This window comes from Lissotriton helveticus, chromosome 2_1 (genome assembly GCF_964261635.1).
Source record: "Lissotriton helveticus chromosome 2_1, aLisHel1.1, whole genome shotgun sequence".
NCBI classification, from domain to species: Eukaryota; Metazoa; Chordata; class Amphibia; order Caudata; family Salamandridae; genus Lissotriton; species Lissotriton helveticus.
In genome coordinates this window covers 1,867,254,032-1,867,326,120 of record NC_136059.1, presented here as the reverse complement: position 1 = coordinate 1,867,326,120, position 72,089 = coordinate 1,867,254,032, and positions in this window count along the sequence as shown.

Sequence of the window (72,089 nt, the reverse complement as noted above, 5' to 3'; positions counted from 1 at the left end):
CAAGTTTGTTCTCTCCATCAACTTTCACTCCTTCTTTAGACCAATTAGGTCTGGAAGCGACTGTTTTTGGACATTCTGTACTGGAATGTAACCGAGCAGTCAAACACGTTCCTAGACATAAATTTTATCTGCATCAAAAACAATATCAAGCTCTCTGAACTTTGCAAAATAACAGCTTTAACCAGCAAGAACTATGACAAAGGAAGTGGCATTGTAATTCTCGACACCAAAGAGTTTGAATCTAAAATGCTTACCCTTGTAGAAGATCCATCTTATTACGTTAGGATAAACTCTGACCCTACTTTCAAAGTAGCCAAAAACATTGAACAGATCACATAAAGGGCCCTCCAACATGGATATATCTGTATTAAAGAATTTGAATACCTTAACAACAGGAACCCCATGGCAAGCATCTTTGGGATACCCAAACTGCATAAGAGCAAGGTGACCCTCCATATTGTCCCATAATGACCACTATTGGTTCCATCACAGAACCGCTATCAAAATATATTGACTGCATCTTAAGGCCACATGTACCGAATATAAAGTCTTAAATGAAAGACACCAATGACATGATCAATAAGGTGGAGAATATACTCTTTAACACCTTGACTGCTATGACTTTTCCCCTCCTGTGCTGATTGATGGATAAATCCCATTGTTCATGACGAGCTCAGCTCGTCATAAGCACAGCTGCAGTGTGCCTCATGACGAGCTGAGCTCGTCATGAGCAGCGAAGGGGTTAATACCAACTCTCACTTTTTAGTCACATTAGATATCGAGCCACTCTACTGCAACATCCCACAGGGTGGAGCCTTAGAAGCGGTGAAGTGGTTTATTGATGAACAACACATTGAATGTCCCACCATATTTATATTAAATTGTTTAGAAATTGTACTATCTGAGAACACATTTGAATTCGGAGAATGTCTATTCAAGCAACTTAAAGGGGTTAGTATGGGGGTGTCTATCGTACCTACAGTAGCTTGCATCTACATGGCAAAATTTGAAAACACTAATATTTTCAATGAGATAGTGCCTTTCTTCAAGTCCATATTGCATTGGTCTTGTTATATAGATGATATATTTTTCATGTGGACAGACTCTGAGGAAGTACTACAGGAATTCCTATCATGGCTCAATTTGTGTGATCCCAATGTACATTTTATTTGCAAGTCCAGTCATGATCAAGTGGAGTTTCTAGACTTCCTTATAAGACACATCAATGGTTGTTTAGAAGTAGATTTGTATGTTATACCTTCTGCGAGAAACACCCTCCTTTATTTTGAAAGTTACCACCCCAAAACACACAAAGTATCCATTTTGGGCAATTTCTGTGTCTTCACAGAAATTGCACCATTTTGTCAGATTATGATTCTTAATCTGTTAACATGAAGGAAAAGTTAATCATCAGGGGTTAACTCAGACATCTAGTTATGGAATTACACAAAAGAGTTCACTTTTGTGGTAATAGGGAACATCTGCTAAGAAAACAACAACCTCCAACAACATCCCATTTGGTTTATGTGACCCGCCAGTCTACCATGAATGAAAGAATCAGGCAGATTGTCAATTCTCATGGGCACATCGGGAACAGTGATGCAGACACAAATTCTAAACTTCCTAAACCGATGTTTGCACATCGACCTCAAAGACATCATGTATAATCTCGCTTCAAAACAAATACTTCCTTTTGTCCAAAAGACAATAGTTGGAAACCAACCTGTGGTAGGAACATTTAGATGCACCCAATGTAAAGAGTGTGAATCAGTGATACAGACAGAGTCCATTATTCATAATGGATTCACAGTAAAGGCAAAAAAAACCTGTCTAATGTCAAAACGTAACATGTGATTCACCTCTGCTTATGTCCTTGCAACTTAGGCTATGTAGGAGAAACTTTGCGATCTACTTTGCCTTGTATACTTAGAAATGTGCCATTATTCGTATTTCACATGAGTGGCTCTTTTATTGAACTACCTACTGGACCATATAGCCACCGAGAGACCAGTCCTATCTTTATTGCCACTTACATTGTGATGCACGTCAACTATACATACTCTCTCCATATAAGGGAAATGCCAGCCTGGCATCCGGCTTTGGATTCCCAACCACACATTTGCTGTGTTTGTGTCCATTCTTCCCATTAGTGATTCGATACCTGACAAATAGGGCGAGCTATCATCCTTTCTAATTTTCCATGCCTAGAGTTTAGTGCGTATCGCTATTACTAACTTGAGTCACATCCATTTGCAATTTAAAGGCAGAAAGCATTGGACCTTGTACTGTACCCCAGGGCCAGTTGGGATCACCATTCTTATTCTTTGTTGCAACTGTTCCAATTAACCTATTTGTAATTTGTATTATGTAGAGTATCTTGAAGATAACTCCTGAGTGCACTCATGAGCTATGATCTAAGGTATATTTGCTATTCTGTTATTTGGATGCTTATCATATATTCATACATTATTTTTGTATTTGGATATATAAGTGTCGCAATCTGTCCGGTTGTAGGTCTTCAGGCATAGATTAGAATATTTACTTATTGTATAGGTTAGACCTGGCACCAGTGGCGTGGGGCTCCCTTCCATTTTTGCTGTTGCCTCATGTATTTTTGCTGGTGTTAGATGCATTGGGCACTGTGCCACTGCTGTTCAGTGCCACAGTGCAAGTGCTCCCTATTGTAAATGAATGTATTAATTGGTGATTCCATGGTGACTGGTTGGTTTACTTGTCAGACCCTAGTACAGTGCACTAGGGGTGCTCAGGGCTTGTAATCGAAATGCTGCTAGTGGGCTTGCAGCACTGGTTGTGCCACCCACAGAAGCAGCCTTGTAAAATGTGTCTAAGGTCTGCCATTCCAGAGCCTGTGTGCAGGCTGGCACTGTCATGCTGACTGGGCAAGTGCACCCACTTGCCAGTCCCTAAACCTTCCCTTTTCTTCATATCAGTCACCCCTATGATAGGTCCAATGGTAGGGTGCATTGTAAGTATAAGGTAGGACATGCCCTGGTGTGTGTGGCATGTCCTAATAGTGAATTACAGCCATTTTCGTTTTTCACTGTTGCAAGGCTACCTGTTCTCCATAGGCCAGAATGTGCTGTTAGAATTGTAACATTTTATAATCCTAACTGACTCAGAGAACATGGTAGAATTTCGAGTTTAATATGCCTGAACTCATTATAATAAAATACATCTTTTAGTAAAGTTGGTTTTAATATCCTATGTTTGAAAATACCACTTTTAGAAAGTAGGTATTTTCTTGCCTAACCTTTCAAGCCTGCCTCTGCTAGATTGTGTATTCCTTTGTCTGAAGTTTGTGAGTGACAGGGCTGGGGGATTCCATGAGACAGGCTGGGGTAGCTCAGTGGTGAATTGAGAGATCTGCATCTAGATGGGAGGGAGGAGTTGCACCTGGGACCTGAATAAGGCTGGGCCTGTCTGATTTCTCTGCCCTGCACACTAAAAGAAGGGAAGGAATCCTGTCAACAGAGTGCTCCAGGGCTGAGCCTTCCCTCCCCTGTGCTGGCCCTACCGCCTGTGGGGCAGCTGATGTCTCTGCCCCACACAATGAATAGAATGAAGGAGTCCTGTAAACAAAGTGCTCAGGAACTGGTTTGGACTAGGCAAAGGCCCCTCTCCCCTCAGAGAACAAAGGATTTTTGGGTATGAATATTGGGACCCTGATCCCAAGAAACTAGATCACTTTTTGCCGACAAGAAGCAACCTTTACTGAGGAGAGGAACCTGAAGAAACTGAGGAGAGACTATCCCTAAGCTGAAGTGCTGTTTGGGGGATTGACCTGCAGTGGTTCCCTGACTGCCAAAGGAAGGAGAAAGAACTTTGTGTGCTTTACTTTCAACTTGTGAAGGATCTCCAAGGGCTTGGAACAGAGCTTGCCTCCTGCTGAAGTCTCAGAGACAACAGACTTCACCCACCAGCTCCTCAGAAGTCTTCCTGAAATGCTTGCAGCTGCGCTGGACTTTGTGGGGCATTTGCGTGTCGCAAGGAGCTGGAAGCGCGACTCAAGATCGAGAAGCGTGTCGCAGAACCGTTGCTGCCGCTTCACAACACGAAGCGCCCTGCATCACCGGAGAAGAGAATCGTCATCGAGGCAGACGCCGACGTATCCCCAGGAAGCGTGTCACAGGAGAGAAGGATCGACGTTGCATCAGAAGCCGCAGCATCTCTGAGAAGCGTGTCGCAGGGCCTGTTGCGGTTCATTACCGGAGAAGAGGATCGACATCGCTGCAGATGCCGCCGCATCACCGGGAAGAGTGTTGCAGGGTCTGTCGCAGCTCGCATCGTTGGGGAAGCAACTCGCATCGCCAGTAGAGAGGATCGACGTCGCCACAGACCCCACCGCATCGCTGGGAAGCTTGTCGCAGGGCCAGTCGCAGCTCGCATCTTGTGAAGTAGCTCACATCGCCGGAGAAGAGGATCGACATCGCCGCAGACGCCGCCACATCACCGGGAAGCGTGTTGCATCAAGGAAAGAGCATCATCTTTATTTCTTTGCACCAGAACTTTGCCGCATTTCCATCGCTGCAACATTACTTGTTGTGGAAGCGCAACGCATCGTAAGGTACATTGACGCAAAGTGTCTCATCTTAACAATTGAACTAAACTAAGCTAAATCTACCATCTTAAAGTAACAGTATTGTGTATTTTTGTCGTTTAAGGTCTTGTGGTAACTCTATATAAAGTATACTTATTTTTATATAAAACCTTGTGTGGTGTCCATCTGTTGTGCTGTCACTGGGTTACTGTATGTGGTCACCAATGTTTTACACACTGCCTCTGAGATAAGCCTGTCTACTTGTGCCAAGCTACCAAGGGGGTGAGCAGGGGTTATTTTAGGAGTGTATCCCCTTTACCCTGACTAGAGGCAAGGGTCCCTATTTGTCTCAAGTACCTACCTGTGCCACCTAGAGACCTCCAAATCTAACAGTATATTTCTCACATTTTGTCTGATATTATTTTCCACCATACATGGCATCTTGTCGCTCACTAAATTAGGATAAACAATATTAGCAAGCGTCTATTATGGCATTTTCATCTACTATCGATAGATTGTATAGATCTATTTGCAATACAATGGTTAATCAATCAAAAATTTTCAAAACGTATTTACACTGACCCCGTTACAGACTTTAACAGTATTATTATCCTCTCATTGCTCCACTTAGAACAGTCTATTCCAATTTTTAAAAACTGCATCTTTAGGCAGTTTGTATCTTGTTCTTCATGATCAACTCCATTAATGTAAAAGCCAGTCCACCTTTTCAAAGGTACCCTAACCTTTATAGTGTTGTTTTACATGTTTCGCAATTTGCTGACATGAAGTGTATTACCTTTTTGCCATCACTTTTTTCATTGTCATTTCTTCAACAGCGTATTTATTGCTCTTGCACTACTGAATTAGTTTTGCACTTTGTACATACCAACATAGAGGCTATGGTAAGTATGTGACTCCCTCCTGCATTTCTCTGTTATCCACATCACCTACTTGACTAAAGGGGAAGAAATTCTACATTTTAAGATAACCTTAGATTAATATCACTAAATGTGATTTTCTTACTCACTGGTGGAGCCTATTAGATCAATCACTGATTCTCTTTTAAGTGCATGTTTTACACTATGTTGGCAACCCTTTTAACCCTGTCCTTTGTACTAGTTTATCTAAGGCTCCATTTTTGACCAACCTTTTTTCTGACTTTTCCGCACTGAGAAATGACTCAGTAGATATACAACAATATTGTATGTACTAAAGTGGCTAACATTGGCAGGTTCTCATTTGCTTTCATTTGTGGCTTTTCATGAAGAAGGCATGCCTGTTCGCCGAAACACGCATAGAAAATGAAAGTAATATGATTATTGGGAAACAATATTGTAGCCACTAAGTCTCATAACATGTTGTGACGTAGTTAGCAATGACCAATTAAACCACTACTTGTGTTTTAACTTGTATATATTTCATGTTTTACATGATTGTTATGAGATTAAGTATGTCGTGCTCTGTCTGTTTATCTTGTCATTATGTTGATATTGAACACTATTAGTCTATACTCTTGTTGAGATATAATTTCTAAATATTAATGTTGTGTTATGATACACTACTACAATATAATTTTGGAGGTTTTGACACCTCATTCATTTGAAAAGGGATATAACACGATTATTTCATATTATCTTTGAATAATAATAAAGTATATATATTTATTTACATATTGTTTTGGCCTGTATCTTTATGTTGAAAATGCATTATTTAATATATTCATCATTTAAGCATTATATTAATTATGCATCTCTCTACAGCAGGTATGTCAAATAGACACAGACCCGTAAAATTCATTTGGTGTAGTGGTAATGTAAATCATAGTTCAAAATCTGATTTATAAATTCTGTTGTCTTTAGAAATGTATGAAAGACAAGTACCATCGTACTCCTTACAACAATCCAGAAGAAGTGTTTCCACTTTTCTTTAGTAATGTAGTACATTCAATTATTTAATAACCGGCGCAGTGTTGTATTTCATAGAATCTTGTATTTTCAATTGGTGGAAAATTGCCAGTCAAAAAAGTACAGCTGGCACGTGTTTAGTCACGCCAGTGACTTTTTCAAGGTTAAGGCAGCGGCACAGAGCCGCTGATCCTGTATGGCGATCAGGTTGAGTAGTCTAGATGAAGTAATGGCTGATATGATCTAGATTTCCAAAGAGACCTTTGTAATATATGTATGATGAAGTCTGCCCTTTTATAGTGATGTTCACTGGCTGTTTTCCTCGATAGTCTGGTGCCATGACCCGTCAAACTCCCTGATGGATACTCTCCAAAGACCCTAGAAAGTTCTCTTAAATGTTCTGGTGGGCTAAATTTTCACTTGACTCATGAATTTGGGTGAAGTCTGGAAAATTGACTCTTTGCGAAAGTGGCTGTAATTTCCAACATTTGTAACGTGTCCTTTCGTCTGAAAGGCACTAAGGCAGATTTCATTTCCCACAGCAGAATGTTGCATCAAAAGATGGCGCAACATCCTGTGGCAGTACAACCACCACGTCAGGCAAGTTGTGCCAATGGTGCTGCAAAGTAGTGATAATCATCTTCTGCCCCTTCTAGCCCTGAATAATAGTTTTCCCGCTTCTGCGAAGGGCTGCATAATTAGGGCCTGATTACAATCTCGGTGGACAAGGTTACTCCATCACGAACATGACGGATATCCCGTCCGCCAAATTACAGTTCTATTATATCTTGTGGAACTTGCATACGGCGTGCAGGATATCTGGCCCATTTGAGACAGAGTATGCCATCTGTCACATCGTAAAAAGACCTAAAAACCTTTCCAAACTTTTTAAACATTAAACAAGAAAATGTGCGCAGACGCAAGTCAGCTGACTTTGCAACTTTGTTCACTCCTTTAAATCCATTCATGCTGTACATCAAGTTACTGGCTGAGTGTGGGTGCACCGTTTTCAAAGGTTTTTCACGTATTTATTCGAGTAGTCTAACAATCCCAATGGAAAAACCTACCCAAACCGAATACAAGCTAAAAAAATCTCTAAATATGACAACATTTTCAAGTACACAAATCTGAGAGAGGATGCTCTTAGTTGCCCATAAGGAATGTTGCATTATTTTTTGAGGACTCCCTTCTAAACATATACTCTTTGGCAATGCATCTGCTGCAAGCAAATGCTCTACAACCGTCATTCACAAACACAATTCACTGAAAAAGAAATTCTCCTACATTTATTATGGATGACATTTGCATTTTTTGCTTATATTACATTCCAAATTCATTTTTGAAACAAAAATACCCAAATATGTGTTCTCGTCATTTAATTAGTTACAGTGGAAATACTGGAGATTGTAATGAAAATCATCAACGACCATTTTTCTCAGGTTAACTTCTCGGTAACTACCCACACATTTTGGGCCCAATACAATACATGCCACAGCTGACATCTTTCATTAAAGTTTTCCTGGTGTGTGCTTTCAGTAGCTATAAATGAAACTAAAACTCCATACCTGCCTCCAGGCTACAGGCAATTTCCCAGCTCCCATCACTCTGAAAGTCCAATAAAAATAAAAAATATATATATAAACTTTCTGATTTCCTGTCAGGTATTCCTTATCTGTAATATAACAGCAATGGAAAAACAAAGGCCCTGAATAAAATGGGATTATTGTTACATAGAAATAAAAAAGGAGACAGCAAAGGAAGAGAATTGCAATTACCTAAAGTTTATTGCAGTAACTATTCAGGCCCCAGGTGTTTCTATATCATCCAGCAACTCTGGTGGTGTTATGTAAAAAAAAGCCGCCGCATCCTGTCAGGGTATGAGCCATTATTTCACTGTCATGGGCGCCCGGCCAACAAACATACCTGCGGTTTTCCTTTTCCCGCTAAATCAAAAAAATGCACAGTGTGAAACGACTGCTGCAGGTTCTGACATTAGAGCTGTTTATAATTGCATTGTATAAACAGGGTTATTAAGTATGACCTTGATGAAATCCCTTAGCAGCGGGAACTGTAATAGCCACAAAATACTTGCTTCAAGGTGTTGCGACCTGATAAACAGAGGTGAAATTAGGCCAATGCGTTAATCTCCATATCTGAGAAACTTTTCAAATGGAGGTAGGTTTGGCTGTTCTAATTACGCGAGTCAGAAATTGCACTGCAGCATAGCGCTTAATAAGGAAGATTATTTTTATGTTTCTATTGTACGCAGAAGGAGACCGAATGAAGAATGGCAGAGAGATATGTGACACAAAAGCTTCTTCAAAACAAACACTGGCAAAACCAACAACTCCGGCTTTCTCGCTGTGCATGCACAAACAGACATGCTCTGATTTATGTTATTATTGATCACTGTACGACTGGATATCACTATATTCTATGTGCCTCTCTAGGGGTTTTCAAAAGTAAATATGCTGAGTATAAAAGAAAATAGAGTTTTGTGGCACTTTATTCAATAAAGCTTTTAAGAGCCTGGCACAGTTTATTAGTGCCTCTTACACCCACTTTCAGTTCATTAACCAATACCGCTTTTGTCTCTCATATGTGCAGCACCCGACTGGGTCCCCGTGTGAATATTCCCTTTTCTTTTCTCACCTCACCGATTTCTCACTTATTTCACTGTCTCACGAGGCTGAACAATCGCCATCAGGTACTCTATTCCATCATATTCATTTTCTAAGGATTTTAGGTGACATATAGCATTCTAAGGATATGCCTTTTTTCTTTTTCTGATCATTAGATTGTCCCCATATCCCTTGGCCCTGAAGAGACCCTGTACTGTAAAAGGGTTGAAACGTTGTTGACTGTATTTTAAAGCGAACCAGTTGAACAGCTCTGATTATTGTACACAGCAGCTGGAATTATTACTAAGTCACTCTTTGGTCGTCCTTAAAAATTGTGGCAACCAAGTTGTATACGTTACATGTCTTTTCACTGTCTGTCTTATGGTTCCATTTCACTTGGGGACACCTAAGCACCATTATTTTTCTTGGTTTGTGTTTTTATCATTTTAAACTTTACAATTCTGATAAAAAGAATCAATGTTAATACAAAGTCTGCAAGGTCTTCTTTCTTTCTGACATCACCATAACCCGTTTTGTGATTGCGATTATGCACATTATTATTATTATAAACTAGCCCAACTTCTCGCGGAACCGTTGTTTCTGTTACATATGTGTAACTTTTGAGTACAAAGAAAAGGTAGCTTTTTTCTACTGAGATGAAGCTATGTAGGGGAAGAACCATTCAACTCATAGCTGTTTTCCTGCTATCACATGCCCTTAAAGTCTGGAAAGTCTGTCTAAAATGTGAGTTTGTATAATTTAGTTTTGGTCCCATATCAATAACAACCACTCCAAATGGATGTAGATTTGGGAGATTCACCACGACCAGTCCTCACAGCAAAAATTAGAGGAGTTACAATAGACTCTGAACTCAGGTATCAGCAACTTGTTTTCATCATCTAAATCTATTACGGAAAGCAATCCCATTATTACCCAAGTAAACCGATCAGTTTGTAGTTCAAGCTCTGGTTTTATCACTTTTTAACCATTTTGGTTAGATTTCAACTAGTGCAAAATTGGGCTGCCAAAGGGTGAAAATTTGATGCAACCTCTGCCGCCTTGAAGGAGCTGTTCTGTCCGGCAAAAAGATAAAGAGTACTCTTTAAAACAACATCACTCATTAAGGCTTCTATCAAACTGGCCCAGGAAGCATTTTTGAGAAATTCCACTAGTACACTCCAAGGAGGGCATTGCAATTGGGAGAAGCCTTGCACTTAACTATTCCTCACTTTAAACCAGAAAGGAAGAGCAGCAGAGCCTTCTAGGTTCTGACTGCACAGTTGTGGAATAATCACCTTGTCTCAGGGAAGGCCGAAAAAATACTTGGAAGTTCTGTAAGCTTTTAAAAATATATCTGCTTTAAATAGTGTAACTAGGGGTTGTGGCCAAGATGGCGGCACGGTAGGACGCAAGAACGTGTCCCTCCGGCACTGCCAAATCTCAGCTTTGTTATCCTGCCCCATCCCGGTGCCCTAGAGCATTGTAGTGGGTCCGGGTGGCTCCAGTAGTCGATGCAGTTCCTGTCTTCTGTGTGGCCGGGGCCGAGATGGCTTCCTGCTGGTGCTTGAGCTGTGTGCCGGAACGGAAGCCTGGTGGGCGGAGCAACCGGGCTGGCAGAGGAGCACTGAGCGCAGGACGGAGAGGCTCAGCCGCGGAGAGCTGGGAGGCCACCGCTGCGCAGAGACTGGCTGGCGGACATAGCAGAGGAGCAGGCGGGTCTCGGAGTACCCAAATTCAGTGATCTGCAGCCTTACAGGAGGTGAGGGCAAGCAAAGGCCCGGCGGCCGGGGAGCGGAGCATCTGGGGACCCGCCATTTTATCAGACCCGCCATCTGAGAGCGCCCGTGTACCACCCGGTCCTGAGTGTGGCCTACACTTCCATCACTGTGAGCTTCTGCTGCCACAAGGAGAAGTGGACTCTCTCCGCAAACGAAGAGGTGGGAGATCCCCAACAATAGAGGTGATCGGGGACCGGACTCCTGACTTGGTGGATACCAGGCTGTAGGCGAGGGCCTGCTATGCCTGGAGAGCGGAGGGTGTTTGCAGCTCCCTAGGCCCTGTGGTTTCCCCCCCCCTTTTTTTAGTGCACCCCACTGGGACAAGCAATGTGAGTGGGCCCTGAACACACAGATAACAGCCTAGGTGGCCCTTGGCGGAGGCAACGGTAGATGGCTGCATCGGCCCGGGCTAGAGTGATACGCGATCCCTGGTGGGCCTTGAACGTTGGTTGGGCCTAGTTGGAGCCTGGGAGGGGGCAGATTACAGCTACAGAGCGCCACTTGGGTGTAGCGGCAGAAGGGTCCTGGAGACAGCTCAGAGTGACAGAACGGATCGCATATCAGCCCTCAGTCAAGTACAGAACAGGCCCTAGTGGAGGGACGGTGAGGTGCCTGGGGACCCACGCCTGCCTAAGCTGCAGATTACGAACCTTGCCTCCAGCGTGGGGTGAGGTACTGGGTTTTTAAGAACCGGCACAGAACCGGTAACCCAGCGGTGTCAGGGAATCAACACCCAGAGACCTCGGGTTCTCCTGAGTCAGACCTACAGAAACTCAGAGTCTTCTAGGTGAAGTCAAAGATTAATTTATTGGCTGCAACCAAGGTAACAGGGTCCTAGAAGTACAATACGGGTATGTTCTCAGGAGACTGCACACTTTCACGAAGTCAGGCTTCTCTCTTTATACATGATTTTCAGCCCTGGGCAAAACATTCCTTGAATTCGTGGTATTTCATTTATAGTTACTGGTTACAAAAGAAAAGCAGAGTCATGATGACATGTACATATTTCATGTCGTGCTGCCCATAACAAATCATCCGGCAAGGCCCAACATTTCATCAGGTATCGCTGGACCCCAATAAAAACGGTCACCTCCCCATCATAAAGCAAGTAAAGAAAAGGAGTGGAGAAAAGATGTGAGCGAGATATGGCAGGTGTGCATGCTCAAATGGTTTTATGGCTGGTTGAGCCTAGATGCTATCTTGCTCGGCCACTGGGAGGGAACTGACCTAACGAGTTCGGCCTGGGGCAATGGTTCTAACTTGTACTGGGGTCAGGGAGAAGTCGATTAAGGAGTATGTGTCCTTGTGGAATCAAATTCAACTGGATTAAGGCCTATGTAAAGGGCAACATGTAGCTAAGGGTTCAGAATGTAAATGACGATTTCGAGGTGGAATCGTTGCTCGAATACGCCGAAAATACATGTACATGATGTACTCGTCATTCTCGGTCTTTCGATACCAAATTCGTCCTATTTCGACGACGTTTTTATTCTCGAGTCCAGTACTATTATATGAATCCAGATTTTCAGAACCACAGACCCTCCTTTTGCCCTTACATAGGCAATTAATCTATCCTCATGTTAGTCTGAGTCCAGATCTATATTCCTAAAGTCATTGAGATGTTGCTGTAACATCATTCTAGTGCTGAGTTCATTTCTTGACACAGGCTTCCTTACACATGATGTAGCACAGGGGCCACATATTGCAGGAGCACACTGTATGCATAGACAGAACAGAAAAAGAATGGCTAAGACCATCCCAATGACCATCAGAATTTTCCATCCCCAGGCAGATATCAGTTCCCAGAACCATCCCATTAACGACCAATCTCCTTTATCCACTTATCCACATGAATAGATTCGGAAATCTTATGTAGTTTGGAGATGGCCCTGTACACTGTTGGAGCATTATCTGGGATGAAAATGCAACAACTGGACTGGATCAATTTGCATACTCCACCTCGGTCCGCAAGTATTACATCCAAAGCGACCCGGTTCTGAAGGGTCATAAGTCGATCCGACTGGAGCTCAGCAGTCAGGTTACTAAGGGCACCAGCAGTTTCGGTCACGGTGGATTCAACTACCCTTGTCCATTGCCTTATGTTCCTGCTGTTAGCCATGGCTCCCCAGAACGGCAGAAAACCCATTGCAAAGTCACCAAATTCTTGACCTGCAGTGTCTTCTTTACTCAAAACACCTCTAACTACCCTTGTCCGATGGTAATCCGCCGCTGCTGTGTAGGTGGGAGGTAACAGGAATGAAACAAAACATGAGCCCGAGAAGTCAGGGGGCAACCATGTATAGGCTCTATCATGGCAGATGAAATAAGTACCCTTAGCTGCTAAAAACGCAGGGGAAGTCTGAGATCCAAAAACATACGTTTCTGTACAGACACTCTTCCCTAGCTGAGCTCTGGGATTCTTGCCAATACCTTGCAGACACAGGTGACCTTGATGGGGTACGATCCAGATAGGGGACGATCTCTTGGCTTGCTGTTTCTCACTTAATGTAGTGCCATATCCGGTCACGTTCCAACCTACATATGCAAGTATCTCATCATCCGGGGTATCTCCGTAAGAAGTTACTTCCTTGATCATGTCAACTATACCTTTGACTAGGGCGCTAGTCTTGAGGTTGTCTTTTACAGAACGTAGGGGTTGGATTTCTCGTGCATATATGAACATTGTCCTATATGCCCATACTGATCCATTGTGACTAAATGGCAGGACCAAATAGGGGATACCTTTGTCCGTTGTGTGAGGCATGAGACCACACACCCAACAGTTAGTTGTGTTCATTACAAGTTGGTGTTGGTGTAATAACTGAACGAAGGAGTTATTAAGGAACTCTAATCTCCTATTTGATTCGTAGTCAGGCAGAGGGTGGAAAGAATGAGAGGAAACAGTAGGAGGAGGTATGGGTGATGTAGTGGGCGCAAATGTCACATGAAAAGAGGATAAAACATAGCTTATCAAAAAGACCATTACGCTGAATAGCATAAAAATACACATTATTATAAAACCTTTCTTCGTCATCGTTTTAAAAAGTCTCTGCTTAAAGTTCATTTGTTTGGCAGGCCTCTCCACATCAGGAAACTCCATCCTCTCTAAGGTGCTGCCCGCGGTGGTAGGTTGTCTCTGCTAAAGGATGCTTCCGTCAGTCTAGGGCAACTCCCTTGGACCAACCAGAACCAGCGACCTAACGTCGTCAGCTGCACCCAAAAGTCTTTAATCAACCGCGACCCTAGCAGCGGAACCCGGATGGCAGTTCGAAAAAAACAAAAATAAGCAAGTTACCTAGATGGGAGATCTGCACTTTCAAAAATAGGATTTGGAAAAAAACACATTTTTTTATTAGTCCACAGGTTTTTCTCTCGGATCATAAAAGAAATCACTTTTACTTTAGTCTGTTTTTCTTGGTCGTAAATTGTAGCGTCTTTTCCCGGGTACTGTCTGGTCCAGAAATAGAAGTTCAGGTTCCACAGAGTTCAATTGTTCTGGTGGTGGCACAGTTTCTTGAAAAATGTTCTCGCTTTCACAGTCAGGGTTAGCTTCTTTTACACGTTCATCAGTTGTGCGCTCTGAGTCAGTGCCTCCTTTCTGGACCCATTGGTCATGTGGTAGAGGGAAGGGTATCTTCTTACAATGGATCCCGTGGACCCAATTGGCCTTCCCCTCCACCCTAACAGCCGACCTTGTAGACAGGAGGACGAGGTGAGGCCCGGTCCATCTGGGCTGGTCGTTTCTTGTTCTTTGAAAGTTGCGGACAAGCACCCAGCAACCGGGGTCAATGGAGTGACCCGGTGTCTCAGAGACCGGAGGCAAGGTGTTGTGGACCTGTTGATATAAAACACGCAATTTAGCCGTCAATTCATACAAATAGTCAAGCAAAATAGGGTGTTGCAGCTCGCTAAACTTCGTGGGCCTAGGCACTCCCCATATGTTGGCTGGCCGACCAAAGATTATTTCATAGGGGCTGAGTTTCACTCGCGAATGCACAGTCATTCTGGTGGATAGGAGTGCTAAGGGTAGAGCGTCAGGCCATTTAAGGCCTGTGCTCGCTTGGATTTTGGCCAATTTAAGTTTAAGCGCGCCATTGTAACATTCCACTAATCCAGCTGATTGGGGGTGATTTGCAGCGTGGAACTTCTGCCTAATGCCTAGCCCTTCACACACTCTTTTCATCACACGACCCACAAATTCACTTCCGTTGTCAGACCAGACCATTCTAGGCATTCCGAACCTGGGGAAGAACTCTTTTACAAGGGCTTTCGCTGTGGACAAGGCAGTATTGTCTTTTAGGGGATAGGCTTCTACCCATCTTGAGAAGGCACAAACAACCACGAGCACGTATTTTAAGTTGTTGCACCTTTCCATGTGTATGAAATCTAGCTGCAAAACCTCGAACGGATACGTAGGAGGTGCAAAACGACCAGCTGGAGTTGGGGTTCCCCTACCAGGATTGTGCTTCAGACATACCATGCAATTCTTGACAACATTCTCTGCATACTTGGGAATCCCTGAATTCTTCCACACTGGGGCCAACAACTCGCAAATCCCTTTCGCGCTGATATGGGCCATTCCATGAGCCATTGTAACCACTGCAGGCACATATGCATCGGGTAACAACCATCTCTGTTGCTCTGTCAATTCAATCCAACAACCATTTGCATCCATTCTCCCTGTACTTTCTCTCCACATGCTTAACTCTTTCTCCGTGGCCTCAGCTTGGATGGACTTCACACTTTCTATCGTGTCTTCACATATTCCAACATCACCAGTCCATCTTTCTGGGCTCGCAACATACATTCGGCTCATCACATTCTTTGCAGTTTCCTTAGCGGTTTCATCAGCAAATGCATTTCCACGACCAACATCATCAGTCACTTTCTTGTGAGCACTACATTTCACGATCGCTATTTGCAGGGGCAACGTCAGTGATTCAAGGAGCTCATTCACCAACTGACCATGCTGAATCTTAGCTCCATGCGAAGTCAGGAACCCACGTTCTCTCCACAATCGTCCAAAACTGTGAGCCACTCCAAAAGCATACTGGCTGTCGGTATAGACAGTCACTTTCATTCCTTTAGACAACACACATGCTCTCGTCAGTGCCACGAGTTCAGCGGCTTGAGCTGAACCATGTGGTATTCGCGCAGTTTCAATGACTGTGTGCAAAGTTGTGACAGCATATGCTGTAGTCACGTTACCATTTGGGAGCTTAAAGCATGAACCATCCACCCATAATGTACCATCGCATTCAGCAAGAGGAGTGTCGAACAAATCAACTCTCCCTTTCGTCTCTTCCTCTGTTCTAAGAAAACAATCGTGCTGTTCTGAAGCATCCGATTCCTCTGCAATTGGTAACAATGTGGCTAGGTTCAAGGTACTGCACCTTTTTATGTGCACATGGCTCGCTAGTAGCGTCAATTCGTAACTGGACAGTCGAGCACTACTTAAGTGCTGTGTCTTGGTCCTATTTAACAATGTATCTACTGCATGCGGGACCATCACGATTAGTGTATTATTCATTACTAGACCAGCAGACTGTCGAATGGAAACAGCTGCTGCTGCTGTGGCCCTTAAACAACTTGGCAATGCTCGTGCTACCGGATCCAAAGTTGACGAAAAATAGGCGCATGGCCGCTGTCTATCTCCGAATAACTGAGTCAGCACAGACAATGCACAGCCCTCCTTCTCGTGGACATATAATGTGAAAGGCTTACTGTAGTTGGGGTTACCTAACACAGGGGCCGAACATAATGCTGTGCGTAATTCGAGAAAACTTTTCTGACACTCTTCAGACCAAGGAATGGGATTGGGTGTATTTTTACACGTTAATGCCACCAAGGGTTTGGCTAATAACGAAAAATTTGGAATCCACTGTCTACAGTACGATGTAATGCCCAAGAAAGCACGTACTTCTCTCTGTGTTCTTGGCACACTCAATTTTGCTATTGCCTGAATTCTTTCTGGGGTCAGTTTCCTTCCCTCCTTCGATAAGAGATGACCTAAGTAGGTCACTTCTTGTCGGCAATATTGAAGCTTGGAAAGTGACACCTTGTGATGCAGATCACATAGATGACGCAATAATGACAACGTGGCCATTTTACAAATTCTCTCAGTATCCGCAGCGATGAGCAAATCGTCCACGTACTGTACAAGAGTGGCACCTTTAGGCAAAACAATTGTGTCAAGCTGGGCTTTCAGAGCTTGACTGTATATTGAGGGGCTTTCACAGTAGCCCTGAGGAGCGCGTTTGAAGCGGAAGCTGCGACCTCCTAAACTGAAGGAAAAAATATCCCTGCTTTCCTCAGCGATCAGGATACTGAAGAAAGCATTCTTCAGGTCAATCACCGAAAACCAGGAGGCAGAAGCTGGAATCATAGTCAATAATGTGGTAATGTCGGGGACAACTGGGAATTGTGGTACGACAATTTTATTCACCTCTCTAAGGTCAATCACGAATCTGTACACAGGTGGCTGAGAAGGGTCAGTTCGTTTTAAAACAGGCAGAACAGAACTATTGCAAACATTGCCTTGTGTTTCTTCAATCACGTCTTTTTCAATCAACTCGTAAACAATCGCTAGCAAAGCTTTTTCACCCTCATTAGATATTCTGTATTGGGGAATTCGTGGCATTTGACATTCGACTTCAATGTTACAACATATGGTGGAATTTCTAAAAGACCTACATCATTTGGACCAGTAGCCCAAAGAATATCTGGGAGAATCGACAATTCTGCTGGAAGTGCATTTCTCGACACATACATGGGAGAAACCACTTTCTTACCTAAAGTAAGTTGTACTCCTGAAGGAGAACAGTACAACGTCGCATACAATCTTTTTAGCAAATCTAATCCTAGCAAATTTTCACCACAACCTGTTGTCAAAATAAGGGGTGCTTCGAATTCACAAGGACCAACAGAAAGAGATAAAGGGTCAGAAATCGGATTTCTAACTGGGGCCCCAGAAAAACCTACAGAAACGTTCATTTCGCCAGACAAAGGTGCGCCAGGGAGTTTGGAGTGCATAATAGAACTCTTTGTAGCACCAGTATCCAACAGAAAAGGTTCTGACACACCTGATGTAATCACCTCAACGTAAGGTCCACTCTGATCTACTGGAACTGAAACGACTCCCTCTCTTCGTCTATGGCTGTCCTAGCAATCCTCATTTTCCCACTGCTCATTTTCTGTGTAATACTCATCAACGTAGTATTGAGCTGTCCTGTCAGATACGTTATTTTGCTGATCAAACCTGTTCATAGAGTTTTGTGGTGGAAGGGGACGCGCGTCCTGAAGGGCGTTTCCACGCCCTCTACCTCTAGGCGCTTGCTGACTGCCACGACCTCTTACACCAGAAATTCCATTTGCACGTTGTGGTAGGGCAGGACAGTTATACTTGTAATGACCCTCCTGTTTGCAATATAAGCACTGGTTAGGACCTACGCGGGGTTGAGTGTAATCGAATCTTTGCAAGTTTCTCTGATATTGTTGAGGCTGCTGAAAAGTATTCTGGTAGTGATTCTGACCATTATTATTTTGATTACCACCACCACGTGGCGGATAGGCTTGCTGTAGCAAAACCTTCGTTTTGAGTTCTCTAGTTTTCTTTTCTACTTTATCTTTCTCATCTTTGTCTCTATTCTCGTAGTACTGTGCGGTAGCTAATATCTGGGCTGAAGACGAGACTGCCCAAGAACTTTCCGAATCTTTTAATTTCCTACACAATTCTGGAAGCAGATTGTGCACAAATTTATCGACAAACAATCTCTGACCACCTTCTGTAGTCATATCTTGACCGCTGTGGTCAATGAATGTTTCTTCAAATCTGGTGAAGAAATCTGAAACAGTTTCTTCTTTCTTTTGCTTGCATGCAGATAACTTATCCCAATTTACGCGTATTGCAGGCATTATCGTTTTCATGTAATCTACTATTCTACCAGGTAGTTCTGCTATCAGAGGCTCAGGCTTGGCACCACCAACTTGTCGTGCATCTGCAGCAGTAATATTAGCCCACGTGTCACCTAATTCCTGGTCATGATCTACATGACGAATTTTACCCCATAAAGGCTGTGGAACAACGTTCCCGAATAACATATCGATATCGGCCAAATTCATTATACATGACCCAGCAGTTTGCGACAATTCTTTATAGTACCCTGCAGGATTTTTACGCGGATCTGGTAGTGTTTGTTTGAGTGCTAAAACTTCGGCTCGCTTCCATGGGACATGTACCCATACACGGTGAAAGTGTGGCAGGACAGGTGGGACAGCGGTCGCGTCACCCTCTCTCCACTGTGGGGGAACTTCTCTCATAGGGTATTGTCGTGCCTTTTTCCTACTAGATGCACTAGATTCCGATGGTGATCCAGAACTGTTTCCCTTACTTCGATATGATAATAACATTTCAACTGCCTTTTCCACATCGGGACCTACCATCATCCCCTCTCCAAACTTAAATCGTACACGACACATCTCTTGTGGGATGCATTCTTGATCATTGTCTTCTAAATCCTCGCCAAGAAAAACACACATCTGTTCGAAAACATATCTCTGTGTCGCTGCTTCCCATTGATGGAAGACTTCCATGACAGACTGTACATCATATTTTGCAGTGTCCATGACCCATTTCCGAGCTAAACTATTCAGGGAATCTCTCTCTTGATAATCAGGCAGTTGACTTCGCAACTGTCTTCTTCCTATGTTAGGGGTCGTAACAGGCGACCCGAAAAGAGGTAAAAGAAGATTAGTAACAGTGCTGGCCATTTTCTGCCGAATGGAAGGTGAAACTGAAGGACAAACAGATGGAAAAACGGGGTGAGATAATGCGGGGGTAGAGATGGCAGAAGAGGTATCAGGGAAAATAGATGTGGTACTAGGCAGGATCGTAGAGGGAGCATTAGGAGATGTAAAAAGTACAGTAGGCAAAATCGTAGAAAACACAGGTGAAGCAGAAGTGGTCGGTGGGCCTGGAGGAGGCTGCACCGAAGAAGTAGGAGCCAGCTGAAGAACAGCTGGTGGGTGCTGTGGAAGAGCAGGAGGCGCAGCTTGTGCAACTAAAGGTTGCGGGGGTGCTGTGGCATTCTGCGCATAGGGGGGTGGTGAAGTTAATAATTGCGACATTAATGGGTCTTTTTCACGCTCTTTTGCTGCCTCTTGCTGAAGAGACGGCAAAACTGGATAACACTTATCTATTGCCATTTTACGTTGCCTGTGCAACTGCTCATTTATCTGCTCTTCTTCATTATCTTTAAACTGCACGGCAGCTTGCATTACCGAAAGTCCTCCTTCTCTCTTATTTTTCTTAGCTAATTTAATTTCTTTTTGTTTGGCTTCTTTGCGCCATAAGCGGAAAGAGTCAAACATCGCCGGCCGGGCTTTCTTTTTGAAGAGTTTAATTTCAAGGTTGTCTAAGATTTCAGAATCAAAGCTACCATATTGGGGCCATTTTAAAACACCATCTTTCCTAGTGTATTTAATCCATACTTCGTTGTAAACGATGGGGCCTACCCCATGTTTAACATATAGCTCGTAAGTCGGAGTTCCAACTGGAGGAACCGGACATGAGTCCTCCAATCGGGAGTCCCTATTATTACTACCAAGACAAAACAAATTCCTAAGACTAGGCATCCTCGCTCTCTAGTCTAGTTCCAAAACTTCAAAGGATTTATCGATTACGATATTTCTCGTGAATACACGAGTCCTTCGGTTATGGTGCTTGCAAGAACCAATACAAACCTTTTGTATCCCAAAGATACCACAAAGTAAGTCCAACTAAGGACTGGGAGACGCTCCACTTATACTTAACTGAAAATATCGATGGCGTCACCAGAAGACTCGTCTCAGCGTTTCGCTCTACCAAAAACTTCAAGGGTCCAACATCAGGGCGATAGCCAGGGCAGCAGTCCTTGTAGCCGTCGGGAAGCGGGGAACCTCGCAGCAAAGACCTTCGGACCACGTCGACATGCAGGGGTCGATGAGGTGGTGGGCCCTCCTCCGGAATTTCCACACGAAGCTCCTCACGATCTTCAGGCTGACTGGTACCACTGGAATCGCCCCAAACGCTGGGCGCCAATTGAGGTACTGGGTTTTTAAGAACCGGCACAGAACCGGTAACCCAGCGGTGTCAGGGAATCAACACCCAGAGACCTCGGGTTCTCCTGAGTCAGACCTACAGAAACTCAGAGTCTTCTAGGTGAAGTCAAAGATTAATTTATTGGCTGCAACCAAGGTAACAGGGTCCTAGAAGTACAATACGGGTATGTTCTCAGGAGACTGCACACTTTCACAAAGTCAGGCTTCTCTCTTTATACATGATTTTCAGCCTTGGGCAAAACATTCCTTGAATTCGTGGTATTTCATTTATAGTTACTGGTTACAAAAGAAAAGCAGAGTCATGATGACATGTACATATTTCATGTCGTGCTGCCCATAACAAATCATCCGGCAAGGCCCAACATTTCATCAGATATCGCTGGACCCCAATAAAAACGGTCACCTCCCCATCATAAAGCAAGTAAAGAAAAGGAGTGGAGAAAAGATGTGAGCGAGATATGGCAGGTGTGAGTGCTCAAATGGTTTTATGGCTGGTTGAGCCTAGATGCTATCTTGCTCGGCCACTGGGAGGGTACTGACCTAACGAGTTCGGCCTGGGGCAATGGTTCTAACTTGTACTGGGGTCAGGGAGAAGTCGATTAAGGAGTATGTGTCCTTGTGGAATCAAATTCAACTGGATTAAGGCCTATGTAAAGGGCAACATGTAGCTAAGGGTTCAGAATGTAAATGACGATTTCGAGGTGGAATCGTCGCTCGAATACGCCGAAAATACATGTACATGATGTACTCGTCATTCTCGGTCTTTCGATACCAAATTCGTCCTATTTCGACGACGTTTTTATTCTCGAGTCCAGTACTATTATATGAATCCAGATTTTCAGAACCACAGGGGATTCAGACAATGGGTCCGCACGACTCTGGCCTACCTTATACGGCCCACTTACGGTGGATCCACTCATAAACATCTGCAAGCAGACGGAGAAGAATAGATTTGCTAACAGTAACCTGTGTTGGGCCTCGCTCCACGGTGGACAGTTTGAGAGGAGATGGGCGCTCATTACAGACCAGGAGCGAGTGGGGCTCAGCGGTTGACCCCCTGTGTCATGGTGGTGGCACGCAATAAGAGGGACACTAGAAGACATGCTCCTGAAGCACGAGGGCCCATTGCCTCGACTAGCGACAAACGAGAGGGGGCGCTGGAGGTAGAAGATGGCCCGGCCACTAAGACTTTTATGCTGGAACTATTTGCTGCAATGAAAGAAGATATTCAGGAGCTTAAGGGCCAGCTATCTGCCGATTTTTGCGAAGTGCGGAGGGACCTGGATGAGGTGGGAGGGTGTGTGGCCATGCTAGAGGAGCACGAGCTCAGTCAGGAAGAGGAACTCCACCAACTGCAGCAAGACATGCTGCCCCTCCTGGCCATAAGTTGGCAGGGTATGCTCAGACGTGAGTCCCTTGCTCACTTTGCCAGTGGATTCAAGCAAGCCTGGCTGTAGACAGCTGAAATGTCAGAAACCGGTCCTAGGAAGCTTGTTTCTGGTCCAGGGAAGGCATGGCTTGGCAGTTTGGGCTGGACTGTTCCCATGAGGCACAGGGTCAGACTGATTTGCATATGGCCATGTCTGAACTGGGGCGGCAGAGTGGGCTAAAGAACGGTGATGGATTAAACCCAAATCTGTTGACTGGGTGTGAGTGTTTGATTGGTTCTAAAGCTCCGGCCATCACCACCCCCTTTTGTACCTCCTGGAACAGCACCTCGATCTCCAGGCACATGCTGAAGATCTGGAGAACAGCTCTCGGCGGAATAACATACAGATTAGAGGTGTGTTGTGGCGAGAAGAAGGGGACGACGTTCAGGCCTATGTTGGGGCTCCATTTCAGCAGACACTGGACGAAGAAGGCCCGAACGATATCCAGATGGATCGGGTACACAGAGTGGGTCTTCCACAGGGAAACAAGGCTCCACCGTTGAACAGTCTTGTGTGCATCCATAATTTTCAAATGATACAGAGGGCGTGAGAGGCACAGCCAGATCAGGTCCGGGGCCAGGCGCTCTCCATTTTCCAGGACTTGGCGGCTTCCATTCCGATTAAGCGACGTGACTTCAAGGTGGTCACCTCACACATGCGTGAGAAGGGTATCCCCTACTCTTGGGCCATCTTTTCCGTATCGTCTTTAAATTCCAAGGGTAACCAGATCCTCTCGCTTACAGAAACCCTTGAAGTCCTCTGCCTCGATAGCATATTGACATTGGAGTAGGTGAAGAAGCCTAAAGAGCGGGGCCCTCGTTGAGCGCCAAGATGGCAAAGAGTGGGCAAGTCGGCTGCCGTCTTGAAACCTGACCAGGCTACACTGATCAAAGAGAGGGAGGAAGTGCTCTCCTCCCTTTCACAGCCCTCCGACCCTCCAGCTACCCCTTGAGCTGCACATTTGGACTACACCAGGGTCTGTAGTATGTTGGTCTGCCGGGGGGGCACAGGTGGTTTTCCCTGAGGCCCGTTGACAACCTCCCCGCTGGCAGGTGGGGGCAGTCTCGGCTCCCTGCAGACCTGCCCTTCTGGGTCCTCCATTCCCCGATGAACTTTGGTCATGTTTTGTTTTATTTACAGGCTCTCACATTCGTTGTCCCTTTGGGGCTTGGGGTTGCTGGGGATTTTGTGGGGGGTCATCCGCACCAGTTAATTCTTCGACATCGCCTTATTGACAAAAGGGGGAGGCTCTTGGTTCGCCCAAAGTCGCGCCGGCGGGAGGCAGGGGGGAGGTGTATCCCAAACTGTGGGCACCATTTTTGCAGTGGTTAGCTAAAGACATAAGAGAAATTACTTGCACTAAATATTTACAAATCCTTAAGCTGCTGGCCAAAAGACGCTCGTTACGGCTCAGCCAACAACCATCTAGAAGAGGCAAACTACCAGTCCCCACATGTTGGGGCTTGGGATATAGTAAGGAGGTATAGCTGGTGCGGATGAGGGTGGGGACGGGTAACAGGGGTCTAGGAACGGGTTGGTTTAGTAGTTTTCCTTTTTTTGTTATGTTACATCTTTCTGTAGCTTCTTATGTTTTTTCTTGTGAATACTCAGAAGTCGTTGATCATTACAATACGGGCGCATTGCCCATGCTGCAGACCTCCGGGTTGTTGGCTCAAAAGCTCTGTATTGCTGCAAAAGATACGCTCTGCCGGCCGGTGGATGTAGGCAGGAAGCTGTGTTCTCCCATTGCGACTTTCGACTAAAAAGATTGGTATTTAAAAAGTGTAAATCCCCTTAGGCCCAGATGTACGAAGTTTTTTTCTGGTTGCAACCAGCACAATTCACAGAATCGGGCCGTTTGCGAATACATGCCAATTCAGTATTAGTAAGAGGCATGTTCATGGTATCTCTTCCTAATACCGAACTGCAGCGGTATGCAGTAATGTTTTGTGACCAAAATGCAGTCGCAAAATATTCACATTTTACTTCAAGGATGTGGTAATCCATTCGGGACACCTACCCTTTGTGAATGTTCGTAAAAATGTTTTTTAAGAGTAGGCAGTGGTCCCACAGACCACAGCTTGCACTTGAAAATATGAAAAGAAAACTTTTCATTTTTCTTTTTTAAACCCAACCCATTTTTCTTTGAGGAAAATGGGCTGCATTTAAAATAAATTGATTTATTTATTTAAAAGCTGATCCCAGCAGGCCACCATCTTTGGGATTTTAGTGATTACAAATGGGTTGCAAATTGCTGGAGGATGGGTTGTTTTGGAATACTTTGGCCAGAATAGGGTGAACAAGGCCAACACAAGGAGATGATCATTGAATTGCTGAAGCTTTTCAAACTGTCACCCCCAGTTACAGATCTGGGTTGAATCCATCATCGTTCTTTAGCTCACTTCGCCATCGAGTTCAGACCCAGCCATACGCAAATCAGTCTTGACCCTGTTCCTCATGGGAACAGTCCAGCTCAATCTGCCAAGCCAGGCCTTCTGTGAACCAGAAACAAACATCCAGGGAGTAGTTTCAGGGTAATACTCCTCATCAGCCAGGCTAGCTTGAATCCAGTGGAAAAGTGAGCAAGGTTCCACGTCTGGGCATACCCTGCCAACTTAGGGCAAATAAAGCAAACACAAGGAGATGGACGGAGTACTTATACATTTCAGACATTCACCCCCAGTCACAGATCTTGGTTGAATCCATCACAGTTCTTTATTTCACTTCAACACCCCAGTTCCGAACCAGTCATATGCAAATCAGTCTTGACCCTGCTTCACATGGGAACAGTCTAGCCCGAACTGCCAAGCCATGTCTTCCCTGGACCAGAAACAAGCATCTTGGGACCGATGTTGGGGTACCACCCATCATTAGCCAGGCTAGTCTGCATCTAGTGCCAAAGTGAGGAAGGGACCCACGTCTGGGCATAACCTGCCAGCTCAGGGCGAGCAAAGCAAACACAAGGAGATGATGGGTGGAGGGCTGCAACTTTTCAGACACTCCACCCTAGTCACTCATCTGGGTTGAATACATGATCGTTTTTTAGCTCACTTTGCCACCCCATTTCAGTCCCAGCCATACGCAAATCAGTCTTGACCCTGTTTCACATGGGAACAGTCCAGCCTGAACTGCCAAGCCAGGTCTTTCCTGGACTGAAAACAAGTATCCTGGGACAGGTCTTAGGGTACCACCTCTCATCAGCCAGGCTAGCTAGACCCCAGTGGATCAGTGAGCAACAGACTCATATCTGGGCATGCCCTGACAACTTAGAGTGAGCAATACAAACACCAGGAGGTGATGGACAGAGAGCAAAAATGTTTCAGACACTCAACCCTAGTCACTGAACTGGGTTGAATCCATCATCATTTTTTAGCTCACTTTGCCACCCCAGTTCAGATCCAACCATAAGCAAATCAATCTTGACCCCTGTTTCTCATGGGAACAGTCTAGCCCGAACTGCCATGGCAGGTCTTCCCTGGACTGGAAACAAGCATCCTGTGACCCCTAGCGCCTTGAGACCCTCCGGGTAAGTAGTGCGCTATATAAATGTCCATGATTGATTGTGACCGGTTTTAGGGTAACACCCCTCATCAGCCAGGCTAGCTTCAAGCCAGTGACAAAGTGAGCAAGGGATCCACATCAGAGATTATAGTGCTATCTTAGGGTGAAGAAAGAAAACACAAGGAGATGATGGAGGGAGCACTGACATTTTTCAGACTCTCACCCCCAGTCACAGATCTGGGTTGACTCCATCATCGTTCTTTAGCTCACTTCGCCACCCAAGTTCATACCCAGCCATATACAAATCAGTCGTGACCCTGTTCCTCATGGGAACAGTCCAGCTCGAACTGTCAAGCTAGGCCTTCTGTGAACCAGAAACAAACATCCTGGGACTAGTTTCAGTGTAATACTCCTCATCAGCCAGGCTAGCTTGAATACAGTGGAAAAGTGAGCAAGGTTCCCATGTCTGGACATACCTTGTCAACTTTGGGCAAACAAAGGAACCACAAGAAGTGAACAGAGTGCTGCAACATTTCAGACATTCAACCCCAGTCACAGATCTTGGTTGAATCCATCACAGTTCTTTAGCTCACTTCCACACCCCAGTTCTGGCCCAGCCATATGGAAATCAGTCTTGACCCTGTTTCACATGGGAACAGTCCAGCCCGAACTGCCAAGCCATGGCTTCCCTGGATCGAAACAAGCATCATGGGACCGATGTTGGGGTACCACCCCTCATCAGCCAGGCTAGCTTCAACCCAGTGGCTAAGTGAGAAATGGACCTACGTCTGGTCATGCCTTGCCAAACGAGGAAAAGCAATGCAAATACAAGGAGATGATGGATGGAGCACTAAAACGTTTCAGATACTCACTTCCAATCACAGATCTGGGTTGAATCCATCATCATTCTTTAGCTCACTTTGCTATCCCAGTTCAAACTCAGTCATATGCAAATGAGTCTTGACCATATTTCTCATGGGAACATTCCAGCCTGAACTTCCAAACCAGGTCTTCCCTGGACCAGAAATAAACATCCTGGGACCGGTTTTGTGTAACACCCCTTATCAGCCAGGCTAGCTTGAATACAGTGGCAAGGTGAGCAAGGGACCTGCATCTGGGCATACACTGCCATCTTAGAGTGAACAAATCAAACACAAGGAGATGATGTAGGGAGCGCTGAAACTTTTAAGACACTCACCCCAGTCACAGATCTGGGTTGAATCCATCATTGTTCTTCAGCTCACTTCGCCACCCAAGTTCAGACCCAGCCATATGCAAACCAGTCTTGACCCTGTTCCTCATGGGAACAGTCCAACTCGAACTGCCAAGCCAGGTCTTCTCAGGAATAAGCGTCCTTTTTCCATCCTAATATCAGAATGAGAGAATATTCATCATTTTATGTTATCATGTTAAGCTATGTATGTTGTGATAGTCATATTTTCTAGTGTGATCTATCACTGAAGTATCTTGGAGCTAAATCTGAATAACAACAATACCACAAAGCCTAAACTCTGGGACATTACACTTTTGCAAATAAACAATTCAGAGAGCCTGTCTGATTTTCAACTGTGAGAGTTCCAAGTGCAGGGCCAGATGGAGGGTGTTCCAAATCTTAGTTGTGATGACGAGTGAGTGGCCATTAAAAAAGAGTTAGATGCTGTGTATTAAAAATGTCATGTATTTAAGTTCGGTGTACCTAGGTCCTAGGTTAGATCCAGGTGGCCACAGACCTAAAGGAGAAGATGGAGACACAGTCGTTCATGTCACTAAAGCAAACTGAACATGAAATCCCGTCTTTCCCTTAATGGCACAGTATCTCTCTGATCTTTCCTCCTCCACCCTTTACACCAACATGTCTCCCTCCCACCAGGTATTGTTTCAATGTCTTCTCTTGCATCTTCCTTCGTTCTTCTGCCCACTACTTTATTGCTCCCAAAGAGGCTCGCACCAAATAGTATGTTTGTGGGGGACATATTGATGCTGTTAAACAATTAGCAACATGAGAAAAGGCATTGGTGCCTCCGTGCATGAAGTCATGAATACCACCTACCAGCCAAATTCACAGCTTGCTGACCAGCACACTCAGATGAGTTCCACTTTTTCCCATGCAATTAGAACCCGGGTGTATGACCCCAACATATGCCCCCAAATATCAATACAACACACCACTACCTGCCACACGCTACCCCTTTCTCATCAAGTTATTGAGGTGTTTGGGACAAATGCTCTTCCTCTAGCCATAAAAGATTAAAGGGCATATTACCAAGCTATAGCGATAATTATCGCTAAGCTTGGTTAGCGGGAATTAAAATATCGCCGCGCTCCGACAATTTTTACCGCTGAGATACCTTGATATTATCAAGGTTTCTCTCAAAAGCGGTAAAAATTGTGGGAAATGCATGAATATCGCTGTAAAATCAGCGATATTCATGTATTATCGTGACAATGCTCTTAGCCATGTTATCCACCTTCCATTGGATAACATGGCTAAGAACTGCTCTGGGCAGGCGATGGCTTTTGGAGATAATCACGCTTAGCGCGATTATTTCCAAAAGTTGGTAATAGGGGATAGCGATGTTAGCGACTGTTTCCAGTCACTAACATCTTGGCACGCCCACTTTGCATGTCATTAGCGATAATCATCGCTGACATGCAGAGTGGGCCCCTAAATGCCCGCTATCGCCTATTAGCTGTCGCTAACTGGTGTTAGCGACAGCTAGGTAATAGGGCGATAAAATTATCGCCGCTTTAGCGGGAAAAATTCCCGCTAAAGCGGCGATAATGCCCTTGGTAATATGCCCCTAAGTTCTTGAACCTTAGGGACATTAACAGAGGGTAAACTATTCAGCTGAAAATAACTGAATTATATCTGAAAAAAGATAAGGAGACATGATTTCCCCATACTTTTTTATCTGCACACTATGAAGAAGACTGTCTTTTGTGTTTCATTAAAATAATCAATTTGTTAATCACTTTCATATGTAAACTGATTGCTATACTAATCATAATCAATATAAATAATTAAGATGAGAGAAAATAAAAACCTTCTAGTAAAACATTTGACACGTGTTTACATGTATGGTTAATTACCTGTAAGAAAAATCACTGTAAACAAATTGAGGATTTCTCAAGTTCTAATATAAACTGGAAAACGATATCAGAAACGTAAATATACGGTGCTTAATATTAATTAGTTTAATTAGTTCCACTGTTAGAGTAATATCTTTAGAATTATTTTTATCCTCAGACTTTAAGCAACTGTATATGATCACTTTGTCAATGCTACTTAAAGGGGCCAACCAGTGAATGATGTCACAATAGATGTGAAATCCCAAGCATGCTTCCTCAAATAATGCAACACTTCGAATGCTTGTTGATGTTAATCCATAGTGATGCAGGACACGATACAGAGAATTACTAGACTCATAGTTAACCCCTTCGGGGCTGATGACGAGCTCAGCTCGTCATGAGCGTAACATGCCGTGCTCTGATGATGAGCTGAGCTCGTCCTGTAACGCGGTAATTTTTAAATTGCCGTGTACAGCGGGAAAAGCCGCTGCGTTGATGCGGTTAAGGAGAGTGTCTGCATCCATTTGATCGAGTGTTTTGTGTGTTTATGCTTAGACTACTATCCTTTGCATTACCAAATTGTGTGTTTGCTGTACAACAGAAAGTTAATGTCCCATTACTTTTGTTTTATATAAATTATTCATGAGGGGCGTAGCCAGCACTTCCTCAGTTTCAGTAGTTAGGGCAGAAGACAGGAAGTGGAGAGGTTTGCCCGGGCTTTTATTATTAGAAGGTACATAAATACATTGGTTCAAAGAATTAAATGAGACAGATGGTCATCGGCTTACGCTAGTACTAAATCAACGTAACTTAATAGATCCACTGTCATGAACACATGCCTAATAGAATGCAAATGGTAGATTGTTTTTCACAGACAGATATTCTTTCTTTTTTTTTTTAAACCTTTCAGGGGCATATTAGCAAGGCAGGTGAAACGAAATTATTGCCGCTTTTGCGACCGTATTCGGACACAAAGCGGCGATAATTTCATCGCCCTATTAGCAAGCTGTCGCTAACATCAGTTAGCGACAGCTTTTAGGTGATAGCGAGCGGTTTGGGGCCCGCTTTGCAGGTCAGCGATATTTATTACTAATGACATGCAAAGTGGGCGTACCCAACCTGTTAGCAACTGAAAGCAGTCGCTAACATTGCTATCGCCTATTATCAACGCAGACGTAGCGTTTAAAATATTCACGCTAAGCGCGAATATCGCCAAATCCTAACGCCTGCTCAGACCACTACTTAGCCTATATATCCAGTGGGAGGTGGATATTCAGGCTAAGTCCCTATTAGCGATAATGTCTGAATATCGCTGAATTTCCAGCGATATTCACGCATTTCGCCTCTATCGCTGGATATTTTATCGATTTGGAGATAAATGTTGCTAATAGCACGTTATCTCTGCGAGAAAATCCGGCGATGCGCGGCGATCAAAAACATTTCGCTAAGCTTATTGTGCGATAAATATCGCTAGTTGTTGATAATATGCCCCTCAGTGCTAAACAGTTATCACTCTGTGCGCAAGTGAAGAAACAATGAAGGAATATACAATGGAACAGTCGACTCAAGAATCATGAGAAAGGGGTGAATCCATCTATGAAATCAATTACCAAAGAAATAATTGAACCACAGGAAAGGGGAGCAGGGGTCTGACTGTAATCAGTTTGAAGGCATTTGTATTTCATCTAATGCAGGTGTCCGACAGTGTTTCTGTTCCTTGTTACATTGGTTGTGTACTGGCCTAAGGTGGCGACCAGCGCTCAAATGTAATTGTGTCAAGTGAGACCCCAGTGAACCAATGGAGCCATATATGTGATCATCACTCAATGGTCCTTCTTGCCGTAATCAGTTGGCTTGTTCTTTATCCATACTAATATTATAAAGAGAGAGCCCAAACCTTTGAGGCGGGTAATCTCAGTAACCACAGCACCAATCACAACACCCAATACAGCGTTGGAAAGGGCAGTTGCAGCAGAAGGACTTAGGCTATGCAGATGGATTAAAAAATGTATAAAAAAAGTTCCAAAAAACTACATCATCCAGAAGGCCGAGGGCCAAAATAACATCAAACAGGAAATGATGTAATTATGTGACTCACTATATTGAGACTGAGATTCTGGAGCCAAATTTATCGTGAACAAGGGATATGCTATCACAAGGGCGTCACCCCGGTCCCTGGCAGACCTATTGTCTCCGGAATAGGGTCTCTACTGGAACCACTTTCCCAATTTTGTGATGTGTTTCTACAACCTATAGTCAAGAAAATCCCATCCTTTCCCTAGGACACCAGAGATGTCCTACGCCTGATTAATGATGTGGACGGGAGGGAAGATGTCGACCTTCTACTGACATTGGATGTAGAAGCCCTCTATACAAACATCCCCCAACAGGCGACCTCAGAGGCAGTTGAGACCGCTTTGAGGTCGGAGGAATGGTCATCTTCCACCCCGATCTCCTTTATTATGGCATTGGCCAACATAGCCCTAACGGAGAATTTCTTTAAATATGAGTCACATTTATACCACCAGATCCGTGGCACATCAATGGGATCGACCTTCGCACCGAGCCTGGCATGTATCTACATGGCAACTTTCGAGAAAGACTTCATCTATCCACCTGACAACAATCCATTTCTCGAACACCTTACCCTATGGCGACGCTATATCGACGATATAGTGATTTTTTGGAAAGGGGATCGGGCTAGTTGCGAGGCTTTCTGTACATGGATTAATCTCCAGAACCCATTTCTTAAATTCACTGGGACCATCTCTGAACACTCCTTGCCCTTCCTGGATCTAACCATCATGCTGGGGCCCACAGAGATTACCACCACCCTCTACAGAAAAGAGACTGACAGGAACAGCCTCATGCTCTACAATAGCCACCACACCAGGGCTCTGAAGGAAAACCTGCCGTTCGGTCAATTTCTGAGGATCCGCAGGAATTGCACCTCAGTAACGGACTACAAACAGGAGGCAATCACTCTTCAACATAAACTACAGGATAGGGGTTATCCTACTAGACTCCTCAAACACTCAGTGAAAAGAGCACTCAATAATAACAGAGAATCTCTACTGGAAACACACATGAAGGATACAAAGGATGTCATTACCTGCGTAACCTCCTTTACAAAGAACTCTACATTCATCAAAAAAACAGTGAACACTCATTGGGGGATCCTCAACTCGGCTGGATTAGATATCCCACGCCCACGCTTTGCTTTCAAGAGAACAACAAATCTTAAGGACACACTCATCCACACTCGACCAAAGAAGATGAGTAGCCTCCCTCAGAACACTCTGTGGGGATTACCACCAGTTGTAGGGCACTTTCGATGTGGCAATTGTGTCGTCTGTCCCCAGTCTATACAAGGAAAAGTCATCACACTGTCGGACACTTTCACATGGCACCTTAACAAGCACACGAACTGCAATAGTTGCAAATGCATTTATATGTTGACCTGCCCCTGCGGGCTAAAGTATATTGGAATGACGATGCGCACTGTCAAAGTGCGCATAATGGAACACAACAGCAACATCCGCTGCGCTAACACACATACACGCCTGTATGAACACTGTAAACAGCATGGCCATACTGCCGAAAACATGCAATGGGTCGTGTTGGAATGGCACCCTTCCATCAGTCAGCAAGCATTATACAAAATCGAACAGAGATGGGTGCATCGTTTACAATTAGACACCAATGGATTGAATGATTCCGTCCCCTGGAATTTGTTAACGAGATAATTCAAGTACCTGGCGCCTCAGCTTGAAGGCAGTGCAGAGCACATTACAATACTATGAGCATATAGCATCATTAGCCCAGTAAAAATGATGGGTTCCTTTTTCTCCCTCTCCTCCTCCCCCTCCCCCTTCCTCCCCCCCAACCCCCCCCTCGTAGTATGTTACACTTGAGTACCCATCCCCTTCCAACATGGCGCGTCCTTTTGACATTACATCACAGAGACATCATCTCTCTTGTTTATTTTCCTCGCTCGAGGCACCCGATTGGCTGCGTCAAGCGACGTCACCTGGGACACGCCCCCAACTGGACGTAACCTATGTTTCGTATTTAATGGCGGCGGTATTCTCAGAGCACCACCAGCTGTTCTGTGTGCCGGACCGCGCCGTACGAGGGTGTAGGTTCCAAGAGGCATCGGCCTCGTGCTGACCGGGTAAGCCAGTATTTGGTACCATTTAAACCTGTTTTTCCTTCCCGCCCTCCCCAATTCCTTCCCCCCCCCCTTTGGACCGGCTAGCGAGGTTGTTTTGGGTCGCGGCTTGCCACCATTCCGAGGTGACTGGAGACTGCCTTCACCCAGGCTAGTGGCGCCGGTGCGACCAGCGCGTTGCCTCCGCGCCTCTTACTGAGCGGACTTCCAACCCCCTGGGATGCCTTGCTACCACATCCAGAGGCACAGTTGGGGGCGGGCCATACCTCAATATATCCGTATGGTTTAGGGCTGAGTGGTGTGGGGTACCGGCTGGGACGTGCGGCGTGGGTGCCGGCGCTACAGCTTGCCTCGAGAGGTATGTCTAACTGGCATCTAATGGTCGGTAGGACACGACTCCGGATAGATTACTGGTCAGATCCACCCCGCCTCTTGCGTTTTGAATGTGTAATAAAAACCCGTTTTTTCCTTTCTTCCTTGCTTCACTTAACAGGTATTAACCTAGAAGCACAGGTTACACAAGAACAGTCTGCGGGGATCTTTCTCGGGGTTTGAGGGTAAGATCCTAGTTTTAAATCTTTAAATATCTTGATCTTGACCCTTACCCTTCCTCTATTTTGACGCAGATGGCTCCTCTCTCTTTTTTGCATAACTAACTCACTGAGTTTGTCATATGAATCAAAAGTAGACTACCAGTCCTAGTTAGCCACAAGGTGTTGACACACCTGTTTTTTGTAACAATGTGATGGGCATTCTTAGTCTCTCTCTCACGATCACATTTAATGATCTCGATAGACGATTTTCTCTTATTTGGTTGATGAGGCTTTTACATTATAGCATGCTGTCACACAATAACCTGCATGTACTTCTCTGTATATAACACACACCTGTCTTTTCTTTTCTTTTTTCCTCCAGGGCTGATTTCCACGCAGGACCAACGCCCTGCCCTGGTTACTTACCCCTCAGGTTGTATACTGCATACACAGTAAGCCCATTTTGGGCACCGTATTAGTTTATGAGCACGATTAGGTCCTGAAGAATTGCCTATAGGGCATGAAACATGTTGACCACATGCGAGGGTTGAACGAGGCCAAAATACATTGACTTTGAGTCTCGGTACCCCTCCTTCACTTTTTTATTAAGGCAGTTAGCCACACGAATAAACGTTGTTAGTGGACTAAACTAACCTTTTTTAATACACCCCCTCACGCTCACTACTTCACTTCTCTAGGTCCCTCATACGCACTCAATCACGGCAAGGAACAAAAGAACTCCATAAAAGTGTAGCACTTCGTGCTACCCGTCAGGCATTGCAGCGCCGGCTTGACGTAGGAGCAGGAAGCCAGTGATGAGGCAAGACAACCATCTTGCGGGATGAAAATAAAGTCATCCAGCTAATCAGTTGTATGAGGTTTCCTAGTTCCGACAAGGGACGCCCGTGGTTCCCTGACTATTTATTATACGTCTATCCATAGAGAGAGAAACTACCATGCCACACGAACATGACCTCTTGGGGAACTTTGTACATTTTTTGTTTATAAGTTGAGGACAAGTACACTGGACCCCTCTAAATATCGTCCTTTTTAGGTCCCTTTTTGTTGTCTCACTTGATTAGCGTGGGTTGCCCCCCACGGGACCCTTAGGCTACCAACAGTGACACTACTTCACTGCTTTGGCCCACCATTTACTTGCTAGCTTTTAGGAGACCATATCAGTGGTTCGACCACTTTTCGCTAGCATACACTTGCTAACCCGACCAAACTCCACCAACCATGGAAGATGTACCGGGGCTTAGCTTTGATGAGGATGCCATCGCCGAAGCTCTAAGAGCAGCACCCAGTCTGCTCAATAACCCGACTGCCTCTGCGTCAGGCACTACCAATGACGATTGGGCCCTTCTGACTGAAATGAAGAAAGAACTGATAAGAGTCACCATCCATGGGATAATGATGAGAGAATACCTGAGAAGCAATATAGCCCCTCAAGGTCTAATCGTTAATATTATACCCAGACTCTTCTTAGAAGATAAACGATTCAAGGTTGATTGGTGTCAAGTATCGTGGAAATGCACCAAGGACTTACTCTTCCTAATAACACAAACAGCTATACGACTGTCTGATGCCCTATTAGAGAAAATTACAGCTATAGAAGCCACTATGAAGAGTGCAGTTAACAAAAACAATAAAGCCGCCTTCACCACGAAACTAGCTGATATCAATCAGGAAATGGCTGACCATCACGATTACCTCCTGAAACAAAAAACAGCGAAACTTCAGAAAGACATTTCTAAGTTTGAGAAGGAGAGGGTATACCCATACCTAAAGGACGATTTTAAAAGTAAAAAGACCAGTTACTCCTCGGATGATAACTCGGATAACAACAACAGGCGAGGCTCTACTAGTAGCGACTCCAGTGGAGGATACACTCCAAAGAACAACCGGTTCCCACAATACCCCAATTGGCAACAAGGCTACCAACAAGGACCAATGTTCCATGGGCCTCCACAACCGGTACCTCCTTGGCAATACCCCCCCTTTTTTCCACAGGGGCCGCCGCAATTTTACCCTTTGAACCCGCCACCTTTTCAAGGCAGAGGTTGGGGCAGAGGAAGAGGGCGAAAGCGAGGCGGACAGAAAGGGTTCCAGTGGCAAGACCAGCCGACACCACAGACCATGGTGGAGACCAGGAGCACCACCAAGGGGAGAAGAGTCTAATTGTCAACCTCTCTAAAAAAGTCCTGACCCCTACTGAAAGCAGTGTTTTGGAGAAAGGACTGGGGTTTGTGCCTACACCTACCCCAGACAGCTTTCAGGAGATGATCGAAATCAGACAACTCTTCAGAAAGATACGCTTGCATGCTTTCTTTGATGAGAAACCTGAACCTAGGAGCCAGGATACTGGACTACGGAAACCTTCCACCTTCACTCCAGCAGATGGGATGGTCCCCCCAGAAGTCCTAACTTTTGACCGAGCAGTTCTTGCCAGCCTTAAGAACAAACCGCATATCAACCAATTCCATAACTTGACGAATGCGGAGAGACAAGCCACTATCACATTGGGAAATGACAATACCATCGTCATCAAACAGGCTGATAAAGGGGGAGCTACGGTGATTCAAGATTACGATGACTACGATCTGGAATGCAGATGACAGCTGTCTAATAACACCCACTACAGACCTCTTACCGTGGATCCAACCAAACGCCTGACTACTACCACCATGAGTCTGGTGATTGAGGGAGAGACGAACGAATGGATATCCAAGAAGGAAGCCGATTTTCTTATTATCACTGAACCAGTGACGCCCTATTTTTATACACTACCGAAAATTCACAAGGGCGTCACCCCGGTCCCTGGCAGACCTATTGTCTCCGGAATAGGGTCTCTACTGGAACCACTTTCCCAATTTTGTGATGTGTTTCTACAACCTATAGTCAAGAAAATCCCATCCTTTCTCCAGGACACCAGAGATGTCCTACGCCTGATTAATGATGTGGAAGGGAGGGAAGATGTCGACCTTCTATTGACATTGGATGTAGAAGCCCTCTATACAAACATCCCCCAACAGGCGACCTTAGAGGCAGTTGAGACCGCTTTGAGGTCGGAGGAATGGTCATCTCCCACCCCGATCTCCTTTATTATGGCATTGGCCAACATAGCCCTAACGGAGAATTTCTTTAAATATGAGTCACATTTATACCACCAGATCCGTGGCACATCAATGGGATCGACCTTCGCACCGAGCCTGGCATGTATCTACATGGCAACTTTCGAGAAAGACTTCATCTATCCACCTGACAACAATCCATTTCTCGAAAACCTTACCCTATGGCGACGCTAAATCGACGATATAGTGATTTTTTGGAAAGGGGATCGGGCTAGTTGCGAGGCTTTCGGTACATGGATTAATCTCCAGAACCCATTTCTTAAATTCACTGGGACCATCTCTGAACACTCCTTGCCCTTCCTGGATCTAACCATCATGATGGGGCCCACAGAGATTACCACCACCCTCTACAGAAAAGAGACTGACAGGAACAGCCTCCTGCTCTACAATAGCCACCACACCAGGGCTCTGAAGGAAAACCTGCCGTTCGGTCAATTTCTGAGGATCCGCAGGAATTGCACCTCAGTAACGGACTACAAACAGGAGGCAATCACTCTTCAACATAAACTACAGGATAGGGGTTATCCTACTCGACTCCTCAAACACTCAGTGAAAAGAGCACTCAATAATAACAGAGAATCTCTACTGGAAACACACATGAAGGATACAAAGGATGTCATTACCTGCGTAACCTCCTTTACAAAGAACTCTACATTCATCAAAAAAACAGTGAACATTCATTGGGGGATCCTCAACTCGGCTGGATTAGATATCCCACGCCCACGCTTTGCTTTCAAGAGAACAACAAATCTTAAGGACACACTCATCCACACTCGACCAAAGAAGATGAGTACCCTCCCTCAGAACACTCTGTGGGGATTACCACCAGTTGTAGGGCACTTTCGATGTGGCAATTGTGTCGTCTGTCCCCAGTCTATACAAGGAAAAGTCATCACACTGTCGGACACTTTCACATGGCACCTTAGCAAGCACACAAACTGCAATAGTTGCAAATGCATTTATATGTTGACCTGCCCCGCGGGCTAAAGTATATTGGAATGACGATGTCAAAGTGCGCATAATGGAACACAACAGCAACATCCGCTGCGCTAAGACACATACACGCCTGTATGAACACTGTAAACAGCATGGCCATACTGCCGAAAACATGCAATGGGTCGTGTTGGAATGGCACCCTTCCATCAGTCAGCAAGCATTATACAAAATCGAACAGAGATGGGTGCATCATTTACAATTAGACACCAATGGATTGAATGATTCCGTCCCTGGAATTTGTTAACCAGATAATTCAAGTACCTGGCGCCTCAGCTTGAAGGCAGTGCAGAGCACATTACAATACTATGAGCATATAGCATCACTAGCCCAGTAAAAATGATAGGTTCCTTTTTCTCCCTCTCTGCCTCCCCCGACCCCCCCCCTCGTAGTATGTTACACTTGAGTACCCATCCCCTTCCAACATGGCGCGTCCTTTTGACATTACATCACAAAGACATCATCTCTCTTGTTTATTTTCCTCGCTCGAGGCACCTGATTGGCTGCGTCAAGCGACGTCACCTGGGACACGCCCCCAACTGGACGTAACCTATGTTTCGTATTTAATGGCGGCGGTATTGTCAGAGCACCACCAGCTGTACTGTGTGCCGGACCGCGCCGTACGAGGCTGTAGGTTCCAAGAGGCATCGGCCTCGTGCTGACCGGGTAAGCCAGTATTTGGTACCATTTTAACCTGTTTTTCCTTCCCGCCCTCCCCCAATTCCTTCCCCCCCCCTTTGGACCGGCTAGCGAGGTTGTTTTGGGTCGCTGCTTGCCACCATTCCGAGGTGACTGGAGACTGCCCTCACCCAGGCTAGTGACGCCGGTGCGACCAGCGAGTTGCCTCCGCGCCTCTTACTGAGCGGACTTCCAACCCCCTGGGATGCCTTGCTACCACATCCAGAGGCACAGTTGGGGGCGGGCCGTACCTCAATATATCCGTATGGTTTAGGGCTGAGTGGTGTGGGGTACCGGCCAGGACGTGCGGCGTGGGTGCCGGCGCTACAGCTTGCCTCGAGAGGTATGTCTAACTGGCATCTAATGGTCGGTAGGACGCGACTCCGGATAGATTACTGGTCGGATCCACCCCGCCTCTTGCGTTTTGAATGTGTAATAAAAACCCGTTTTTTCCTTTCTTCCTTGCTTCACTTAACAGGTATTAACCTAGAAGCACAGGTTACACAAGAACAGTCTGCGGGGATCTTTCTCAGGGTTTGAGGGTAAGATCCTAGTTTTAAATCTTTAAATATCTTGATCTTGACCCTTACCCTTCCTCTATTTTGACGCAGATGGCTCCGCTCTCTTTTTTGCATAACTAACTCACTGAGTTTGTCATATGAATCAAAAGTAGACTACCAGTCCTAGTTAGCCACAAGGTGTTGACACACCTGTTTTTTGTAACAATGTGATGGGCATTCTTAGTCTCTCTCTCACGATCACATTTAATGATCTCGATAGACGATTTTCTCTTATTTGGTTGATGAGGCTTTTACAGTATAGCATGCTGTCACACAATAACCAGCATGTACTTCTCTGTATATAACACACACCTGTCTTTTCTTTTCTTTTCTCCTCCAGGGCTGATTTCCACGCAGGACCAACAGCCTGCCCTGGTTACTTACCCCTCAGGTTGTATACTGCATACACTGTAAGCCCATTTTGGGCACCGTATTAGTTTATGAGCACGATTAGGTCCTGAAGAATTGCCTATAGGGCATGAAACATGTTGACCACATGCGAGGGTTGAACGAGGCCAAAATACATTGACTTTGAGTCTCGGTACCCCTCCTTCACTTTTTTATTAAGGCAGTTAGCCACACGAATAAACGTTGTTAGTGGACTAAACTAACCTTTTTTAATACACCCCCTCACGCTCACTACTTAACTTCTCTAGGTCCCTCATACGCACTCAATCACGGCAAGTAACAAAGGAACTCCATAAAAGTGTAGCACTTCGTGCTACCCATCAGGCATTGCAGCGCCGGCTTGACGTAGGAGCAGGAAGCCGGTGATGAGGCAAGACAACCATCTTGCGGGATGAAAATAAAGTCATCCAGCTAATCAGTTGTATGAGGTTTCCTAGTTCCGACAAGGGACGCCCGTGGTTCCCTGACTATTTATTATACGTCTATCCATAGAGAGAGAAACTACCATGCCACACGAACATGACCTCTTGGGGAACTTTGTACATTTTTTGTTTATAAGTTGAGGACAAGTACACTGGACCCCTCTAAATATCGTCCTTTTTAGGTCCCTCTTTGTTGTCTCACTTATGAGGGACGTAGCCAGCACTTCCTCAGTTTCAGTAGTTAGGGCAGAAGACAGGAAGTGGAGAGGTTTGCCCGGGCTTTTATTATTAGAAGGTACATAAATACATTGGTTCACAGAATTAAATGAGACAGATGGTCATCGGCTTACGCTAGTACTAAATCAACGTAACTTAATAGATCCACTGTCATGAACACATGCCTAATAGAATGCAAATGGTAGATTGTTTTTCACAGACGAATAATCTTTCTTTTTTTTTTTTAAACCTTTCAGGGGCATATTAGCAAGGCAGGCGAAACGAAATTATTGCCGTTTTTGCGGCCGTTTTCGGCCACAAAGCGGCGATAATTTCATCGCCCTATTAGCAAGCTGTCGCTAACATCAGTTAGCGACAGCTTTTAGGTGATAGCGAGCGGTTTGGGGCCCGCTTTGCAGGTCAGCGATATTTATTACTAATGACATGCAAAGTGGGCGTACCCAACCTGTTAGCAACTGTAAGCAGTCGCTAACATCGCTATCGCCTATTATCAACGCAGACGTAGCGTTTAAAATATTCACGCTAAGCGCGAATATCACCAAATCCTAACGCCTGCTCAGACCACTACTTAGCCTATATATCCAGTGGGAGGTGGATATTCAGGCTAAGTCCCTATTAGCGATAATGTCTGAATATCGCTGAATTTCCAGCGATATTCACGCATTTCGCCTCTATCGCTGGATATTTTATCGATTTGGAGAGAAACACTGCTAATAGCACGTTATCTCTGCGAGAAAATCCGGCGATGTGCTGCGATCAAAAACATTTCGCTAAGCTTATTGTGCGATAAATATCGCTAGTTGTTGATAATATGCCCCTCAGTGCTAAACAGTTATCACTCTGTGCGCAAGTGAAGAAACAATGAAGGAATATACAATGGAACAGTCGACTCAAGAATCATGAGAAAGGGGTGAATCCATCTATGAAATCAATTACCAAAGAAATAATTGAACCACAGGAAAGGGGAGCAGGGGTCTGACTGTAATCAGTTTGAAGGCATTTGTATTTAATCTAATGCAGGTGTCCGACAGTGTTTCTGTTCCTTGTTACATTGGTTGTGTACTGGCCTAAGGTGGCGACCAGCGCTCAAATGTAATTGTGTCAAGTGAGACCCCAGTGAACCAATGGAGCCATATATGTGATCATCACTCAATGGTCCTTCTTGCCGTAATCAGTTGGCTTGTTCTTTATCCATACTAATATTATAAAGAGAGAGCCCAAACCTTTGAGGCGGGTAATCTCAGTAACCACAGCACCAATCACAACATCCAATACAGCGTTGGAAAGGGCAGTTGCAGCAGAAGGACATAGGCTATGCAGATGGATAAAAAAATGTATAAAAAAATTTCAAAAAACTACATCATCCAGAAGGCCGAGGGCCATATTAACATCAAACAGGAAATGATGTAATTATGTGACTCACTATATTGAGACTGAGATTCTGGAGCCAAATTTATCGTGAACAAGGGATATGCTATCCCGAAACGCATAGATTTGTGCCTGCCTGCTTGAGAAACTCCATGCTGTGAGGATTAAATAAAAAAGCACATAAGTGAAGACAAATGCGAGTTTGTCCCGTTTTTCTCCCAGCTGGGGGAATTGGTTGTGGATTTAAATGCGGCGTGGTTCTGCCGCTGGGATTTACGAACCGGCGAGAGAGCGCTGCAAATCCTGGCGAAAAGGAACAGAGGGGTATCAATATATATATAAATATATATACCCAAACCTTTGAGGCGGGTAATCTTAGTAACCACAGCACCAATCACAACACCCAATAAAGCGTTGGAAAGGGCAGTTGCAGCAGAAGGACATAGGCTATGCAGACGGCCACCATATACATTTAAAAGGTAAAATAACTGTGCCAGCAAAGTAGTCCCTTGTGGGCGTGTCTGCGTTCTGCTGTGGGCGTGTGCTGGGGGCGTGACAAACGCTGGGGGCGTGTGGTACGTTCCGCCCTTCATGCCATGTGAGTCGTAATTGCACCGCATCAAGGGGCACGCTGGGGGTGTGACACGCTGGGGCCGTGACAAACACTGTGGGTATGTTTCCGCGCTGTGAGCGTGTCCGCCCTTCATGCCATGTGAAGCGTCAATTACGCAATTGCGCCACATCAAGGGGCACTTTGGGGGCGTGACAAACGCTGGGGGCGTGTGCTATGTTCCGCACATCATGCCATCTGGGTCGTACATTAATCAGATCGTCTGCTGTGGCCGCGTGCTGGGGCGTCACAAAGGCGTTCACCTTGAAGCGTGGTAAGTAACCATTCGCAAGACTCCCCTGGGGGGCTGCCGTTGTCTCACACATACGGGGGGTGCCGAATGCAGTGTGTGCCTTGGCCTGGGTGCATCTGAAAGGGCCGAATGCAGTGTGTGGCTTGGCCTGGGTGCGTCTAAAAAGCACTCGGTGCCGATGAGCGTCGGTGTGGGTCATAAAAGATTAAAGACCAGCGGGAAACAATGATTCAAGACTCACACGATTCTAATTGTTAGACGGTCGCCGCTGGCCCTCAAGCGGGGGCACACGCGACTGAGCGTGTCTGCGGGGACAATTACTGCAGCCTCTCAAGCGCGCTGTTACTGAACTATCACATTAAACCAAATTATACGCGCCTGCTAACATCAGCCAGGGCTGTAGCCGGGCTCAGGCGGCGGATCACTACACTAATTACATGCGCCTGCTAACATGAACCAGGGCTGCAGCTGGGCCTCAAGCGGGGGGACACGCGCCTGCTAACATTAACCAGGGCTGCAGCTGGGCCTCAAGCGGGGAAACACGCGAATGATCATATCTGAATACACACATTACACACATTCTATTTCATACCCGGACAACGTCGGGACGGGCTGCTAGTCATTAAATAAGGAAAGGAAAGGCACCAAATTATAATTTGGCAATTGTTTCCTTTATTAGCCTACAAGATACTGTTGCCCTGCAATATATACCAAGTCTATACTCTTCAGCTAGCTGTACATGCCCTCTTCTCTTCTGTCGATTCGCATAATTCCTTGTTGATTTTTTCTCTGCTCGACCTTTTTAATGAATCAAGGTTCGACCGAAATGCAATGTGCCCAGTTTAATGTTATACATGATTTACTTAATATGGGCTAAACATGGCATCTGTGCTCTACTGCTCCTTCCAACTAACAGCTTGATGAAATAGTACCCAGGCTAGGGCCCACAACTCAAAGGCTGAACAGCAGATAGTATCAACCCCCCCTACATCTAGGTCAGTTCTTACATTAAACATAAGAGTACATTAGAACAAACTGGGATGGTCTCTCGTATATTTAATTCCCTATTTACTTAGCAAACACGTATTTATAGTAGGCTTTAGGCTCTGCTCCAAACTGGTATACTCTTCGAGACAAGATGTATTAAATACAAACTCAGTGAAATCAGCATATCTGCATATCTGAATAGAAATGTAACCACCTCAGAAACTAGAACATCAATTAAGAGGAAACAAAAAACTGCAAAATACGAGAAAAACAGAAAATAGTTCTAGCTGCACCTACTGAATTTAGAGCCATCGACATAGAACTGACCAGACCGTAATCCAATCGAGAAATTAGCTGAAGATTCACTCCCTCGAAGCACGGCTAATTGATAAGAATCCCCAGTGTCAAATATTCCTACTCATTTCAAATGATCATTAAAATGTATTTCAGCGCACACCTGCCTATTTTCAGCACACCATTGCTTTCTAGTAAAATGCACAATCTACAAATGCTCATATAGACATGCATGAGTACAGAATCCTAGGATTCCACTGCATAGAGGGTCGGTGAAGCAGAATTCCCTTGTAAAGAGTAATGGCAGTATATGAAATTGCATTGCAACCAAAGATTTTCCTACATCTGGTGAGTGAAGCAGTTCAAAAAGCCCAAGAGTTTCTACCCTTCTTTTCTGAGGGAGCACAAAGTGTCATAGCATATTCCTAAGGTATAAACATTTGACAATGGCTGTTGTTTTGTACCAATTGTGCTAGGAACAATCCGTACAGATTTGAATGTCTCTCTACCATGAGATCTTACATTTTGTTTCACTTATGATAAACCTCTTGTCTGCAAAGAAAGTTTCAAAGCCTTGAAATGATTTAAGAGTAATTGTACTATATACTTGCAGCTCGGTCGACTTACATATAATTTTATGTTCAATTTGATCAAAAGTCCTTCAGTATATAAAACATAGAAAGTGCTCTGTGCTCAAGTGATCACAAGGGGCCTGATTCACAGAACTAACGTAAGATAAAATCCTAAACGTACTACTTTTGGTATTCACAGAAGGCACTTAGTACTAGTAAAGTTAGGATTTTGTCTTAAGTCTGTCTTAAGTCTGTCTTCATTCTGTCCTAAGTTTGTCTTAAGTTTGTCGTAAGTCTGTCTTGAGTCTGTCTTAAGTCTGTCCTAAGTTTGTCTTAAGACAGTCTTAAGTCTCTCTTAAGTCTGTCCTAAGTCTGTCTTAAGTCAAACTTAAGACAAAATCCTAACTTTACTACTACTAAATGCCTTCTGTGAATACCAAAAGTAGTAGGACAGACTTAAGACAGACTTAAGACAGACTTAAGACAGACTTAAGACAAACTTAAGACAGACTTAAGACAGACTTAAGACAAACTTAAGACAGACTGAAGACAGACTTAAGACAGACTTAAGACAAACTTAAGACAGACTTAAGACAGACTTAGGACAAACTTAGGACAGACTTAAGACAAACTTAGGACAGACTTCAGACAGACTTAAGACAAACTTAAGACAGACTTAAGACAGACTTAAGACAGACTTAAGACAAACTTAAGACAGAATCTTAACTTTACTACTACTAAATGCCTTCTGTGAATCCCAAAAGTAGTACGTTCAGGATTTTGTCTTAAGTTAGTTCTGTGAATTGGGCCCATGGTGAACTGTAGTGAAACAGTGCAATGGTGTGTATAATACAAGAGGGCAGTGAACAATAATATACATTGCAATGTATAGCCAATTCAAGGATCTCGAAAATTCGGACATCTATACAAGTACACCTATAGGAAACGCTGTTGAAATTCAGAGCAGTACGAATACAAAAACACATAACTTGTAGAGGCATCTTCTGCTTAATTATACAATGGGTCTGTTTCTTGACCAAACTATGGAACCAGCCCAAAGAAATCCAAAAGATTTTTGCAAATCTTTTGGACCGGGTTTAGCCTCAGCAATATTCCATCGATCTGTGCATTGAATAAAGAAATTACTGCAACACGGGAAAAAAATTGGTCAGTGGATTAATAAACCGCATGAGCAGACTGGGTACTGGCGTTGTTGCTAAACTCATACATGCACAGGAGAAAGGGACTGGTCCTTCTTTAGCACTGGTGGCGCCCGGTGCTACATTAATCTTTTGGCGCCCCCCACCTCCATCACCTCCTCCCCGGATTCTCTCACTGCCACTGGGCAAAAGTGCCCTATATCTCTCCAGTCTTAAGTTAGGGCTGTATACAGCACACCCCATGAGGTCAGCGCTGCCTCCGCAGTTCAGTGCCCAGTGTGGCCGCACCGGTTGCACTGCCTTAAAGCTGATCCTGAAAAGGGATACTGTGCATATCTCATTTCAAGATGGTATTTACTTTCCCAAAAGTCCAGGCTTTAAGATAAAACATGTTCAAGCATCTATTGTGACTCCTATGACTGCACGCAATGCATCCCAGTTAGTTTTGGTAAAGTGATGCGTCTTATTCTAAATCAAGTTCTTGTAATCCTTTCCAGTGTTTGCACAGCCACTGATACTCTTTGATTTCACTCTCTTTCGGAGCACGACTGTAGCTCCTCTACGTTCCTTTTCATACAAATGCTGTGCTGTTTTCATTTATCATTCCGGTTTACAATTAATAATTGTCTGCATGCTTTGTGAAACGTTTGCATCCGAATCTGTTAGGCAGAGATACATTAAAAAATATTTGGTGGGAATATTTCTTCTGGGAACCCAGGAAATAATTTTTCCAGGTTGAGAGCACTCCGGGTGCTTTCCTTTCAAGTGGAGACATCCATATCACACTGAGATCATGGCCATTTTAATCTGTGAAACACTTGAAGGTTACATAAGGGTCACAAGTGCTCATTTACCAATATCCAGGAAGGTGTTGTGAAAAAACTGCAACTACTGCAGAACACAGCAGCCGGTTTATCAAAATATGCTTCAATCTCGGCTGAGATTAAAAAGCTTCACTGGTTGCCCGTCAAAAAACGCGTTCTGTTTAAAGCTCTTTGTTTGGTCAAAAAATCCCTTTAAGGAAATTGACCCCTACACCTAACACGGCAGTTCCAGTGGTATGTACCCAGAAGACCTCTGCGCTCTTCAGAAGCAAAACTGGTATCAGTGCCCTTGGTAAAGAAGTCCAACTGGGGAGGCAGAGGTTTTGTGGTTGGTGCAGCTAAGGCATGGAATGAACTCCTGTTGCATCTCAGGTGCAAGAGAAAACATCTGGACTTCAGGAAGGCCCTGAAGATGTTGCTGTTTACATTCTAACTACTTCCCTTCTCCAACCCCGTGTTTTAATCCTCCGTAGGATGTCAGGTTCAGCGCCAGGACACACGCAGGTAACAGTTTGCGCTTTAGAAATATTAATAACTAACCATGGCTGAGCTTGTGAGGCTGTTTATTACTTGTCCTAAATGTGCTGCATGATGGGTGTCCTGGGAGGTGTCTACCAACAGTGGCACAAAGAAAATTTGTCATAAAGATGTAAAAGTGTCTTCTCTTTCTCACTTTACTGCTATAATATCTTACACTATATATGTTTAATTTCTTAAAAAACATTGTAGGTTATCAAATGCTAGAGCTTTGTCAGGATGTACTAACCTCGCAATCCATATCTAAAAGGAGTGATGTATGTTTTCACATATCTCCAAACGCGCTGCTAACCATACATTAACAACTTGTTGTCTAGAAGAGAACATGACTAGAGATCGACAGAGCGACACTGGACCTTGTTACACTGCCTGGTTGCATAGCTGGGCTTGGCCAGCCCTGGAGGAGCGTTAATGGGAAACATCCTTTACAACGCAACTTTTACCACGCAGTGCTGGCAGTTTTTACAACGAAAACCATTACAACGCATTACACTGGGGGGCGCTCTAGGATAAGGAATACGTTTAATTTACTATCCAACACCTTCCCTAGTGTCCACGGGTACTGGAGTTGGAATAGTAAATTAAACTATTCACTATCCAGCTCCCCTAAGTGTAATGCGTTGTAATGGTATGCGTAGTTAAAACTGCGTTGTAACAGCATGTGTGATAAAAGCATGCGTTGTAACGTCGTACATCCAGTGTTAATATCTAAAGGCAGGAGAAGAAATGCAGTATTGCTATGGTATTGACCTTGTCATCTAACTTTTGATCTTGAATAAATATATGCCTGATGAAAATCTCTGTATTTCCAACTCTCTGAAGTGGAATGAAAATCAACAGTTTTCCAGAGCTGAAACACAATTAAAATCGATACAATAACTGTAAACAACACTTGTTTCGCCATTTTTTGCTGAAGAGAAATACCTTCAAAAGTATGTGATAAGATTTGTGGCTCTTATTAGGCTCAATATAGCTCGTTGATAACTGTAATATTAAAAGAGTTCATTAATGTAATTCAGTTCACTTACACAACTAGCAATCATTTAATGGTGGAAATTAATACCTTGGTACAACACATCTTCTAATAACAATTTAAAGTCTGTGCAAGATGTGATTCCACTGACTCATGTTGTAGTAACAATGTAGGTGCAATATTGAACTCTTATACCTGAAGACTTCCTTGTATAAACAAAGTGCAAAATAAAAGTCTGTAATCCCACAGGATGACTCCGGATGCATTCCAACAAAGTGTGAAATAGGAATTTGTAATCATAATGGCTGACTCCTTGAAAAACAAAAGCAGAAGCATTTCTGAAATAATATTCAAGGGCAAGTCTATATCCTTATATGATTGTAGTGCTAGAATACTTCTCTGATTTAAGGGATGCCTTTTGGCAACTTCAAATAAAACAAGTTATGAGCATTTCAAACTTCTAAAGAACAATTTCTGGCTGCAGAAATTATGCACCATGATTGCCTAGAAAATATACCACTCGCTATTACGAGCGTATTCAAGGTGGCCATCACAATTTGCATGTCCCATGAGAGCCTGAGGCTCAATTGGACATGGGGTTCTTCTTATCTTCACTGAAGTGCTTAGCTCAGCATGCCCTTTGGACATGTAGGTTTTTGTGCCTATTGGAGTCGCTAAGCATACTTCCAGGAAGTGCAAGCACTCCCTACACACCACCGTCCTCTTCTACTCCTGAAGACACACAAGCTCCAAAGGTTTGGGGTAGTGTATCTCAATGTGGGACCGCCTGGTCGAGGCAAGAATGTCTCATGCATAATGACAGTCTGTAACGCGAAGTATAACATGATTTATAAAATCTTCTACTAATGTCAGGCTAAGCCAGTTCCTCATAAAGAAGGGTTTCAAATCCTCAGTAAGGATTGTTGTTATATTAGTAGTAGCACCTTTATTGTTTGAACCTTACAATTTATGAATATAAGCTTCAAAGTTAGCAGAATAATTTCTAAATCTCAAAAAATTCTACGTTCTAAACATCAGAACTAAACTGAGACCAAAACTGTTAGAAGCTGCATGGAAGATTGTCTTGAGATGAGCTAGCAGCAATTTCAGAAAGCCCATCAGTAGGGATTCTCCAGAGTGCAGTTTAAAAAAGGATGTGAGATTTTCTGGAAAGATTGAAATTTGTTTTAGGGATAAAAGGCTTGATTCTACTGTGGCGTCAGAAGTAGGATGCTATCCTTTGTGCTATATCATTGTATGTTTGCATTGTGGAATGTCAGACCAACTTGAATAATTCTGGGGCTCATTTATGAAAAGTGTTTCACTGCTGCGTGAAAACAACGATGCAACACTTGTCAGTGCACCCTGCATGCGACATCATGGATGCGCCATATTTACTGTACAGCGCGCCATGTGGCAAGGATTTACAGATACGTCAGTAATCCTGACATATCTGTAGGCGCACAAGTAACACATTGCCAGGGTGTGTATGAAAACAGGCGCAACTCCAGCAATGTGTCCTTTCACATGGGGCAAGCCCCATGTGAAAGGGCCTCTGTCACTCCTTATGCCTGCTGTGAAGAACTCGTAAGGATATGACACATAAAAGTGGCGTAGTGAAAACTCATAGATTTCACTGCGCCACTACTACAAGGCTTTTTTTGTGGAACGCCCACTGTGCATACATTATACCTGATGCTTGTATAATCTAGCGCAGGGATTTACAAAGCCTAGATGCGTCACTTTGTAAATATGGCACAGTGTGGCGCATATTTTGCGCCGCTGCTGCGTCACAAAAAGTGAGGTAATGCAGGTGTAAAGAGCTCATAAATAAGCCCCTCTGTCCTTAAGAACAGTGGTGATAAATTCAATATCACAATGGGAGGGGATATTATGTCTAAACTGGCAACTGCATGAATAAAAGTGGTGTGAAATATGAAATCTATAGAGAGTGGAGACTTCAGACGCCATGTTAAATTTGAAGAAAACAATGTTTGCTTTGTACAACAACAAAAAAACACGAAAAGAAAGAAATGAAAGGTTGAGAGCAACAATACTCATAAAAACAATCGGGGTCGATGTCCACTGTAATTTAGTTACCATAAACATTTGGTAGGGAAAAAACCTTTGCAATATTTCCATGCTATTATCCACATTGTTTGGCTTCATGAGTGATATCTCCATGAGCACACAACACGTTCTAACTAAAGAAAGGATCTTATTCTTTATTTACTAACGATAGAAAGTGACAATGCAGACATATGGGCAGATCCACTGTGCTTCTTGAGGCATAGAACTCAACCACCTACTACTGCAAGGATAAAATGAGCAGATTGTTCCGACGCAGTGACCTTTTTTGTTCAATGTCACCATTACATCATGAATTATGCTCTCTTGCTGAGTGACATTACTAGGGCCTATATGGCCTGTGGACCTCCATATATTTAGATGACCTTTAACGTAACTAACTAGTACTTGACACAGCCAGATTTTGTGCAAGCAATAGCATATTTGGGTAAATGTTTGCAACACACCTTTCTGTTGTCAATATATATAGGAACCTTGAAACAAAAAGGCAAAGCAGCAGACAAAGGTCAAGCACAATGGTTCTATGTATTCTTAATATTAGATGGTGCAGCCACTTCCAACATCCGCTGCTTAGAGCTGTGTAAATTACAACAGTATACAAAACCAAAGAGGAAGGTGCACTCGAATAAAGTCAGTAGAGAAAAGTGATTTATAGATATCTTCTTCTTTATTCAGAATATTGTTTTTTTTTAAGCAAGGGCACAGGCAACGCGTTTCGTTCCCTTTGTGCCGTGGGAACTTCGTCAGGGCAAAGTAATGATATCACGAAACGGCGATCATCATAAGCCGACAGAAATGCATGAACCGGAATAAAAATGTTCTTGACTTAAGTTATAGCGGCCCCTTGTTGGAGTATACTACAGGATCCAATCAGTAAGTTAGTCGCTTGCAGTCAGAACACTATTCAAGTCATCAAGGTAAGAAGCGTAGAAAAATGGAAAGACATAGGCCAATAAGTCTCCGCCAAAGTCTCTCGCTTTAATACGGCGATAGTGTGACTAGTAACTACTCCAACAAGGGGCCGCTATAACTTAAGTCAAGAACGTTTTTATTCCGGTTCATGCATTTTTATCGGCTTATGATGATCGCCGTTTCATGATATCATTACTTTGCCCTGACGAAGTTCCCACAGCACAAAGGGAACGAAACGCGTTGGCTGTGCCCTTGCTTAAAGAAAACAATATTCTGAATAAAGAAGAAGATATCTATAAATAACTTTTCTCTACTGACTTCATTCGAGTGCACCTTCCTCTTTGGTTTTTTATATATAGGAACATGTTCACATTATGTATTGTTATGAGACAAATTAAAAAGAAATCGACACATTCATATTCCCCTTTCTCATTCAAGCTAAATCGCTGTTAATTGGCAAGTGGATTGGCAGACGTGAATCACACGAGCTTCAGATCTACTGAGATAATCACATTTGCACATGGTGTTTTTTGCTACAAGATAGGTATGAGACGTCGCTGTAACTCCATTGATTGCAAAGAGGATAATTAAAGTCAGTTCTCACTGTAAAATAAAAAATAATAAAATATATTATTGTGCGTGTCACCTCCCCTTCCCTTTAACCATGAGAGTATGACAGAAGCATTCGCATGTCTATTAAATCTAACATGTAAAGAGAATGTACTCCTGTTACAGAATACAGCCTTGCACAACACAATATTACAGACTAGTTAGTGGACAAGCACTAGAAAGGCAACGCAATTTTAAGACGAATGAAAAAAAACCAAATAGGAAGAATGCGAACACTAAAAAAAAATATATATATTTTCTTATAAGCAGCAGAGAACATAAAATTGTATTGAACTATAAACTGAGAGCCCTTTGCACCGCTGCTGATTTAGAGCATTATAAATCAGGAAAACTAATTTAATTTAATTGCGTAGTCTGTATGCTAGCAAAAGAGAGGAGAGAGCTAAATTGACTTAGTGGAGGACGGCAGGGAGGTCTAGAAAGCATTAGTAATTCGCAATTTTAGGTTTAGTATATTATATTCCAACAGGTTCATCATGAGTAGCTTTCAGGTCCGGTCGCTCATGATGGCATGAAACAACCTTCAAATATTAATGAGTGTGAAGGCGTGAAGCGTAATACAGCAGCCAGTTTAATACAGGTCATATATTATGCCGCATATTATGCCATTCCATGCTATGCAATGAAATGTCAGGCAAATATTAATTTATGTTATTCTATGTTTTGATATGTCATGATAAGTTACGTTACATATTTTTATTTAATGTAATGCAATAATATGTTATGTTATGTCGGGTTATTGTTGGGAACTGAACTATTAGCTGGAAGAGTGCATCAAAGTTCAGCACTGTAGGGCCATATTATGAGTCTCATGTTAACCGAAACCCCTTTGGGTGTTAACATTAGTTATAATTTGGAAGCACTGATGTTTTTCATTCAAAACAAACTCTAGAGAGCATGGGGATCTGCTGTGGGAGTCTAGGGGTCCATTACCATGTCGGGCGGATCGCCACCACCATGGTGGCGGTGGCGATGCGCCCGACATAAATGCCCGCCCGCCCCCCTTTTCTTCCCCGCCACATTACAATGGCGGGGGGACCGCAGCGGAGGCAAACATCGCCGCCACTTTTCCGCCCCGGTCGCCTTGCGGCCGGGGCGGAAAAAGGTTCATATGGTGGCGGTGTCTATCAGACACCGAAAGCCATATTTGGATGGGCGTCTGCAGTTGCTTTTCCGTGGCGGCAATGCCGCCACGGAAAGGCAGGCGGACTTCACTCTGGGGGCCCTGTGCGGGACCCCAGAGTGATGGAGAGTACGGGGGGTGCACACGGGGTGCACACGGGGGTACCTGTGGTACCCCCCTGCATTAGCATAATCAAAGCGTCAGGCACCGCGCGGTGCCTGCTGCTTTGATTATGCAAATGCTAAAAATACAGGATGTGCCCACCACTGTGGCGGGCACATCCTAATACTCCCCATGGGACCCCCCCCCTATGGCGGGCGGTCCAGATTACCACAAGGATGGCGGGCAGGCAAAGTCTGCCCGCCATCCTAATGATCCCCTAAGTGTGGTATTCCTGATTCCGCCATTAATTTCCCATTTTTAGGGGACACTATGGGGCATATTTACAAGAAAGTGACCAAGCGTGTGGTTAAGCCAAGAAGGCTAACAACACTCTCCGTCACTTCAGAGACGCAGGGTTGCACCGTATTTACAAGAATATGGTGCAGCCCTGCATTTCCCCCTGCGCTGGCGAAAATTTGCTTGCCTGCGTTTAGGGGAGTGATTCTTTATGTGCAGGAAGGTGTCCCTTCTTGCACATTAACAATTTGTAAATGGTGTTTTGTAACTTTTATGTGTGCTACTTAATGCAACACACAGAGAAGTTGCAAAATGTATTTTTTTTGTAAATGATTGTTTATGCGGAGGAAGGGGCACCTTCCTGCACATAAAAATCATTGGCGTTTTGCCGTTTCCATGTGTGCTGCACAACGCAGCACACATGGAAACAGCAAGAATGAGGAAAAAGGAAACATTTCTCCTCATTGCACCTATTTAAAACCAGGTTTTCCCTGGTCTTATTTTTGGCTCTGCCACGTATTTACACTGCCCTTGTAAATATGGGGCAGCGTCAAAATCAATAGGTGTTGCGGTGGAACGGCTACAGCAACCCCCATTTCCATCCCCTTTCATGCTAAGTATAGCATAAAAGGGTGCCTTATTTACAATACAGTGGTAAGCCACATTAAGTGGCTTAGCACCGTCTTCTAAATAAGGCGAAGCCCATATTGGCACCACAACGTCCTGAAAAGTGATAATGTGGTGGTGAAAGGGGCTTGTAAATATGCCCCTTTGTGTCAAGCTTTTGATAATGAGTCACTACTCCCTGGGATTATGTATACCTGGAATACAGGTAACTTCAGCATTGGGAGAAAATCTATGTTTTCTTGCCCTAACATAATACTGTCCCTCGCTCTAAGATGCTAAAAGGAGGTTTCACTGAGAAATCCAGGGATTATCCTTGGAAGCTTTAGCATACATGAGTGTCTTCTCTCAGAGAAAAAGCATTAAATACATTCTAGCAGCACTAAAATAAAGTTAAACTAAGAAATTCGCTTGCCAAACCAATTTAGTAAAGTAAATATGGAAAGGAAAATGACAGCAAAATGACAAAAATCTATTAGGAGTACCAGGAGTGATGGTTTATTTCATGTGTGTTAGGGTTAAGAAGGTGTATGCTTAATTGGTAACATGACTGTAAGGTTGACTGAAGTAGTGACCTTGAGTGATAACAGGAGAGTGGCCATAGTGGCATCCTGGCTGTCTGTTTGAACAGGGACTGCACGGCCTGAGCCCTTTAAGATTTCACTAATACCCCATCTGCCCATACATTAGTGTGAATATTCAATTCTGCAATACCTCCATTCTTTTGCATAAATATACCCACATACGATCCAATAGGAAACATGATTCTATACAATAATATACATTCAGAGACACTCTTCTACATTATGCAGAATACAAAACTTTGAGGGCCGGATTCACGGATCACTGAAAAAATATCGAAGGTCAAAAAATCGACCTACAAAAATATCGGAGCAAGAATATCGATGTCAAAAATATCAACATCCTATCTACAACATGGTAAGTAAAAAATTATGTAAAGTAAAATAAATAATACTTATAAATAAAATAAACATAGTTAAAAATATTTTATAATGTTTAAAATTATTAAGAAATATATCATTTAATAAAACATTAATTAAACATATACATATAATATATTATATATACTTAATAATCAGTTTTATTAATTATTGTAATAAATTGTAAATTATTTAAAAATATTATACATTACAAATACATCTATACACATAAAACAATAACATAAATAAACATTAAATAAATTAGGTCTAACAAATTAAAACAATTACATTTACTTTTAATATTTTTTTTAATTAATTATATACTAAAAAAATACAAAAAATATTAAATAGCGTAGGGACTCAAACTACTATTCCAACTCCAAAAAAACAACAGTAAGGAAAATGTTGGATAGCGTAGGGCTTAAAATTACTATTCCCATTCCACAGAGTGAAACAGTAGGGAAAGTGTTGGATAGCGTAGGGGTGAAAATTACTATTCCAACTCCAAAGAGTGAAACAGTAGGGAAAGTGTTGGATAGCGTAGGGGTACAAATTACTAATCCAGCTACAGAGAGTGCAACAGTAGGGAAAGTGTTGGATAGCGTAGGGGTAAAAATTACTATACCCACTCCAGAGAGTGCAACAGTAGGGAAAGTGTTGGATAGCGTAGGGGTAAAAATTACTATTCCAACTCCAGAGAGTGGAACAGTAGGGAAAGTGTTGGATCGCATAAGGGTCAAAATTACTATTCCACCTCCATAGAGTGCAACAGAAGGAAAAGTGTTGGATAGCGTAGAAGTTACAAATAACATACATATAAATACATTAAAAAAATAAATAATTATTTCATTATTAAATAACTCTAAGCTATTTACAAATATCAATAAATAATTATTAAAAACATAATTCCCAATGCATAATTAATTAACAATAAAGTATTAATAAATATTAAATACTAATGACCAAATAATAAATATTGAACATTAACATATTTGTAATAACAAAACACATATTAATTATTAAAACCTAATTACCAGTTAACAAATATTGAATAATTACATGATTTTTCATATAAAAAATAATAATTATTAAACATTAATTACCAATTAATAATTATTTATTAATATATTTATTAAACATATCCATACATACTATTTAATAATACTTAATTACCAATTAATGATAAACAACAATAAATTGATTTTCATAACACAAAAAGTATAATTTAAAATAATTAACAATTAATAATTAATGTCCAATAAATTAATTATCAATACCCAACAATACATTTAATAATTATTTAATTAGATTTTAATAACTTCCAACAATATTCCCCTATAAATGCACAACACACTCCAATAATAAAAAAATACACTTAACATAATTATCAATTAATCAATTAATACAAATTAATTACCAATTGAAAATTATTTAACAATAATATAATTATCAATACCAATTAGTGAAAATAAATGACTTAATTGCAATTGAATTACTTTCCACCCTATTCCCATATAAACCCACAACCCGCTACAGAAGTTAAACTCAAACATTAATTAAAATTCGTTTATAATTCCTAAAAATGTATAATTAATTTAGTATAATTAAATTACTTCCCACCTATTCCCCTATAAACCCACAACCCGCTACGGTACTAAAACACAAAATTAACTTAAAAAACAAATTATTAACATATACAAATTGTATACATATATTTTAAAATCAGCAGAACACTTAACAAAACACATATAACACATACATATTAAATACATAATAAAATACATAAAATAAGATAAATATCGATATTAGTAACATCGATATTATTAACATCGATATATTTGAAATCGATATTATTAACTTCGATATTACTTAGATCGATATAAAAAAAGCGATATTACTTACCTTAGGGTCGATATTCTGTCCATCGATATTCTTAACATCGATATTATCACCTCGATATTAGTGTAGGTTGATATTTAATTTTCGATATTTTGACTGCTCACTTGTTAAAATATATAATTTCATTATTACATGAAGTAATGTCACACAGTATTCTATTTGGCCATTGTTGCAACTGGGTTTTTGTAAAAACCTGTGAGTGTTTGATAATTACAGTGCAGTGGCATATGCACATTTTCAGGGGCCCCTTGAAAGGTATGTTGAGACCCTAGGCCCAACTTTCTTGCAATCAGGAGGTATCACAGAATCTAGTTATCCTACAGGTTGCACCTTACCACAGCCTCTGGTTTTATGTTTCAATATATGTATTCATTTTTACATCACAACATATTCTGCATTAATATTACATAGTTACAGGTCCTACATGATCATTTACCCAATCTGATTCATCACACAGTCCAAGCAAAATCAGGTATCTATAGTTTTCCCCAGAGGAAAAAAACAGGAACCAAAAACATGATCCCATAGATTAGCAGAAAGAACCTCACCTGTCTGCCTACCACAAATAGGAACCTCGACTGTTGCTACCAAAAGAACAACCGTCCTCCCTCTTCCCCCACCTCAAATGATAGACTATTCTCAAGCATGCTCATTCTGTCTGTCTAATATAGGTTCTATAGAATCAACAAATGTATGTATAATCTATTTTGAGGGATGCATCTCAGGTCGAACCGTGTCTATTCATGCCTTTTAAGACCCGCTTCTTGTAGCCAGGGAACCAAGAGAATGGGTCCAAATGGCCTCAAAGGCCAGTATTCAATCATTCAGTTTATACATCATCCTTTCATAGGAAGCCAGTGAACTTATCAGGACCATCCAGTCCACCATGGTCAGTGCAGTGGGCGACTTCCATTATTGCATCAAACAAACTTTTGCGGCCGCTAAAGATGATGCTACCCACCACCTCTCATGCGTATTCGAAGTTATCAAAGTTGTAAAAGTTATGTAAAACCACTTGGTCTACGGAGGACTGAATATGTGGCATCTCAGTCAGGTGTAAAGAAGATCAGACCTCGATCAGAAGACTGACAGTTTGGGACAGGCCCAAATGATATGTAGTTTGGTTCTTCCCAGCTGACCACATCACCAGCATCTCAAAGATGGTGCAAATGCATGCCTTGTAGAGTTTGTTAGGTAGCCAGTGCCAATCATGCAGCATTTTGAAATGACAGAATTTCAAGCGTGCTTCCCTCAGGTACCTGATAAGGGACTGCAAGATCTGTGACCACACGTTATCCTTGAAATTCAGTCAACAGTTATTTTCCCAAGTCCTGAGTAGAATTTCCTTAGTAGGATTAGATAAGAGTTTGCCTCTAGTTAGAAGTATAGGTATGATATTAGGTTCTTGTAAGAACCCCATCCCATTAGGTGTTTATGTATCAGAGAGCTGGGGAGCGACCCTAAACAGAGTCCGACTGGGCATTCATGAGACAGCTATCTAGTAGTCTGTGTCTCCAGGCTTGGTTGTGCGGGATGTGTAATTCAGCTTGTAAGTCGGGAAAGCATCTCATTGTATTTCCCTGGAAGAGATGGCCTATTAAATGATTGTCGCTCATCATCCCTGGGTCCAAGGAAACGGTTGTGTCATCAATCCAAATGGAGGCATTGTGCCATAAAGAGGTTGTGACATGAAGGAACCCATTCTGTTTCAGCACTTTATGAGTCGACTAAGAGGTTAGTGGAGAACATTGCAGCATAGGATTGGGGTGTTTAGATCCTCTGAGCTGTTTATAAATTACTTGCAGGCTTACGGCCCCATTCTGGATCGGTCACTTGATGAGCACTCAGTCCGGGTTTTCCAATTATTTTTGGAGATAGTAGGACAATTGTGTTAGTTGATGGGCTGGCTGTAGAGTAAAACTCAGTGCTCAGCAGGTGGAGACTGCCTCAGTCGGACTCTGACTTAGGACATGGCCAGGCGAGGCATGTCTTAGCTCCACATATAGGCAATTTTGCGATCACAAAAAGTGCAATTCGTAAAAATCTACCATGTGTGATCGCAAAATGGCCTTTTGCTATACATAACATTTTTGGATTAGCAATTTAGGTAATCACAATATCTTGTGAATGCAAATAGGTGTTTGCAATTTGTGATTCCCTAATCACAAATTGCATCCAAAAAGCTTTTCCCAAATGCGAAGTGTGCATTTGGGAAACGTTAATTAACATCAATTTGAAGTTGATGTTAAAAAAGTGCATACTTTGAAAAATGCACAAAACTGCATTTTTCAAAGTGCCATGTGGCACACACATGTCCCTAGGGAATGTGTGTGCCTTACATGTGCACATTCTTTTGCTAGGGGTACCACAGGGAGGCCTTATGGCCCCAGGGCACCCTTGCCTCTGCATTACCTAATTTGTGATTACCAATTAGGTAATCGCAATTTAGGCAATGCAAGACCATTCCCAACTATGGGCCTTGAGAATGGAGTTGCAATAGCAAATAGTGATTCCCTAATTGCGATTCTTAAGCGATCCCAATTAGAGAATCACTATTGATGGATTGCATGTTGCGATTACAAAATAGCGATTTCTTAAAAATCGCCATTTGTAATCCCAAAAATGAAGTTTGATGCATGTGCTCCATAGTGTTTAATGTCCTTATCTATTGTCCATAGTGTCCTGCGTGACATCAGGACAGGGATCATTCCAAACACATAGTTGAAGGGTGGGGCTTCAGTCATAGTGGCAGTTTGGATTCTGCTCCCAAAAATAGGTGGAGGTCCTTCCACATTTGGTCCATCAGGGCTGCAATGTTGTCTGAGACTATTCGCCTAAAATCAAAGCCGATCAGAATAGCTTGGTATTTCAACTTATGATGCATCTATTTGAACGGCAAGCCAGACTGAGCCGGTGTTCATAACTGTCAACTTTGGAAGGGCAACTCTCTTGGACCAATATATTTTTTTGCCAGAGTAGGCAGACAAATCTGTTATCATGGCCATTAAAGTTAGGATGGTTGTAGTTGGTTCTGACCATGTCAATAAAATGTCATCTGCATTTAACATGATTTTCTATTTACCAGCCGAGAAGAGGATGACTTTAATGATGTCATGGCACTGTATTTTGATCACTGGAGGCCCAAGTGTGGCAAGAAAAGAAGCAGGGAGAGGTGGCAACCCTGTTCATGCCTCTCCCAATGGGTAGATTCAATGAAAGGAAGTCATTATGGATGATTTGTGTGGATGATGTGGGATATAAAGGCTGAACCAAATAAAGAAAGTTGGGCCAAAATAGGTAAGCCCAGTCCACCCAGTCAAATGCATTTTCTGCATCAAAGGAGAGGATCACTCTCTCATCTTTGTCTTTGTGGCCCTCCTACTACAAATGCAGTTCTCAAGCGCCCCATCAGGAGCGCCCCAGTAGGTAGACTTCTTGAGTTTTGTGAATGAGCTGGGTACCACTCTGCGCAGTCTGATGGTGAGAACTTTAGCCTACTTCTTTTTAGTTGCTGTTCAGGAGCGATATAGGTCTCTATCTGGAGGTATGCAACAGGTTGTTGTCCTGCTTCGGGATCAGGGATAACTTTCAAGTGCAGTCAGCCTTTGTAGGTGGCTTCCCAAACACCTTGGTCAGGAGGGGTATTGTCATGCCTGCTGTGATTTTTGAGAAATCCATTGGAAAGCCACCTTCTCCCGGGGCGTTCCCAATTGAAACTGTCTGTGACTTCCTTGTGATCTCTTGCTCCAGGAAGTCTCTCATGGATGGCGTCAGGTGCTGCAGCAGTATGTCCGACATGCATGTTTCCACTACATGAGAGTGGGCCGGATGTTCTGACTTATACAGCGGATTATCGCAGGAGGCAAATTCTTTGTTAATATCTAAAGGGAAGATAAAAGTTGCCATGTAGAAGTACATTTGACCAGAACACAGAATTGTCTCTGTTTCAGCTATAGTAGCTCTGAGATGAGGTGAAATATCCCACATTTAGCTCTAGAAAATCTCAGGTAATCATAGGGCTTCTTTGTCCTGAGGGTGTCTATACTGTAAAGAGATCATCTGCAAAGTCCTAGAGCATGTTGCAGTGAGTTGGAGATCTAGTAGCAGTGTCATTGAAACATGATCTGACACGCATGGGGTTTTAATGGTGCAATTGCAGAGTTTCCTGTTCTGTTCAAATTCTTTATTCGTTCTTTAGGGAAAAGATCATAAAAGCACGTAATAAAATACAACAGTACTGTATAGCTTTAAAACCAGCTACCAATCCATCAAATTACACCCACATTAGATACATATTAAAATTCATTAAAAGTACATATATTTGTGCATAATGGGATGTTAGTAAAGCGTATTGACCTTGCAAACAGCAGACCTTCCCACCTTTTCCCCTCCATGGACTTTCTCCAACGGATGGCATTTTCAGAAAGCAACAAACAGTATAGCAGATATCTGTGTTTTTTAGCATTTGGAGATACATTAAAGCATCTCTGCATTTAAGGAATGCTAACATTTTCAGAGTAGGTTTAAAACAAAGTTTTAAAAATTTGCCATAAAGAAAGTAAAATGCAGCGGAGATTGTTCTGCCATTTCTTCGCAGAAAGAAGGAGGCAGTTAGCTGTCCCACACGTTTGCTCGTCAAAAATGCACATTAAGCACAGGACCATTCCGGACCTAAATTTAAAAAGGAGAGAACTCTCCCAATACGTGAGCTCTAGAGTAGGGTACATCACTGTGTCACAACAGTGAGATAAGAGTTACAAATGGTATGTTTTCTAAGCGCTTCCTGTGTTCTCTGTGTGGAAGTAAATTCAGCATACCTGGACTTGACCGTCCTCTTATCAGTTTTAATAATTTAACCAGGGGCACCAAACAATCCATGGAGACCAATGTCAGCAAAGGATTTACTGACATAGTTCAACCATGGGATGGAAAGCCCCAAAACCTGCTAAGACAATCCACTATCACTGCTTCATTATTACTCCGCACCCTCACCCAAAGCAGGAGAAGAGCCAGATTGATGGTATCTAAAATGTAATCTAAATTCAAGTTAGTATGCAATATAAAATTAGCACTGGAGGGTGGGAGATTCACCAACCACATGCAGATTCTATTTTCTTCTATCTGTATAGAAGAACCATTATGATGCCCCACACCCCTGCTCCGTATGTTGCTGTAGGGAAACACTGCATTTTATAGACTTTAAGTTAGGGGCAGATGATGGTCCTACCATCCTTCTTGAGTAATCAAACAAACAACCCACTGCCTGCAACCTAGTTATGATATAGCGCGACAAGGTCTTAATTTACACACGGGGAAACAAATAACCCCTCATTTTCGAGCCAGAACAGTGTGAGGAAAAAGGGCAAAATTAACCACCTAAGTAATAAACAATTTTTCAATTTATTGAAGTAGACAATGATGATTCAAAATGCACATTATTACTACAAAATCCTAACACAGTTTATACATAGATAATAAATATTCAGATAAAAGGATATACTAAATTACAGATTAAAAAGAGAACCTTCCACTCCTCTAAGTCTCAGACGTGCTGTGTTGACTTGTAGCTGCCAGGAATTGCCTGACTCGAACACTATACTAAGCACTAAGGTGTTGTTTGATCAGGTTCATGGATGTCAAGATTTTCTCACAGGCCATTATATGGGATTTCCCAAAGATAGATACCATGTCAAGTGTACCCATAAATGAGACAAAAGATTTGACGAAAATAAACAGAGCACAATGTGTCCTGGCCATCATAACTGCGTTGTCTGCATGTAATAATGATGAGACGGTAGGGTTGGATATTTTAGGCACATTGCCGGTAGAGCTAGTTAAGTGAGTGTTCAAGGCAATTAAAGCAGGGGTGCCAAAACTCATCCCTGATGCACCCTGCTTGCTAGCGGGAAGATGTACAGGAGTTCCCCTAAATGTCAATACCTCATCCTTTCCCCTAGTTGCTCATGAAGTGTGTGTAAACTATATATACTGGCTGATGTGGAAGAAGTTGATTTATGTCTCAGTGCTGCAGGCACAGGCTTAGCATGTATAGTCTTTCATTGTAGGATAGGGGAGATACCATGGCTCGGCCACACCATTGTCTGACATCAGATCTTTTATGGCCATCTGGCTCCTGTTTTTAGTAAAGTCCTAGTAAAGTCCAGTCTCCCAGATCTGTAGAGTACTGGGTTGAGAGTGTTGTTCTAGGCTCCTCCTATTAAGAGTTGGGATCTGGAAAACATTGTGCACAGTCTACCAATTCGGTCCAGGAAGATTCCCTGCTGTGAGATGGGGCATATATAGAGCCAAGAATAAGGAAGTGACCCTGGATGAAGAGGTTCATAATGACATTGCTGTAGAGTTTTCCCTTGCAGGGATTTGTGAAGGAGTATGGCCACTCACCCCTCGCTGTATGAGGTATGGGTGTTTGTGGTCATATGCGGAGAAATATACCCAACAAAATCCCTTCAAAGTTTGGCAGATTCTATTACAGATAAGTGAGTTTCCTGTAGGAGGACAATATTGTGCTTATGAGAAGACTGATAGGTTAGAATTTTCTTTCACTTCACGTATGATGAGAGGCCATTGACATTGAATGACCATATAGAGAGTTGTTTCATGGTATACATCTGTTTAATAAAGGTAGTAGGGCGGCAACCAGAGACCCGTCAGCCCATACATGGCTCGTAGATCAAATGGGACTCATCCAATACAGACAGACCACACAGGTCTTGTGTGTAGACTCGCAGAGCTTTGTAACACTAAGTGGAAAACATGAAATAGGTGTGCATAACTCATATGGCTGCAGCTCTGCTTCAGAAACAAAGATATGAAGCAGTTTTAACAGGAAATCGTTTTTAATATAGAGAAGACATATGGGGGCATGGTGTTGACCAATAAGGCATTTCAGGGAGTATGGACGGAGGCCTCACGGTTTAAGCGGGGATGTAGATTGATCCCTTGGCAGGGGCTAGGCACTTTATTCCATTTATCTTGTAGCAAGTGCCTGGAGATGGGGGCGGAGTCTGGGCCTGTGCATAAAGAGGCTGTTCGTACAGTGGTGATTGCTAAGCAGTGGTGAGGTTTCTCCTCAGTGGGGGTTCGTCTCCATATGGGAATCATCCATATTGGAGAGGAATAGCTCAAACTCACCAGGATCGGTGAATTCTCGGGTTACCCCAACCACCATGACCATCATAACGGCAGGCTCAAGTAAGCCATACCATATGTTTAATTTCTGCAGGTGGGGTCATAGGGCTAAAAACCTTTTCTTCAGAACATTGGTATGGGATTAACTGGCCTTCAAAGAGATACCATTACCTTTGTAGTCCAATGGGCCATGGTGCTTGAAAACCTGCAGAATGGCCCATATATATTTGTGGTTTAGTAAGCAGGCTAAAAGAGGTAGAGGACTTGAGGCTTTCGGACGTTTCTCAAACGGTGTCTATGCGACCTCTGGAATTATAGTGGTGGATGACATTTTAGGCCTGTGAGTGTACATACCATCTCAGATAGGAATGATTTCATCTCATGTTCTTTTCCAGTTCTGGAAACCCAGGGATTATTCTAATATTCCTCCGGCTCTTATCCTCCAAGTCTGTGACCTTCTGTAGTAGATTCCAAAGCTTATAGCCCCAATCTGGAGCAGCCGCATTTCTGCTTTGTAGTGCAGTGAGGTATTATTCCGCTTCACCTATCTGCAACCGGAATTGCATGAGTTCTGCATGGATACCTTTTTTCCTGATTGATGGTGGAGGTGGACACTTCCACAGCATCCATAGTGACCTTCAGGCCTTTTATTTCCATCATCAGAGAGTATAATGTGACTGCTGACATCATGGAAGCGGTGGACATGTTGGATGTAGGTAGGGTCCCGTTATTGCTAGAGGCAACTATTTTGAAGAAGAGGCACTGCTTACACTGTTTATTGTTTGTCATTTGGCTTCTCTCGGGAGCTTTTGCACTATGACTCCATCCAATAATGTGAGGGAGGCACTTATGGGGTCTTCTCCAAGGCTTCAGCTGTCAAAATAGAGCACTGCCCCTGTGAGCATGAACTTTAAGCAAAAATAGCCATCTTAATGTTCCTCTAAGAGGGCAGGAACGGAAAATGCTGCCCTCATTATCCCGGGGCCATTATTGGGTTGAGGAAACCCTGCTGTAGGGAAAGATAGGACTGTCCTATCTTTTTATGTTCACAGACTCCTCAGTCATAAATATATTAAAAGTAAAATATATTTGTGAATAGAAAAATTGTAACTCACATAAAAGTTTACCTTTGTGAATCGGGCCCTCATTTATAAAGCATACACTTCAGAAAATGCATTTCATTTGAGCTATCATTTTTTATACCATCTTTTTTTCACTGATGTATTTCAGTTCCTTTTATTTTCCTTCTCCTCCGAATGTATTTTCTCAGTCAAATGGTATTAGGAAGACGCTACTTGGAAGAGGCATGGTGAAAAATGTACAATAAAAACACACACATCTCGCAATCGCAGTGTGCAGACAGCAGAGTTTAGGATTTCATAGGATTATGCATGAGTACAGGTTCTGCCAGTAGACTTGTTCAACCAACCATGTAACTATTCAGGCTATGGTTGTAGACTCACATATTACCTTTAGCATTTTGTCCTCAAATATCAGATTTTCCGTTTCATGAAAATATCCACATTTCGGTATCACATAAATACTTTGCAAATAAATTTCCCAGGATAAAAGCTAACATTTTTCATCTAAAAATAAGACTAATTTGTCCTAAAATACCAGCTTGTTAATATTCCATGAAATATCAATAATTTGATAGAGCCAGCATTATACAAAGGGCTCACCGTCATGTAATGGACGCTCACAATACACCAACAAGTGCCACAATTTTCCCAGTGCCAGAACAATACCAAGTTTGACCACCATCATGCCATTGATGAACACAATATACCTAGATTGGCTACCATAAGCCGGGGGAAGCATTACCCAGTGATGGCTTGTGGGCACATCGCCCCTACACATACAGAGATGCAGAACTCACTGCATCTCCTCACTCCAAATCCTGGACCCCATTCCTGTCACATGGCAAGTCCTGTGTAACACTTATAATGAGATTGACTGTGCAGAACTTTATTGAAGGGCGTTTGCTGTTAATCATGCTGTTAGTGTGGCACTAGAACTAGTGTAGGTTTTTATGGAGAGGAGTATACGATTTAGGCATGTATGATGGGCGAAGAATGAACCTGCAGCCAATCAGGGTTGTAAAGTTTGTATTTTTGTGTACTGTCACTCACAGACTGTGCATATGCTTAGGTGCACCTTTTTCACTCACAAAGTAACCAGGGAAAAATAGGTTGCACCCTGATAGGCCAACCAACCCTGCTCTCTTCTGCCATGCATCCTTCTGCATTTTCATTCTCTCCATATATTATTATTATTATTATTGTTATTGTTATTGTTATTCTACAATTTTTTAAAGCGTGCAAATACCCATGGGTGTCTCGGCGCTACGGACAGCAGGCATGAACCAAGATCTGTTGGCTATTATAATTTTCCTGAAGGCGAGCAAGGTAGGGCTAGTCTTGATTTGGAGAGGGAGTGTATTCCACAATTTGGCGGTGGCGACAGTGAATTGTCTGTCACCCCATGAAGCTTTCTTAGTGCGGAGGACCCTCAACAGGTTTGCTGTTGATGAACGTAGGGATCCATTGGGGGTGTAGGCACCAAGAGCTTCCTTCAAGAACATAGGTCCAGTATTGCGCATGGCCTTATAGGCGATGCTGAGGGCCTTGAATTTGATTCGACTTTTTATAGGTAGCCAGTGCAACTGTCGCAACACCTTTGAGATCGATTTGCACTTAGGGGTGCCTGATAAAATCCTGGCAGCTGAGTTCTGCACCAGCTGTAATTTGTTGAGGACCTTACTTTGTGCATTCATGAAGAGACCATTGCAATAGTCAATTTTTTACATTACTAAAGTACTAACAAGGGTTTTTCCAGCACTCAGTGGGAGGAATGGTAAGAGTTTTTTTATCATCCTCAGTATGTAAAAAGACGATGAGACCACAGTGTTGACATGAGGTGCAAAGGACATCTTGTCGTCAAATGTGACACCCACATTTCTGACCTACGATGCGGGGGTGGAGGTGGTCCCAGTTTGGTAGGCACCAAATGGAGGACCAATCCAGGGAGAGATTGCCAAAAATAATCACCTCTGTTTTTTCAGAGTTTAACTTTAAGCAGTTGTTAGCCATCCATTTACTGATGGCCACCATTCCATCCTGAAAACTGGCTGCGACTGCTCCTCCATCATTATGTACTGCAAGCACCAATTGTGTGTCGTCAGGGTAAGATGTGAGACCCAACCCATGTGCTTTTATGTCTCTGGCCAAGTCTGACACATAGATGTTAAATAATGTTGGACTCAGAGATGATCCTTGTGGCACACCACATGGGAGGGTGAATGATGGGGAGTTGAAAGCGCCAAGACTCACTAGTTGGGTGCGGTTAGAAAGGAAGGAGGCTAAGAGGGCTTTAGCCCTGTGTCTGATACCGATGGTTGAGACACACTCGATCAAAGTAGGGTGGTCAACCATGTCAAATGCTGCTGACAGGTCCAGCAGCACCAAGACAGCTGCACCACCTTGATCTAGTATCATCCTGATTTCTTCTGATGCCTAATGTGGGCTGTCTTGGTTCCGTGGCCCTTATGAAAGCCAAATTGCGTGTCATTCAGTAAATTATTTTACTCAATATATTTAGACAACTGTGAGTTCATGATATTTTCGAAGATTTTTGCTGGGAATGGAAGGCTAGTGATAGGCCTATAGTTTTTTGTATCTGTAAGGTCAAGATTGTGCTTCTTAAGCAGAGGCTTGATAATGGCCTTTTTCCATATTGGCGGATAGTTGCCTGTTCTGAACATCACATTGCAGAAGTTTGAAAGGTTGGGAGCTATAAGATCGGAGATCAGTTTCAAAACTGAAGGTGGGCAGGGGTCAGTGGAGGATCCTGATTTAATGAGGGAGATTAGGTCTGCAATCTGTTGTGGTGAGACTTGACTAAATTCTGAAAACGAGGGTGAAGTTTCTACCATGTCATGAACCAAACTCTGGTAATCAGTCTCGGGTTGTGATGAGAAGTTGACATATATTTGATTATCCTTTTCATGGAAGTAAATAGCAAGTTAGTTATATAGGGATTGTGAGAGGGCTATAGTGAAATTCGTCGGCTGTCCTGATAGCTTGGCCACTACCTTATACAATTGTTTATTAGTATCTTGAGCGGATTCTGTCTGCCTAAGGTAGTACTTACTTTTCTCCTGGATAATAAGATGTTTGTACTTAGCTGATGCTTCCAGATTTTTACATTTTTACTATGGTCTTTCTGCCGGTGCCTCTCAAGGTTTCTACATCGTTGTTTTTTAAGTCTGAGGGCCTTTGAGAACCATGGGGCAGAAGGGGCATGCCGGTTGTTAAAAACATTTTAAAGTGGTGCCAGGGAATTGAAGGCGTTATGGAGCCATTCTAAATAGTTAGATGAGGCAATATCAGGGTCGAGTATAAGGTCAGGTTGAGCGGAGGGCGGATGAGTTTTAAGAAAATTTTGATCAACGCTGTTCCAAGCTTTGAACGAAATAGATGGATTTGGCTTAAAGTGTAGAGTGTTTTTCTTATTTATTTGAATAAGAAATAAAACTGTGCAGTGGTCAGTTCAGACTAAAGGCAAGATGTTCTTAACGTAGATTAGCTGATTGCTAGAGAACAGACCATCAAGTGTATGGCCTGCTGAGTGTGTGGGGCTTGTCACCAACTGAGTAAGGCCCACTGCCTCGATTTCTGTGATAAGAGAGGAAGTGTCCTGGTCATCATGGGTCTCCAAATGAAAGTTAAAATTACCCAAGATAGTAAAGTTGGATTCTCCTGCTAAGGGCTCCAGCAGGTTGCCCAAGGCAGAAAGAAATTCTACCCGCTGGCCCGGTGGGCGATGGAGAAGGATACCTTTGAAGGGTTGTGAATGGGTGAGCATAATTGAAAAAATAAAAGCTTCACAGACCAAGGAGGGGATAGTTTCCACCCTGACTGGGTATTTATCACTTATCCCATAAATCTTTTCTGCCTTATTTGCCTTTTGTCTTGTGTCACTCTTTCCTGTTTGTCCATTATATCCACATTGCCTGTCTCTCACCCTTACTTGACCTACAATTTCATTCTCTCCTTTGCGCTATCTCTCTTTCTCTCTGCTTTCTTGTTTTCTCTCCTGCTATGTCTGTCTGCTACCTCTGTTTGTCTTTCTAGCCTCCATTTTCTATTTTACCTGACGTCATGTCACTGCTCTTTCTCTCAGTGTGTCTCTCACTCTGTTATGTGTCTTTTACTCTGGTTGCTCTCTTAACACCTTTTTTACATTCTCTCGCACGCAGTTGTCTCTGTAGCCTTATCAATTATCTATCTCCCATCTCCATCTTCATCTAGTCGACTTTTCCCTCTCACGTCTGTCCAGTCACGTAATGGAAACCTCAGCGGGCCCCTCAAGGTAAAGTGAGGGGCGTCCCTGACCCATTCTTTTACCTACTGTGTCCCTGTTTTTTTTCCTACAACAATGTACGCATTTAGGAAAACCAGATCCTGAAAAATATTTTAGTCATTTCATGAAAACCAGAGGATCAATTTTTTTTCTCATAAAAATGAACCTTTTGCATCTTCCATGCTTCAGGCATACTGTTATCCAGAGATGAGGAATGCTGAAATCATTGCCAACCAGAGAGCTACGATGATGTACTATTGTGATGTCTGGGGATTGGCCATGGACTATCTCAGGGTAGGGTAGGACTGCAAATGAACAAAGCATTCACAGCCTGAGCTGGAGTGGTTATACGCTTAGGATCCCTATATGATATGAAGGATTTCAAGATAGTTATGTACATATCACAGCACACTTGTTATAGGGAGAGGTGCTTGCTTTTACCCATTGAGTTCCTGCATGTGGTTCATGTATTAGTTTAGGAAAGGTCTCTAAATAACTCAAAAAACACACCACACAAAGAGATAGATAACTTGTACCCCTTTATCGCCTAGGAGACAACCTTATATTATCTCAGGGTACATTTTTCATAATCAAAGAAAAGGGTTGGATAGTTCTAACCCTAAAGTGTCTGACGTAAGACCTTATATTAAAACCTTGATTGTGTACATAATAAAAGCATGAAGGACTCTGTGAGTGCCACAGTTATACCCCCGGGACAAAAGGGGGTGGTGATGGACGGAGCATCTGAACCAATCAAACACTCACACCCATCAAAAGATCTGGGTTTGATCCATCACCGTTCTTTAGCCCACTCTGCCACCCCAGTTCAGACATGGCTATATGCAAATCAGTCTGACTCTGTGCCTCATGGGAACAGTCCAGCCCGAACTGCCAAGTCATGCCTTCCCTGGACCGGAAACAAGCTTCCGAGGACCGGTTTCTGGCATTACAGCCGTCTTCAGCCCGGCTTGCTTGAATCCAGTGGCAAAGTGAGCAAGGGACTTCCGTCTGAACATACCCTGCCACACTTATGGCGGCAAAAGCGGTACAAAAGGGGGTGGTGATGGACGGAGCATCTGAACCAATCAAACACTCACACCCAGTCAAAAGATCTGGGTTTGATCCATCACCGTTCTTTAGCCCACTCTGCCACCCCAGTTCAGACATGGCTATATGCAAATCAGTCTGACCCTGTGCCTCATGGGGACAGTCCAGCCCGAACTGCCAAGCCATGCCTTCCCTGGACCAGAAACAAGCCTCCGAGGACCAGTTTCTGGCATTAAAGCCGTCTTCAACCCGGCTTGCTTGAATGCAGTGGCAAAGTGAGCAAGGGACTCACGTCTGAGCATACCCTGCCACACTTATGGCAGCAAAATCGGTACAAAAGGGGGTGGTGATGGACGGAGCATCTGAACCAATCAAACACTCACACCCAGTCAAAAGATCTGGGTTTGATCCATCACCGTTCTTTAGCCTACTCTGCCACCCCAGTTCAGACATGGCTATATGCAAATCAGTCTTACTCTGTACCTCATGGGAACAGTCCAGCCCGAACTGCCAAGCCATGCCTTCCCTGGACCGGAAACAAGCTTCCGAGGACCAGTTTCTGGCATTACAGCCGTCTTCAGCCCGGCTTGCTTGAATCCAGTGGCAAAGGGAGCAAGGGACTCCCGTCTGAGCATACTCCATCACCGTTCTTTAGCCCACTCTGCCACCCCAGTTCAGACATGGCTATATGCAAATCAGTCTGACCCTGTGCCTCATGGGAACAGTCCAGCCCGAACTGCCAAGCCATGCCTTCTCTGGACCGTAAACAAGCTTCCGAGGACCGGTTTCTGGCATTACAGCCGTCTTCAGCCCGGCTTGCTTGAATCCAGTGGCAAAGTGAGCAAGGGACTCACATCTGAGCATACCCTGCCACACTTATGGCGGCCAAAGCGGTACAAAAGGGGGGGGTGATGGACGGAGTATCTGAACCAATCAAAAACTCACACCAAGTCAAAAGATCTGGGTTTGATCCATCACCGTTCTTTAGCCCACTCTGCCACCCCAGTTCAGACATGGCTATATGCAAATCAGTCTGACCCTGTGCCTCATGGGAACAGTCCAGCCCGAACTGCCAAGCCATGCCTTCCCTGGACCGGAAACAAGCTTCCGAGGACCGGTTTCTGGCATTACAGCCGTCTTCAGCCCGGCTTGCTTGAATCCAGTGGCAAAGTGAGCAAGGGACTCACGTCTGAGCATACCCTGCCACACTTATGGCGGCCAAAGCGGTACAAAAGGGGGTGGTGATGGACGGAGCATCTGAACCAATCAAACACTCACACCCAGTCAAAACATCTGGGTTTGATCCATCACCGTTCTTTAGCCCACTCTGCCACCCCAGTTCAGACATCGCTATATGCAAATCAGTCTGACCCTGTGCCTCATGGGAACAGTCCAGCCCGAACTGCCAAGCCATGCCTTCCCTGGACCGGAAACAAGCTTCTGAGAACCATTTTCTGGCATTATAGCCGTCTTCAGCCCGGCTTGCTTGAATCCAGTGTCAAAGTGAGCAAGGGACTCACGTCTGAGCCTACCCTGCCACACTTATGGCAGCCAAAGCTGTACAAAAGGGGGTGGTGATGGACGGAGCATCTGAACCAATCAAACACTCACACCCAGTCAAAAGATCTGGGTTTGATCCATCACCGTTCTTAAGCCCACGCTGCCATCCCAGTTCAGACATGGCTATATGCAAATCAGTCTGACCCTGTGCCTCATGGGAACAGTCCAGCCCGAACTGCCAAGCCATGCCTTCTCTGGACCGTAAACAAGCTTCCGAGGACCGGTTTCTGGCATTACAGCCGTCTTCAGCCCGGCTTGCTTGAATCCAGTGGCAAAGTGAGCAAGGGACTCACGTCTGAGCATACCCTGCCACACTTATGGCGGCCAAAGTGGTACAAAAGGGGGTGGTGATGGACGGAGCATCTGAACCAATCAAACACTCACACCCAGTCAAAAGATCTGGGTTTGATCCATCACCATACTTTAGCCCACTCTGCCACCCCAGTTCAGACATGGCTATATGCAAATCAGTCTGACCCTGTGCCTCATGGGAACAGTCCAGCCTGAACTGCCAAGCCATGCCTTCCCTGGACCGGAAACAAGCTTCCGAGGACCGGTTTCTGGCATTACAGCCGTCTTCAGCCCGGCTTGCTTGGTTATACCCCCGACAGTGCCTGGAATGGACTGCATATTATCGGGTTATTACTTTGTGAATATCTGAAGCATCTGCCACCTTATAA